Below are 72,089 nucleotides of genomic sequence, written 5' to 3'. Positions count from 1 at the left end.
GTATAATGAGCCCTACATATTGCTCCATACATAATGTGTCCCATATAATGTTGCCTGCAGTATATGCTGGTCTCCATATAATGTTCCAGTATATCATGGGCCCCATATATTTTTCTATACACAATGGGCCCCATATAATGCTCCATACAGTATAGGATGAGCCCCAATTATCATAGTGAGCCACATATATTGCTCCGCACAATATAATGAGTCCCATATAGTGCTCCATACAGAATAATGAGCCCCATATATTGCTCCACACAGTACTATGGGCATCACATAGTGCTCCATACAGAATAATCAACCCCATATATTGCTCCATGCAGAATTATGTGCACCAATTAGTGCCCCATACAGTAAAATGAGCCACATATATTGCTCCATACAGAACAATCGACCCCATATAATGCTCCATACAGTATAATGAGCCCCATAAATTGCTCCATACAGAATAATGAGCCCAATATATTGTTCCATACAGTGTATAATATCCCAAATATTTTGTTCCATATAGTTTAATGAGCCCCATTGCTCCATACTGTATAATAGGCCCCATATAATGGTCCATAAAGGATAAGAAACTACATATATTGCTCCATACAGTATAATAAGCCTTGTATAATGCTCCAAACATTATATTGTGCCCCATATAATGCTCCATATATAATAGGTCCCATATAATGATCCATACAGTATATGATGTGCCCCATATATTGTTCCATGCAGACTAGGCCCCAGATAATGCTCCATGTAAAATGGGCCCCACATGATGCTCCACATATATTAGGAGCTTCACATAATGCTCCATATATAATGGGCCCCACATGATGCTCCACATATATTAGGAGCTTCACATAATGCTCCATATATAATGGGCCCCATATGATGCTCCATATATAATGGGCCCCATATGGTCCTCCATATATAATGGGCCCCATATATGATACTCCAATGTATGATAGTCCCCATATATGATTCTCTAGTGTATAATGGGCCCTGTATCTAATGCTCTAGTGTATGATAGGCCTCATACATGGATTTCCAGTGTATGATGGCCCCCATATATGATGTTACGGTGTATGATGGTCACCATATATCCATAATATCCAAACATAAAAAAATGAAATACTCACCTCTCCTCACTGGCCATTACTCTGTTCTGGATTCCTCAACGAGTCTGGGCCCTGAGCAAGTGAGGGTCCAACTCGCTGGTGCTGGCACTGTCACAGGCACCGGGCCCCCATAGCTGCCGGTGTCCCTGATGGTGAGTTAGCTCCTTGCATTCTTAGGGCCCAGGCACTAGCCCGAGTGCAGACAAATACCCTGTCACTGAAAAAGTAGACATGTCAATGTGAAGTCAATCTTACTGGCCTATAATTTCCAAGTTCAGTTTTTGTCCCCTTTTTGAATATTGGCACCACATTTGCTATAAGCCAGTCCTGTGGTACAGACTGTTATTATGGAATCTTTAAAGATTAAAAATAATGGTCTATCTATGACTGTGCTTTATTCCTGCAGTACTCGGGGGTGTATCCCATCCGGGCCCGGGGATTTGTCAATTTTAGTGATTTTTAGATGCCGCCGTACTTCCTGCTGGGTTAAGCAGGTGACATTTAATGGATAATTTTTATCCCTGATCATGTTATCGTCATGGGATTTTCTTGTGTAAATACTGTTGACAAAAAGTCTTTTAGCATATTGGCTTTTTCCTCATCCTCATCCACCAGTTCACCCAGACTATTTTTAAGGGGTCCAACACTATCATTTTTTAGTTTCTTACTATTTATGTAGTTAAAGAATATTTTGGGATTATTTTTACTTTCTCTGGCAATGAGTCTCTCTGTCTCAATCTTTGCTGTCTTGATTTGACTTTTACAGAATTTATTTAATTTTCTGTATTTATTTAATGCCTCATCACTACCTACTTGCTTTAATACTCTAAATGCTTTATTTTTATCCCTTATTGTGCCCCTTACAGCTCTATTTAGCCATAGTGGTTTTCTCCTATTTCTAGCATGTTTATTCCCATACGGTATATATTGTGCACAGGTCCTATTCAGGATGCTAATAAACGTGTCCCATTTTCTTTGTGTATTTTTATGTCTCAGGATATCGTCCCAGTTAATTGCACCAAGATCATCTCTCATCCGTTGGAAATTTGCCTTCCTGAAGTTTAGTGTCCTTGTAACCCCTCTACTACACATCTTATTAAAGGATACATGAAAACTTATTAATTTGTGATCACTATTACCCAAGTGACCCTCAACCCTTACATTTGATATGCGGTCTGGCCTATTGGTTAATATTGGGTCTAGCAGTGCCCCCCCTCTTGTTGGGTCCTGAACCAGTTGTGAAAGGTAATTGTCTCTCATAGTTGTCAAAAACCTATTACCTTTGCTGGAACTGCAGGTTTCGGTTCCCCAATGTATTTCAGGGTAGTTGAAGTCCCCCATAATAATGACTTCTCCTTGAGTCACTGCTTCATCTATTTGCTTTATGAGGATATTCTCTGTTGCTTCCATTATTTTTGGAGACTTATAACAAACCCCTATCAGTAATTTATTATTTTTCCCCCCTCCCCTTATCTCTACCCACAGGGACGCTACATTTTCATTAGATTCATATATATTATCACGAAGGATGGGTTTTAAGGATGATTTTACATATAAACACACGCCTGCCCTTCGTTTATTTGTATGGTCATTTCTGAACAGACTATAGCCCTGTAAATTAACCACCCAGTCATAGCTCTCATCCAGCCATGTCTCCGATATCCCTACCATGTCATAATTATGTTCCAACAACATTAACTCCAATTCCTCCATTTTGTTGGCAAGGCTTCTGGCATTAGTATACATGCACTTTATGCATCTCTCTGTACCTCTATTCTTTCTTAAATTATTAACTGTTCTAACCCCACCCCCATGCCACCCCCACCCCCAATGTCATTATTTGTGCCCAGGTCTCTATCTGCACTGTCTTCCCCTCCTATAAAATGAATACCCTCCCCCCGTCCCTAGTTTAAACACTCCTCCAACCTTCTAGCCATTTTCTCCCAAGCACAGCTGCACCCTCCTCATTGAGGTGCTGCCCGTCCCTAGTGTAGAACCTGAGAAGTCGGACCAGTTCTGCAGGAACCCAAACCCCTCCTTCCTACACTAATTCCTGAGCCACTTATTAACCTCCCTAATCTAACGTTGCCTCTCTGGCATGGCACATGATACAGGAAGTATTTCTGAAAATACCACCTTGGAGGTCCTTGCTTTAAGCTTGCAGCCTAATTCCCTGAAATCATCTTTAAGGACCTTCCACCTACCTCTAACTTTGTCATTTGTGCCAATGTGCACCATGACTGCTGGATCCTCACCAGCCCCTCCCAGTAACCTGTCAACCTGATCAGAGATGTGTCGGACTCGAGCGCCAGGTAGGCAGCACACCGTTCGACAATCCCTGTCTTTGTGACAGATTGCCCTATCTGTTCTCCTAATAATTGGGTCTCCCACTACCAGAACCTGTCTGGCCTGCCCTGCTCTCCTATTTCCCCCTTACTGGAGCAGACACTCCTCCGGCATTCAGAGGACATGCCTTGCTGCAGCAGTGCTACTCTTGCACTAGCACTCCCCTCATCTGCCAACTTAGCAAACTTATTGGGGTGTGTTGTGAGTTTATTTTTCCCTTCACCATTGAGGTCTGATGAACTCCCTCCTCTGGTGAAGGAAGGTAGTGAGGTTGATTACCAAACACCTGGGCAGCTAGATGATGACTGGGTGGCTGGAATTGAGGACTGGATATAAGGCTGCCGACGCCCTTCTTCCTGGCTGGTGATTTTCCTGCTGGATTCTTGGAGACCAGTCTGATTCCTGCATCTCAAAGCTAAGTTTTTCTGCTCTGCTTTGTACTCTTCAGTTTTGTTTTTGTTTTGCCTTGTTTTTTGGGAGTTCTGCCATCCCCGGCCGGGGGTGAGCTGAATTCCATTTTTGTCTCTGGTCTGTTGATCTTTTGCTCTGTCTTCAGAATATACCTGAGTGCTGATATAGTCTTTTGAAGCCTAGCGACTTCAGGGCCTGTTTTTCCTATCAGTCGGTTGGCTCATTTTGATAGGGTTTTTGCGGATGGCAGACAGCAGCTTTCCTATCCTGTCCTATGTAGTTAGCTTGGGCCCCATCATTTGCTCAACCTATCTTTCTATCTGTGTTAGTGTTTTCATCTTGCTTCACCGTCATTATATGTTGGGGGCTGCCTATTGCTTTGGGGTCTGCTCTGGGGCAGTTTAGTTTTTCCCCTTTCTGTCTTTAGGCTATGTAGTTCTCCGGCTGTGATCGAGGGGTCTAGGGCACCGTAGGAACCCCCCACGGCTACTGCTAGTTGTTGTGGATAGGTTCAGGGGTCTGCAATCCGATAGCTGCCAACCTCTCTGGTTTTTCTGGACTTAGCTGGTATTTTGTTTTTTCCTCCTTCGGTGACTCATCATAACAGAATCACCAGCCATACTGCAAATCCTAGGGTACTCAATAGCAGGAGAGAATTGTAAAAAAAAAAAAAAGGAAAAAAAAAGTGTCAGAATTTTTTTTTTTTTGTGTGCATATTCTTTCCTCTATATCTCTGAGGCCGTAGGGGGAATTTTTCTCTCCATGGAGATGAAGCAATTGTCTGATCGTGTGGAGCAGCTCGCTGCTGAAGTGCGGGGAATTTCCGCCTATCTTGCTCATTCACATGCTGCTGAACCAAAGATTCCCACTCCTGATGTGTTTTTTGGGGATCGGTCTAAATTCTTGAATTTCAAGAATAATTGTAAATTATTTTTTGCCTTGAAGCCTAACTCGTCGGGGAACTCCGCGCAGCAGGTTAAAATTGTCATCTCTTTGCTGTGCGGTGATCCCCAGGATTGAGCGTTTTCTTTGAAACCTGATGATCCTATTCTGAATAATGTGAACGCATTTTTTCAAGCCTTGAGGTTGTTGTATGATGAACCTAATGCTATTGATCAGGCTGAAAAGACCCTGTTAGCATTAAGCCAGGGTCAGGATTCGGCAGTTGTACTGTCAAAAATTCCGAAAGTGGGCGGAAAGGGTTTGTCAGAAACTGTAAAAGATACTATGGTGGGATTTCCTGTTCCCTCTGGTCTTGACGATTCTATGTCATTAGCCATTCAGGTGGATCGGCGTTCACTTAAACGCAAAACTACACAAGAGATTTTGCCACCTGTTGAACAAATGTCTGAACCTATGCAATGTGATAGAGATTTGTCTAGGGCGCAACGTCAGGAGTTCAGAAGGCGTAATAAGCTGTGTTTTTTTTGTGGAGATGCCTCGCATATTATTTCTGTCTGCCCTAAACGAGAGAAACGTTGTGCACACACGTTTTCTGTGGTTGGTGTTCAACCTAAGTTTCTTCTGGCAATTACTCTGATCTGCTCCCTGTCCACATTTTCCACCAAGGCTTTTTTGGATTCAGGAGCAGCTCTGAACCTGATGGACTTGGATTTTGCTAAACGTTGTGGATTTCCTATGACACCTCTGCGGATGCCTATCCCTTTGAGGGGTATTGATGCTACTCCTTTGGCGAAGAATAAACCTCAGTTTTGGACCCAGGTGGTAATGCGGGTCGCCCCAGACCATCAAGAAAATTGCAGATTTTTGGTGTTGCATAATTTGCATGATACCATTGTTCTGGGGTTTCCCTGGTTGCAAATCCATAATCCAGTTCTGGATTGGAAATCTTTGTATGTGGTGAGTTGGGGTTGTCGGTGTACCCTTAGTGATGCTCCTGTTTTCTCCACCTCTCCCCAGTCGCATGATGTTCCTGACTATTTGGCTGACTTTTATGATGTATTTAGTGAGAATCAGTCTGTCTTTGCCTCCTCATAGGAGTTATGACTAGAGTTGAGCGATACCGTCCGATACTTCAAAGTATCGTATCGGATGGTATCGGCCGATCTTTAAAAAAAGTATCGGTATCGCCGATTCCGATACCGGAAGTCCCATTCAAGTCTATGGGACTTCCGGTATCGGAATAAGAAAAACCCTTTCCTGCCCTTGTACAGCCTCTCTGGGGTCTGTACGGGCCTTTCGGGGGGCTGTGCCGGCCTGCCAGGGGGTCTGTGCAGGCTCCGGTGGTCTGTGCCGGCCTGCCGGTGGTCTGTGCAGGCTCCGGGGGGCTGTGCCGGCCTGCCGGGGGGCTGTGCCGGCCTGCCGGGGGGCTGTGCAGGCTCCGGGGGGGCTGTGCCGGCCTGCCGGGGGGCTGTGCCGGCCTGCCGGGGGGCTGTGCAGGCTCCGGGGGTCTGTGCAGGCATCGTCCGATGGGACTACAAGTCCCATCGGGCGATGCCTGCTACCATGACAGTGATTGACACATTAGCCAATGATGGGACAGTAGTAGTCCCATCATCCGGCTAATGTGTTAAATGTAAAAAAAAAAAAAAAAAAAAAATTACATGCTACATACATACAACATGCATACTACATACATGCTACATTCATACTACATACTACATACATGCTACATTCATACTACATAAATACTACATGCAACATACATACTACATATATACTACATGCATGCTACATACATACTGCATGCTACATACATACCACATATATACTACATACATACTACATGCATGCTACATGCTACATACATAACACATATATACTACATGCATGCTACATACATACTACATGCTACATACTACATATATACTACATGCATGCTACATACTACATGCTACATACATACTACATGCATGCTACATACATACTACATACATACTACATATATACTACATGCATGCTACATACATACTACATGCTACATACTACATGCATGCTACATACATACTACATGCTACATACTACATATATACTACATGCATGCTACATACATACTACATACATACTACATATATACTACATGCATGCTACATGCTACATACATACTACATATATACTACATTCATACTACATACTACATATATACTACATACATACTACATACATACTACATACATACTACATGCATGCTACATACATACTACATGCATGCTACATACATACCACATACATACTACATGCTACATACATACCACATATATACTACATACATACAATACATTCATACAATACATACATAGACATACAGTACATATAACATAGAGTAACATACTTACCAATACTTGTCACATTGTTCCCCGAAGCCATTGTCTATTCCGGGATAAATATTAACATAACAAACCACAAAAATACTCACCCACGATCCGAAGCAGTCCACGAGTGTGTCCCACGACGATCTTGGGTAGAGAACTGCAGCATCAGATGATGCTGCCGTTCTCTACGGGCTGTAGGAATCCAATGACGGAAGGTAGGTATCCTTCCGCACTGTATTCCTCCGCCACTTAAAAAAAAAAAAGTCCCTAGTCTCACTTTATGCCATTGCTGTGTGGGAAATTCCCACACAGCAATGGCATAAAGTGAGACTAGGGACTTTTTTTTTTTAAGTGGCGGAGGAATACAGTGCGGAAGGATACCTACCTTCCGTCATTGGATTCCTACAGCCCGTAGAGAACGGCAGCATCATCTGATGCTGCAGTTCTCTACCCAAGATCGTCGTGGGACACACTCGTGGACTGCTTCGGATCGTGGGTGAGTATTTTTGTGGTTTGTTATGTTAATATTTATCCCGGAATAGACAATGGCTTCGGGGAACAATGTGACAAGTATTGGTAAGTATGTTACTCTATGTTATATGTACTGTATGTCTATGTATGTATTGTATGAATGTATTGTATGTATGTAGTATGTATGTGGTATGTATGTAGCATGCATGTAGTATGTATGTAGCATGCATGTAGCATGCATGTAGCATGCATGTAGTATGTATGTAGTATGTATGTAGTATGTATGTAGCATGTATGTAGCATGCAGTATGTATGTAGTATATATGTAGTATGTATGTAGTATATATGTAGTATGTAGTATGTATGTAGCATGCATGTAGTATATATGTAGTATGTATGTAGCATGCATGTAGTATGTATGTAGCATGTAGTATATATGTAGCATGCAGCATGTATGTAGTATGTATGTAGTATATATGTAGTATGCATGTAGTATGTATGTAGTATGTATGTAGCATGCAGTATGTATGTAGCATGTATGTAGTATATATGTAGTATGTATGTAGCATGCATGTAGTATGTATGTAGTATGTATGTAGCATGCAGTATGTAGCATGTATGTAGTATGTATGTAGTATGTATGTATGTAGTATGTATGTAGCATGCAGTATGTATGTAGCATGTATGTAGTATGTATGTAGTATATATGTAGTATGTATGTAGTATGTATGTAGTATGTATGTAGCATGCAGTATGTATGTAGCATGTATGTAGTATGTATGTAGTATATATGTAGCATGCATGTAGTATGTATGTAGCATGCATGTAGTATGTATGTAGTATGTATGTAGTATGTATGTAGTATATATGTAGCATGCATGTAGTATGTATGTAGCATGCATGTAGTATGTATGTAGTATGTATGTAGTATGTATGTAGCATGCAGTATGTATGTAGCATGTATGTAGTATGTATGTAGTATATATGTAGCATGCATGTAGTATATATGTAGCATGCATGTAGTATGTATGTAGCATGCATGTAGTATTTTTTTTTTTTTTTTAACATTTAACACATTAGCCGGATGATGGGACTACTACTGTCCCATCATTGGCTAATGTGTCAATCACTGTCATGGTAGCAGGCATCGCCCGATGGGACTTGTAGTCCCATCGGACGATGCTTGCACAGACCCCCGGACATCAGCACAGCCCCCCGGCAGGCCGGCACAGCCCCCCGGCAGGCCGGTACAGACCCCCACAGGGTGCACAGCCCCCCGGCAGGCCGGTACAGACCCCCACAGGGTGCACAGACCACCGGCAGGCCGGCACAGCCCCCCGGCAGGCCGGTACAGACCCCGGGCAGTCCACACAGCCCCCCGGCAGGCCGGCACAGCCCCCCGGCAGGCCGGCAGAGACCCCCGGAAGGCCCGAAATGACGGCGCATCATGATGCGCACACACCGCGCATCATGATGACGTCAGGCCGTCAATCAACTGAACTTCCGATTCCGATGCCGAATTCCGATATTGAAAAAATATCGGAAGTCGGTATCGGAATTCCGATACAGCAAGTATCGGCCGATACCCGATACTTGCGGTATCGGAATGCTCAACACTAGTTATGACTGTGCAATTGAGCTGAACCCGGGGTGTAAATTCCCCAAGGGTCGGCTTTTCAATTTATCTGTACCCGAGCACGAGGCTATGCGATCCTATATTAAGGAGGCATTGGAGAAGGGTCATATTAGACCATCCTCTTCACCCTTAGGTGCTGTTTTTTTTCGTGGCTAAAAAGGATGGTTCATTAAGGCCTTGTATTGACTATCGTGCCCTCAACAAAATTACTGTTAAATATCAGTATCCGTTATCCCTGATTTCTGATCTATTCTCCAGAGTTAAAGGTGCTTGCTGGTTTACCAAGCTTGACCTCAGGGGGGCGTATAATCTTATTCGCATTAAGCATGGGGATGAATGGAAGATGGCGTTTAATACTCCGGAGGGACATTTTGAGTACCTGGTGATGCCTTTTGGGCTCACTAATGCCCCTTCTGTCTTCCAGTGCTTCTTGAACGATATATTCCGAGACTTTGTGGATAAATTTTTGATTATCTATCTGGATGATATTTTGATCTTCTCCAAGAATTAGGACTCTCATGTGGAACATGTTCGGACTGTGTTCCGGATTTTGAGGGAGAATTCCCTGTATGTCAAGGGATCGAAATGCCTTTTTGGAGTACAGAGGATTTCATTTTTGGGATTTATTTTGTCTCCGTCAACTATTGAAATGGACCCGGCCAAGGTACAGGCCATTTATGATTGAGTTCAGCCCACTTCTTTGAAGGCCCTCCAGAAGTTTTTGGGTTTTGCTAATTTTTATCGGAAATTTATAGCTAATTTTTCTGGTATTGCCATGCCATTGACGGATTTGACTAGGAAGGGTGCTGATGTGCTGAATTGGTCTCCGGAGGCTGTTTCTTCCTTTCAGGAGCTGAAGCGAAGATTCACTTCTGCTCCCTTTTTGCGGCAACCTGATGTCTCACTCCCGTTTCAGGTAGAGGTAGATGCTTCTGAGATTGGTGCAGGAGTGGTGTTGTCCCAAAAAGATCCTGTGACATCTAAAATGAATCCTTGTGCTTTCTTTTCCCGAAAGTTCTCCCCATCCAAATGTAACTATGATGTGGGGAATCGGGAATTGTTGGCCATGAAATGGGCATTTGAGGAATGGAGACATTGGTTGGAGGGAGCCAAACACCAAGTCGTGGTCCTTACTGACCACAAGAATTTGATTTACCTGGAGTCGGCCAAGCGCTTGAATCCTAGACAGGCTAGGTGGGCCTTGTTTTTCACATGTTTTGATTTTGTGGTCTCTTTTCTTCCGGGCACTAAGAATGTCAAGGCAGATGCCCTCTCTAGGAGTTTCCTTGCTGATTCTCCGGTTGTGACTAAGCCTGCTACCATCTTAGGCGAGGGGGTAGTTCTTTCAGCCATCTCGCCCGATTTGAGACGTGCTCTGGAAGAGTTTCAGGAGGACAAACCTGAGCGTTGTCCCAGTGGAAAGTAGTATGCTCCTGACCAGTGGAGGAAGAGAGTGATGTCTGAAGTTCATTGCTCTGCATTGGCTGGTCATCCAGGTATTTTTGGTACTAGAGATCTGGGGAGTCGGTCTTTTTGGTGGCCCGCCTTGTCTCATGATGTCAGGAATTTTGTGCAGCCCTGTGGGACTTGCTCCCGGTCTAAACCTTGTTCTCGCTCTAGTGGCTTGTTGATGCCTTTGCCGGTGCCCAGGAGGCCATGGACCCATATTTCAATGGATTTTATCTCTGATATGCTTGTCTCTCAGAGAATGACTGTTATTTGGGTGATTTGTGATAGATTCTCTAAGATGGTCCATCTTGTCCCTCTCCCTAAGTTGCCATCTTCCTCTGAGTTGGTGCCCTTGTTTTTGCAACAGGTGGTTCGCTTGCACCGGATTCCTGAGAACATTGTATCTGACAGAGGAGATCAGTTTGTGTCTAGATTTTGGAGGACTTTCTGTTCCAAGCTGGGAATTCAGTTGTCCTTCTCCTCTGCGTTTCACCCTCAGACCAATGGGCAGATGGAGAGAACAAACCAGACTTTTGAGTAGTATTTGAGATGTTTTATTTCTGCCGATCAGGATGATTGGGTTTCATTTTTGCCCTTGGCCGAATTTGCTTTAAATAATAGAGCTAGTTCTGCCACTTTGATGTCACCTTTTTTTGTAACTTTGGTTTTCACCCTCTATTTTCTTCAGGGCAGGTGGAGCCTTCTGCCTGCCCAGGTGTTGACACTGTGGTGGAGAGAATGCACCAGATCTGGGACCAAGTAGTGGATAAGTTGTCTCTCTCCCAGGAAAAGGCCCAGCGGTTTTCCAACCGGCGTAGGACCGTTGGTCGCCAATTTAAGGTGGGTGATATGGTTTGGTTGTCATCAAAAAATATCGCTATGAAAGTGGCTTCTCCTAAGTTTAAACCTAGATTTATTGGACCTTACAAGATTTTGGAGATTATTAATCCGGTCTCTTTTCGGTTGGCTCTTCCTGTCACATTTAAAATTCATAATGTGTTTCATAAGTCCTTGTTGAAGAGGTTTATTGAACCAGTAGTTCCTGTGGTGGCACCTCCTGACCCTATATTGGTTGAAGGTAACATGGAATATGAGGTAGAGAAGATACTGGATTCCCGTCTGGTTAGACGGAGATTCCAGTATTTGGTTAAGTGGAAGGGTTATGGTCAGGAGGATAATTCCTGGGTCTCTGCCTCTGATATTCATGCCGAAAGATTGGTGCGTGCCTTTCAATGGGCTCACCCGGATCGCCCTGGTGGCATGGATGAGGGTTTGGTGACCCCTCCTCAAGGGGGAGGTACTGTTGTGAGTTCATTTTTCCCTTCACCATTGAGGTCTGATGAACTCCCTCCTCTGGTGAAGGAAGGTAGTGAGGCTGATTACCAAACGCCTGGGCAGCTAGATGATGACTGGGTGGCTGGAATTGAGGACTGGATATCAGGCTGCCGACGCCCTTCTTCCTGGCTGGTGATTTTCCTGCTGGATTCTTGGAGACCAGTCTGATTCCTGCATCTCAAAGCTAAGTTTTCCTGCTCTGCTTTGTACTCTTCAGTTTTGTTTTTGTTTTGCCTTGTTTTTTGGGAGTTCTGCCATCCCCGGCCGGGGGTGAGCTGAATTCCATTTTTGTCTCTGGTCTGTTGATCTTTTGCTCTGTCTTCAGAATATACCTGAGTGCTGATATAGTCTTTTGAAGCCTAGCGACTTCAGGGCCTGTTTTTCCTATCAGTCGGTTGGCTCATTTTGATAGGGTTTTTGCGGATGGCAGACAGCAGCTTTCCTATCCTGTCCTATGTAGTTAGCTTGGGCCCCATCATTTTCTCAACCTATCTTTCTATCTGTGTTAGTGTTTTCATCTTGCTTCACCGTCATTAAATGTTGGGGGCTGCCTATTGCTTTGGGGTCTGCTCTGGGGCAGTTTAGTTTTTCCCCTTTCTGTCTTTAGGCTATGTAGTTCTCCAGCTGTGATCGAGGGGTCTAGGGCACCGTAGGAACCCCCCACGGCTACTGCTAGTTGTTGTGGATAGGTTCAGGGGTCTGCTATCCGATAGCTGCAAACCTCTCTGGTTTTTCTGGACTTAGCTGGTATTTTGTTTTTTTCTCCTTCGGTGACTCATCATAACAGGGGTGTGCCAGATCAGGATTAGTCTCCCTGGTGCTCTTCCCTCTACCCCGCCTTCTAACTGTCACCCAGCTAGCTGCTTCATTGTCCTGCAGCTCCAACTTAGCATCCCCCCCTCATCTATCCCATTGAGCGTCTGCTCAGTGAGCAGAAGACTCCTTTCCATATTGTCTATGGTTCTCAGTGTTGCCAGCTGCACATTTAGATCCAGTATCTGGGCTTCCACATGCACAACGTGCTCACATCTTGCACAGCAGTATGCACCCACGACCGGCTGTTCAAGGATTTCATACATGTGGCAAGACGTGCACTGGATGGCATTGGCAATAGTGGAGCACAACCTAATGTGGATTGCACCAGATAAAAAGATAAGCAAAAATAAATAAAAAGTATTAATAAAATATAACAGCAATTCAATAATACCTCCCTTGGAAACTCCCTGAATCCAAAGTCACTGAATCACAAGTCACACACTTACCACAGTTCACACTTATGCTCAGGTCACACTCAGCTCGTTCACACTCGCTCAGGCAGAAGATTTAAAAGATTTTTTTTCCCTTTTTCCAGCACACCACCCTGCTGCTCAATGGACTTCCAAAAGGGTGTTTTTTTTCTTTTTTTTTGGTCATAGTTCATACATTTTTTGGATGTTTAATTTTAATTTACAGCACAGGCTTGGATTTACGTTATATTTATTTGGTGTTTTACGTCTGTTTTTGTTTAAACTATGATTGCAATTGAGTGTATTGATATCTAATAATTAAATTTACTTGAGAGATAAGAATTCAAAAGTACAAAAGTTTACATGTCATAAAAATGAAGAATATTGTGTTCCTTATGTAAAAACATGTAGAGTTATTATTGAATGACATTATCGAAATCAGATTATAGCGAGAGTTGATGGGGCACATAACCATTGGACTGCCACCAACCTCTAAATGAGGTGGCTAATTTCCGTTTTTTTCTTCCCTTATTCCAGGAGCTATAGCTCTTATATTTTTGTGTCCACATAGATAGATAATGGTTTGTTTTTTTGTGTGACAAGTTGCACTTTTGAATGACACCATTCATTTTGCCACATGGTGTACTGGAAAATGAGAAAAAAATTTCAAGTAGGGAGAAGTTGAGAACAAAAAACGCAATTCCAACACTTTTTTGGGGGATTGTTTTAACAGTGTACATTTTTGTGGTAAAAATTAACTTTCAATATGATTATTCTCATCAATATGATTATGGCAATACCCAACATGTCCAGTTTTGTATTGTTTTAGTGGTGAAAAAAATTCAGAAGTTTACAAAAAAATGTTTTTGGGGTTGTGTCACCATTTTCCAAGACCCATAAACATATTAATTTTTCTGTCAATGGAGCTGTTTCATGGCATATTTTTTGCTGGGCAAGACAACTTTTATATTGATATCATTTTGGGATAGATGTGACTTTTTGATCGCTTGTTACTAGAGTTGAGCAACTTTTGTTTTTTTAGGGTCGCGTTTCGTTTCGTGAAACCCGACTTTTCCAAAAGTCGGGTAGAGCAAGATCGTCCGATTATAGGGAAAAGTCGGGGTCGTCCCGAAACACGAAACCCAATGTAAGTCAATGGGGAATAAAAGTCAGCAGTGAGAGGAGGACAGGAAACACACCTACAGTGCCCATTTGAATGCCAAAAGCATCAATTCTTCTTACTTAAGCTTGTCAACCTTAATTAACTTCATAATACAAGTTACGCACTGAAAAATGGGGGTTATTTGGCTAAAGTTGTGGGGGGGTAGGGCTGGCTCCAGGTTTTCATGTGCCCTGGGCGAAAGAGCGCCCCTTTAACACATACCACAACTCATCATGCTCCGATACGGCAGAGAAATAGCGGTATAGTACAATGAAAAATACTTCACTTTTTACATCTCATGACGAGGCCCATCTATTTCTCCATACAGAATCATTGGTCCCATATAATGTTTGAAACAGTATATGGTAAGCTCCACATAATGCTACAGTATATGTTGGTCCCCATGGATGAAGCTCCACTGTCTTATGGGCCCAAATAATGCTCCAAACATAATGGGCCCCATTTCTAACGCTCTAGTGTATAATGGGCCCTGTAAATGCTGCTCCAGTGTCTGATGTCCACCTTTGGAATGTTCCAGTGTATGGTCGGCCCCATCTATCATTCTCCAGCACTATCTCCCCAAAAATTGCTGTCCCAACATTGAAAACAATCAAATAAGTCTCCTCGCTAGGGAATCCCTGTACTTGTCTGGACTCCTCGTCGTCCCCATCTTCCATCTCACTGCACAGTATTTCAACTTTGCAAGTGCTGTGATCCTGAGCAAGCAGGGGGGGGCCCACTCGTTGGCGACGGCACTGGCACAGGGCCCCTGATAGTACGGTGGTGTGTCTGATGGCGGGTGGGCCGAACCTGCACTTTCATCTGCAGCTTCCTCTTTGTCACCGTGTAAGATGGAACTGTATATGGGAAGGGTAACCTGAGTTTCATCAGGGTCAGATTCAGGCCGTGTAGCGTGCGAGGGGAATGTAGTGGTCTGGGTCAATGTACCAGCAGATTCATTGAGCAGTGGCTGGGCATCAGTGCACTTGTGTCGCCCCCAGGAGTACGGTCGCCACAGTGGCATTACCTTCTTCCTAGGGAGTGTGATGTCATGCTTGGGAGCAAAGAACGATGTCTCTAGCAGGTTAACTGATTGGGCGGCGTTATTCCCACGAGTCATGACCCTCCAAACAGCGTTCATGAAGGCAAAGTGTTTGTTTTACGTGGGCAGTATGGTTGCAAAGCTGAACCTTAAAGGAATGTCCAGAAGGGCACCACCAGGAGTGGAGCCTACGGTTAAATTCGACTCCACCTGGGAAACCTCAACCATGCCAACTACAGAACAGATGCACACATTGCAAGCTTAATTCCGTTAACGAACGAGACGCCGTCATGCCCCGCGGTCCGAATCCGGCTTACTAGAGGGACACGTGAGGCTCTGGCACATGAGATTGGCCAATAACTGGTGTGTCATGCCCTTACATGTCCGTGGCTGCATGTGCGCTACACTGAAAAGGCCAGCGTTTGTAGCTTACAGGTGCAGATAACCCGCTGAACAACGTTAGTGATGGGTATCACTGATGACAATTATTACCCGCGAACAATGATTTCCCAGTTAGTGCAGGTCAACTGCAGTTCCGGAATTAGGCCTAACCGTTATTCCTGAAAAAATGAAAAACTTACGTGTGCAAACCACAGGTGCTGTAGCTTGCTTAACAGCTCCCCAGCCGTTCTCACGCCCAGTATGGATTGCACGTGATTGCACAAAGGTTAGAAAGGGTACCGTATCCCCGGATAACATGTATGGATAGCGTACACATTCAAAATATATGTCTGTACATCAGGAGGCAGGCTCAGACGGTGTTAGGCCCAGTATGGATTGCACGTGATTGCACAAAGGTTAGAAAGGGTACCGTATCCCCGGATAACATGTATGGATAGCGTACACATTCAAAATATATGTCTATACATCAGGAGGCAGGCTCAGACGGTGTTAGGCCCAGTATGGATTGCACGTGATTGCACAAAGGTTAGAAAGGGTACCGTATCCCCGGATAACATGTATGAATAGCGTACACATTCAAAATATATGTCTTGACATCAGGAGGCAGGCTCAGACGGTGTCAGGCACAGTATGGATTTGACGGCCCAGATTACACAGCGGAGGAGCAGGGAGAGGTAAATATTGCAAATGCTGGGGCATGGCCCAAGCAAGGGGGGCCCACTCGTGGGCGTCGGTACTGGCACTGGGCCCCTCATAGTACGGCGGTGTGTCTGACGGCGGGTGTGCACCACCACCGTCAGAGACACTTGATTGCACTATGAGGGACCCTGTGCCAGTGCCTGCACCCAAGAGTCGGCCTACCCACCTGTCCAGGGCAACGGCACTCGCACGGTGTCGTGCGCTAGGTGGTGACCCCGGCCATGGGGGGGGGGAGGCAGCACAGTTAGGGAGTTTTAGAAAGTGGCATATGTTGATGTTGGACATTCAGCTGATGCAAAAGGCGAAATAGGTGAAGTCCCAGGAAGAGGTGGACCAAAGCAAGCCATTTTTCTGTCATCAGGGGAAGGTGGGACAAAATCCTTGGAAACCCATGCATGGTTCATTTTAATGAAGGTTAGATCATCCACATTTTGGGTTGACAGACGGGTCCTTTTTTCTGTCAGGATTGATCCAGCTGCACTGAAGACTCTTTCCGATAGCACACTTGCAGCTGGGCAAGTGAGCTCCTGTAAGGCATATTGGGCCAATTCAGGCCAGGTGTCCAGTTTAGCGGCCCAATAGTCAAAGGGGAATGACCTGTGTGGGAGAACATCGATATGGGAGGAAAAGTAGTTTGTAACCATAGTTGACAACTGCTGTCTCCTGTCACTTTCCATCGATGCAGTATTACCAGTTGTGTGAGCGGTATTTGAAAAATCAGTCCACAATATTGTCATGAAACCCCTGTCTCCAACGCCACTTCTGCTATGTGCACCACGAACACCTCTGCCAAGCTGCCCCCGGCCCGTACGGCTCGTGTGAGAATCATCACCGCTGCTGTGTGCTGGGAATGCCTCAAGCAACCGATTTACCAGAGTTGCTTGTTTATTAGCCAATATTAGGTCAAGGTTCTCATGTGGCATGATGTTTTGTAATTTGCCTTTATAGCGTGGATCCAGGATGCTGGCCAACCAGTAGTCGTCATCGTTCATCATTTTGGCAATGCGTGGGTCCCTTTTTAGGATCTGCAAGGCATAATCTGACATCTGGGCCAATGTTCCCGGTGTCAATGATGCACTGCGAGTGCTGGTTGGAGGAGCACTTTCTGGCAAATCCACATCCCTCCAGTCACGCACAAACCCTGTACCAGACCTTGCCATGCCAACATTTTCACTTGCCCCACGAGATGCATCCTCCTCCCCTAAGTAATCATCCCCATAATCCTCCTCCTCCTCCTCTTCTTCCTCCACCTCGTCCAGGAGAGGTCCCTGAGCAGACAATGGCTGAATGTCATCAAGGATTCCCTCCTCCTCTTCCTCCTCATCAACATTGGCTGCAGACGCCTGCTCCTTAAGGTGCATCAAAGTTTGCATGAGCAGACGCATAAGTGGGATGCTCATGCTTAGGATGGCGTCGTCTGCGCTTGCCAGCTGTGTGCATTCCTCAAAACACTGAAGGACTTTACAGAGGTCTTTCAGCTTCGACCACTGCACACCTGTCAACTCCATGTCTGCTCTCAAAGTGCCTGGCCGTATATCCTCCCACAAATGCATTATGGCCTGCCTCTGCTCGCACAGCCGCTCCACCATGTGCAGGTTGGAGTTCCACCTTGTTGCAATGTCGATAATGAGGCGGTGGTTGGGAAGGTGGAGCAATCGCTGCAGCTTCTGCATACGAACGGAGTGTACAGGCGACCGGCGGATGTGCGCGCACAGTCTTCGCACCTTCTGGAGCAGGGTTGTTAACTCCGGATAATTTTTGAGGAAGCACTGCACCACCAGGTTCAAGGTGTGAGCCAAGCAAGGTATGTGGCTGAGTTTTGAAAGGGCTATGGCTGACACAAAATTACGGCCGTTATCACTAACTACCTTGCCTGCCTCAAGATGTACACTGCCCAGCCATGACTCAGTTTGTCGCTTCAAGTACTCGGCCAGCACCTCGGCGGTGTGTCTGTTGCCCAAACACATCATCTGCAACACAGCCTTCTGACGCTTTCCACTAGCTGCTCGATAGGGGGACACATCGTGTGCAACAGTGGCAGCTGCAGATGGAGTGCTCGTACGACTGCGCTCTGTGGACGAGCTTTCGCTTCTGGAGGAGGAGGAGGGTCGAACGCCTACAGCCAGCTGTTTCCTATACCGTGGGCTAGGCAGCACTGTCCCACCACCGCTGTCCCCTGTGGACCCTGCATCCACCACATTAACCCAGTGCGCAGTGATGGACACGTAACAGCCCTGGCCATGCCGACTGGACCATGCATCGGTTGTGAGGTGCACCTTTCCGCTCACTGACTGCTTGAGTGCATGGACAATGCGGTCTTTCACATGATGGTGGAGGGCTGGGATGGCTTTGCGAGAGAAGAAGTGGCGACTGGGTAGGTCATAGCGTGGTACTGCATAGGCCATGAGTTCGCGGAAAGCTGTGCTTTCCACCAACCGAAAGGGCATCATCTCAAACGAGATTAGTTTGGCAATGTGGGCGTTCAAACCCAGTGTACGCGGATGAGAGACTGAGTGCTTTCTTGACCTACTCATAGTGTCTGGGAGGGTGAGCTGGACTTGAGAGCTGCATATGGTGGAAGTAGTGGTGGACAGGGCGGACTGAGAGAGGGTTGATGATGGTGATGGAGTTGGTGTTCTTTCTGATGGCCTAGAATCAGTCTTTCGTTGATATAACAGTGGGATTCCCTGACTGCTGTGGCCTTGCAACGACACCTCAACATTTGCTGCTGTGCTAACCGGTGGGCTTACAGTGGGGGAAACAATGTAGCATTGCTGACTACCTTCGTTGTGATCAGTTGCACATGTGGCACTTGAGGTTTGGTGTTGTGTCCACGCTTGCAAGTGCATGCTGGTTAAATGTCTAAGCATGCAACTGGTATTCAAATTTTTCAGATTTTTCCCTCGGCTAAAGGTCTTTGCGCACTTCTTACAGATAACCTTGGCCTGATCATGAGGATTTTGGTCAAAAAAGTGCCACACTGCACTCTTCCTACTTTGGCAGACATTTTGCGGCCTAGCACGCTGTGATCTTTTGACCCTCTGGACAAGCTGTCCAGCAACTCTTTTGATGTTTGGAACCTGTCTTTGGAGTGCTCCGGGCCTGCCAGATAACAGCTGTTGCGATGTCGATGTCTGCTGTGGATGCTCCTCATCTGAGCTATTGGAAGCAGCATCCTCTTCCCCCAATGGATGCCAATCTGGGTCAACAACTGGGTCATCCATCACCTCCTCTTCTATGCCATGTGCACCTTCCTCTGTGTCACCGTGTATGGTGGTATAGTGTGTGGGAAGGGGCACCTGAGTCTCATCAGGGTCAGAATCTGGCTCTGTACACTGCGAGGACAATGTAGTGCTCCAAGTGAATGTACCAGCAGAATCATCCATCAGCGGCTGTGCATCAGTGCACTCCATGTCAGATTCATCTTGGCCTGGGTAATTCACCATTTGACTTGATAATCCAGGCATGGTATGTGAAAACAGCTCCATGGAGTAATCAGTAGTATGGCCTGCGTCATCCTTCAATCTTGGTTGGGGTGAAGGACACAAGGAAAGGTGTGGTTCATGAACATGAGCCTCCAATGACGACTCAGTGCTTTTACTTTTTACAACTGAAGAAGAGGAGGCGATAGAGCTGGAGGCTGAGTCAGCAATGTAAGACAAAACTTTTTCCTGATGCTCTGGCTTTAAAAGCGGTTTGCCAACTCCTAGAAAACTAAGCGTTCGAGGCCTTATGTAGCCAGACGATGACGCAGGCTCAACACCTCCTGCATTCGGTCCTATTTTGCTCTTGCCACTACTATCAGATCCACCACCAACACCATCATTACCAGCTGCCAACCCCCGCCCAATTCCACGGCCTCTTCCACCAGCCTTCCTCATTTTTGGTAGAAATGTAGACAAAATCCAACAAACTATATAGTAATGTAAAACAAGGTACAAGGTGTCTATAGGACAGGGGAGATTTTGAATTTCTGCAGACACTTGTGGACACTGGACACTTTTGGATTGTGTGAGGCCCACTGATATCTGAGCGCTATGTCACAGGCTCAATGGAACAGCTGTGACAAAAGTGACGAGAGGATAAGGGAGATTTTGAATTTCTGCACACACTTGTGGACACTGGACACTTTTGGATTGTGTGAGGCCCACTGATATCTGAGCGCTATGTGACAGGCTCGATGGCACAGCTGTGACAAAAGTGACAAGAGGATAAGGGAGATTTTGAATTTCTGCAGACACTTGTGGACACTGGACACTTTTGGATTGTGTGAGGGCCACTGATATCTGAGCGCTATGTCACAGGCTCGATGGCACAGCTGTGACAAAAGTGACGAGAGGATAAGGGAGATTTTGAATTTCTGCAGACACTTGTGGACACTGGACACTTTTGGATTGTGTGAGGCCCACTGATATCTGAGCGCTATGTGACAGGCTCGATGGCACAGCTGTGACAAAAGTGACGAGAGGATAAGGGAGATTTTGAATTTCTGCAGACACTTGTGGACACTGGACACTTTTGGATTGTGTGAGGGCCACTGATATCTGAGCGCTATGTCACAGGCTCGATGGCACAGCTGTGACAAAAGTGACTAGAGGATAAGGGAGACTGGATTGCTTTTAAAAAAGCAGTTTGCGGAGCAGTGGGTAAACAGCAATGCAGGAATGTCAGGAAGCCTTAGAAGGCAGCCCAACAACCAACACCACTGATACACCACTATATAGCCTCCCCTTGCACTGCACACACAGTGACTGGTGTGTTGTGCAGGCCAAATCGCTAGCAGCAGAAGCAGTTTTTTTTTCTTCTCAGCAGGACAAAAAAAAAATTGGGATTGCTTTTAAAAAAGCAGTTTGCGGAGCAGTGGGTAAACAGCAATGCAGGAATGTCAGGAAGCCTTAGAAGGCAGCCCAACAACCAACACCACTGATACACCACTATATAGCCTCCCCTTGCACTGCACACACAGTGACTGGTGTGTTGTGCAGGCCAAATCGCTAGCAGCAGAAGCAGTTTTTTTTTCTTCTCAGCAGGACAAAAAAAAAATTGGGATTGCTTTTAAAAAAGCAGTTTGCGGAGCAGTGGGTAAACAGCAATGCAGGAATGTCAGGAAGCCTTAGAAGGCAGCCCAACAACCAACACCACTGATACACCACTATATAGCCTCCCCTTGCACTGCACACACAGTGACTGGTGTGTTGTGCAGGCCAAATCGCTAGCAACAGAAGCAGTTTTTTTTTCTTCTCAGCAGGACAAAAAAAAAAATTGGGATTGCTTTTAAAAAAGCAGTTTGCGGAGCAGTGGGTAAACAGCAATGCAGGAATGTCAGGAAGCCTTAGAAGGCAGCCCAACAACCAACACCACTGATACACCACTATATAGCCTCCCCTTGCACTGCACACACAGTGACTGGTGTGTTGTGCAGGCCAAATCGCTAGCAGCAGAAGCAGTTTTTTTGTCTTCTTCCCTGCCTAACGCTCTCCCTACAGAATCAGCAGCAACCTCTCCCTATACTGAGATCGGCAGAAGTAAGATGGCGGTCGGCGTGCACGCCCTTTTATACCCCCTGTGACGCCCACCAAAGCAAGCCAATCACTTGCATGCCCTTCTGAAAGATGGTGGTGACCCCTGCCTATGTCATCACGTTGCCCACAGTGTCCGTGGATCCTGATTGGCTGAAAAAGAGCGCAAAACAAACTTTTGAAACGCGACTTTGGCGCGTAAGTCGCCGACCTCGTGGCCGACCTCATCCTAGGGTGGGGTTTCGTTTCATGAAACCCGACTTTGCCAAAAGTCGGCGACTTTTGAAATTTTTCGACCCGTTTCGCTCAACTCTACTTGTTACATTATTTTTATGGAATTGCGAAGACCACAAAAAAGGTAATTTTTTCATTCTTGAATTTTTTTTTTGTTTTCGGGGATACCAGTCAGGTTTGTTTTCACATTTTGATAGGTCAGCCTTTTCTAAATGCAGTGATATTACATATAAATATGAAAAAGGAGCAATCAGCTCACTTCTCCATCTGCTTGGCAAAATACTACAGTTATAGCAACAGTCCAAAAGATAGCTGGCACTCACATCTTAATTAAATAATTGCTTTATTGATCCAGTAGTATAAAAGGTAGACTCAAAATGTCCGCTGCACTCCTAGGCAACATAATTCAGAATTACACGGTTCTTTCTCAAGCCTTGTGTTCAACCATTTTTGTGCGTTTTATACTACTGGATCAATAAACTAATTATTTTAGGAACATATGAGTGCCGGCAGAGTTTCAAAGAAGCTCTGTAATGACAGGCACACGGTCATTACTTGTCTCCTGGCTTTCATAAGAACCCATCAGCCACCCACAATCAAGTCACGGGTGAGCTGATGGGTGGAGAGAAAGACGAGAACCCATGCCTGCGCATGCTGAATGCCACCTTCAGAGATTGACTGTGGCATTTACTGTGGCATTTACATCAAAAGAAATTAGTTGATCTAATGCATAATACAAAAATGTATTAAGGCCTCATTCAGACATCCATGTTGCAAGTACGTGTTCTATCCATTTTTCATGGAAAGAACATGTACCAATTATACTATACTGGGCTATTCACAATGTCAATGTTTTTAACAAATTGTGTGCCTGTGCAAACGTCAAGGAGGCCATCCATTTTTCTCCAATATCATGGTTGAACAGTGCCAATATAAGACTAAAGGTCAGTGAAAAATATGTACAGCACATGGATGGCATCTGTGTGATATCCATGTGGAATTCGTATTTAAAGGGGATCTGTCAGCAGGATTTTGCATAGGAACCTACAGACAGTGTCAGTGTACATTATACTTTTTAAAATGATACATTGGTTGATGAAATCCATCTAGTGGTTGTTGTTTAATCTTTATTTTCAGTTTTTAGTTAATGATATGCTCATTCCCCAGGGCGGGCCTTGAACTGGGGTCTTTATGTGGTCCTCTGATTAGGTATTCTTAATGCAGACTGCTGACAGGTCACTGATCCCTCAGTGATCTGCCCCTTAGTTTGCAAAAAGAATATCTGTACATACTTATAAAAAACAACCTTCTGCAGGCAGGTGACAGCCATGGCATCTGCTCTGCAGCATAATCGCACGTTTCATGTCCCAATGAAACATGTTCTTGATGTTATTCAGCTAGACAAAAAATCAATTTGAAAATGGCACCCGCCGCACCTGCGCAGTAGCAGCTATTGGTGCTGAAGGTTGTTTTTTTTTTAAGTATGTACAGATATTCATTATGCAAACTAGAGTGCAGGTCACTGAGGGATCAGTGACCTGTCAGCAGTCTGCATTATGAATACCTAGTCAGAGCACCACATATAGACCCCCCTACAGGCCCTCCCTGGGTCATGGGTATATCCATAACTAAATACTGAAAATAAAGATTAAAAAAAACCATAAGATGGATTTCATCAACCAAGGTGTCATTTTAAACAGTATAACAGCGCCGACCTGACACTGTCTGTAGGATACTGTGCACAATCCTTCTTACAGGTTCCCTTTAACATTACAAAATATGGGAGAAGGATGGGAGAAGCTTTGTAATTTATTTAGTCATTTGTGAAAACACTGATGGCACTTTGGAGGTAAAAATGGACACACGGACCAAACATTGATGGTAAAAATGGACACATGGGCTGTTCTTTATTGAGATAGTGATGGTAAAATCAGACACACGGATGACACACTGATGGGGAAAATGTGCACACTGCTTATACACTAATGGACACAGAGACCATACATTGAAGACAATGATTCAAAACACTGATGTCACCAGTACCAATATTTCACATATATGTTTAAACACTGACATCTTAGTGAGGCGTAAAACAGATAAGATCTGTCAATTTTGCTATAAATTCAGTAACTTGCACAACTTCTCCGATTCTTCTATCGGCGCGCAAATTTTGGCTCATCTTTCATCGTTTTTAAGAAATCTCAAGATGGAAGAGGCCAGGAGCCATTTGGTGAGCTGCATTTCTTGCTACATGTTCACAGATTTACCAGTGGAAAAGCCAAACTTCACATGCCACAAATGCAAGCTTGTGTCCCTATTGGAGGAAAAGTTGCAAAATCTCGAAGAGAGGTTAGCTACGTTGAAGATCATTAAGGAAGGTGAAGAGTTCTTGGACAGAGCAGAATTATCTCTTCATGTTACAGAAAGAGAAGAAATTCGAAGTGCACCTGAAGAAACAGAGGAATGGAGACATGTGACCCAGAGAAGCAGGAGGATCAGGAGGCAGTCAGCACCCATACTGCTCAGAAACCAGTACCAGGCTCTCACGCAGGAAAACGATGAAGAAATACATCAGGATAAGACTTTGCCAACAAAGAGCAACCTTGTACGCCATTAGAGTCCTCCTGGATGGAGAAAGAAAAATGTTGTGAAGAAGAAACGGAGAGTGGTGGTCATGGGGGATTCCCTGTTGAGAGGAACAGAGGCCGCTATCTGCAGACCGGATATAACTTCAAGAGAAATGTGCTGTCTTCCAGGTGCAAAAATTAAAGATGTTTCTGACAGGATATCAGGACTCTTCAGACCTACAGATGACTACCCATTCCTGCTACAACATGTGGGGACAAATGACACTGCAAGAAACGACCTGGAAACCATCTGCAGAGACTTTGAAGACTTAGGCAAGAAAGTGAAAGAACTGGGAGCGCAGGTGGTCTTCTCTTCCATCCTCCCAGTGGATGGCCATGGAACAAGGAGGTGGAATAAGATTCTGCAGGTGAACAACTGGCTACATCGATGGTGCCATCAGCAACGATTTGGATTTCTGGATCACGGAGTGAATTACTTATACGATGGACTACTTGCTAGAGATGGGGTGCACCTTACGAAGACTGGAAAGCATGTATTTGGAAGTCGCCTTGCTACACTTGTAAGGAGAGCTTTAAACTAGAACAACATGGGAAGGGAAGCAAAAGACCAGAAAAAGCCATACACCTGACAAATGCTATTGAGAACTCTGCTATTAGAAGTGGAAAGGAAGAACAAAGACGAAAGACTCTAATTAATAAAAATATTGGAGAAAGAGAAACCAATCACAAACTAAAATGTTTCTATACTAATGCACAAAGCATGGGCAACAAACAAGGAGAATTGGAACTACTAACACAGGAAAAGAAATATGATGTCATTGGAATCACTGAAACTTGGTGGGACAATACACATGATTGGAATACAAGACTAGAAGGATACAACTTATTTGCAAGAAACAGACTTGATAAACAAGGAGGGGGTGTTGCATTGTATGTTAGAGACGCGTATATCTGCACAGAGATTGAAGCTTCAGAGACTGGGAGTTCTGTGGAAACTGTTTGGGTAAGAATACAAGGACAGAACAATGGAAAGGACACCATTGTAGGCATTTACTACAGGCCGCCTGTGCAAGCTGAAGATATGGATGAACTCTTTATGCATCAAATGGCCAAGTTCTCCAAAAAATATGACATAGTTGTCATGGGAGATTTCAACTATCCAGACATTTGTTGGGAATCTCTCTCAGGCAAAACTAAGAGGTCAAGGAAATTCTTATCCTCTCTTGCTGACAACTTTATCTTCCAAAAGGTAAGGGAGAAAACAAGGGGAACTGCTACCTTGGATCTAATCCTTATAAACAGGGAGGAAATGGTTGAGGAGGTAAAAGTGGCTGGGACCCTAGGAGGTAGCGACCATGCTATTTTAGAATTTTGGATAACTAGAGGCGGAAGACCTGTGAAGACTCAGACGTCAAGGTTAGATTTCAGAAAGGCAGATTTTAAGGGATTCAGAAAGAGAATTGGAGGGATCCAATGGCTGGATATCCTTAAAGACAAAAATGTCCAGGAAGGATGGCAAATCTTGAAAAATGAAATTCTCAAAGCACAGTTGTTAACAATTCCGAAAAGAGGGAAGAATAGGAAGCATTTAAGGAAACCAGGATGGATGAACGCAGAACTTAAGCACATGCTAAAAAGGAAGAAAAAAATGTTTATAAAATGGAAAGAGGGAGGCATATCTAAAGAAGAATATAATGCTGTCTGCAGAACCTGCAGGGCACAAATCAGATTAACTAAAGCTGAAAATGAATTGAGGCTTGCAAGAGATGTCAAAAGCAATAATAAAGGATTTTGGGGATATGTCAAAAGTAAAAGAAAAGTCAAAGATGCTATAGGATTTTTACATGATGAAATGGTAAGACAGGATGTTGAGAAGGCTGAACTTTTAAATTCCTATTTTGCTTCTGTTTTCTCTCAGAAAGGAAATGTAACATCAACTGTTATTCACTGTCCTATTAAGGGAATAGAAGAATCCAGGATATCTATAAACAGTAAGATAGTGAGGAAACACTTAGCTAACCTAAATGAATTCAAGTCTCCACGTCCAGATGAATTACACCCCAGAGTACTGAAGGAGATAGCAGAAGAAATTTTTGAACCCCTCTCCATAATCTTTGAAAATTCTTGGAGAACAGGAGAAGTGCCAGAAGACTGGAGAAGAGCAAATGTTGTTCCTATCTTCAAAAAGGGGAAGAAGGTGGACCCAGGCATCTATAGGCCGGTGAGTCTGACTTCTATACCAGGAAAGATCTTTGAACAAATTATTAAACAACATGTATGTCAATACCTGGATAAGAATGAAGTGATTAAACAGAGTCAGCATGGGTTTGTAACTAATAAGTCATGTCAGACTAACTTAATTTCCTTCTATGACGGTATCACTGATTGGGTGGATCAAGGAAATGCTGTAGATATAGTATATCTTGACTTCAGCAAAGCATTTGACAAAGTATCTCACACAATCCTTATTGAAAAAATGACTAAGTATGGAATGGACAAGGCAACTGTTAGGTGGATTCATAACTGCTTAAGTGATCGGACCCAAAGAGTGGTCGTAAATGGCTGCACATCCAGTTGGAAGAATGTCTCAAGTGGGGTACCACAGGGCTCTGTCCTGGGCCCTGTATTGTTCAACATCTTTATCAACGATTTAGATGAAGGAATTGAGGGTAAACTTATTAAATTTGCTGATGACACAAAGCTAGGAGAGATAGCTAATACTAGAGAAGAGAGAGAGGATTCAAAAAGATTTAAATAAACTGGAGAAGTGGGCAGCAACTAACAGAATGGTTTTTAACAGGGAGAAATGCAAAGTACTACATCTGGGCAATAAAAATGAAAAAAGCATATATAGAATGGGAGGAATAGGGCTAAGTGACAGCACATGTGAAAAAGACTTGGGTATACTAATAGATCACAGACTGAATATGAGTCAACAGTGTGATGCAGCAGCAAAAAAGGCAAATGCAATTCTAGGATGTATTAACAGAAGCATGCAGTCTAGATCATGTGAAGTCATTATTTCCCTCTACTCCTCTTTGGTCAGACCTCATCTGGAATATTGTGTCCAGTTTTGGGCACCACATTTTAAAAAAGACTTCAACAAACTGGAGCAAGTTCAGAAAAGAGTGACCAGAATGGTGACCGGTCTGCAAACCCTGTCTTATGAGGAAAGGTTGCAGGATTTGGGAATGTTTAGTTTGCAAAAGAGAAGACTGAGAGAAGACTTAATAGCTGTCTACAAATATCTAAAGGGCTGTCACATTGTAGAAGGATCAACTTTATTCTCATTTGCACAAGGAAAGACTAGAAGCAATGGGATGAAACTGAATGGGAGGAGACACAGATTAGATATTAGAAAAAACTTTTTGACAGTTAGAGTGATCAATGAGTGGAACAGGCTGCCACGAGAAGTGGTGAGTTCTCCTTCAATGGAAGTCTTCAAACAGAGGCTGGACAGACATCTGACTGGGATGATTTAGCTAATCCTGCTTTGAGCAGGGGGTTGGACCAGATGGCCCAGGAGGTCCCTTCCAACTCTACGATTCTATGATTCTATGATTCTATGATTCTATGAAGACTTTATCTTCCTTTTTTTAATCCAACCCAGAGCATCATGTCGACTACTACATAGTTTTGTTCTAAGAACACTTTGCTCTCACATTTCAACAGCCATCACTACACCTATAGCAATTAAATTCAAATTAGAGACCATCCTACAGACAAGACAAGTTGATTAAGTTCAGATCCCAAGTTAAACCTCTTAAATAATTGTAAATATCCAACAAGACTTTTTTGGATTTGCTCACTTGGGACACAGAGAAGTATGTTTTTACAAAAGTTATGCAGTTTATTAAACTAATAAATAAAATGGATGCAACTTTAACAACTCATATTAATACTAAGGTTTTAAATCAGCCCATCACATCTACTGCAAGTACTGATATCTATGTCAGGCAACAAAAAAAAGCTTGCTTTGTGAGTTTATTGAGTAATGACTCACTGATCACTCAATGTTGGATTGACTAACAGATAGGTGAGTCTGCAGAGGTGTTTACACATTCTATTCCATGGTCATCATAGGTCTGCCCCAAAGATTTACAAACTCAAGAGGAGGAAAGCATTTGCACCAATGCCAATTTTTTTTTTCAGTTTAATCCAGGGTCAGACAAGGTGAGGTCCGAGAAGAATCCAGACCCTCATCGCCAGATGTCGACCCCCAGGGGTGGAGGTGTACATCATGAGACTCAAATACCTGAGGTGCATGCAGACTTTACTGTGGAGTCAGGGCAGGAAGAGGAGGAGGGTGACTCTCAGGGCGAAGAGTGGGAGAATAGAGAGAATAATGATGAGATTGCAGATCCCACTTGGTGTGAATCAAAGGCATGCACTGAGTAGCTCAGCAGAGGATGAGGAGGAGAAGGAAGATAATGAGGTCCCACAGTTGTGATTACGTAAAACACTGTTCCCTCCTACACATGCTAAAGTTAACAGCTTGTACGTCACCATCCCCAATCCATTGGCCATGAAAATGCTGCCCTTTTGCTTGGTGTATGCAGATGGTTTCCGAAAGTTGATGACCCCTCGCAGTCCCACAGTACAAACTGCCCAGTCACTATTCTCTAAAAAAGATGTGCCTGTTCTACACCATTATGTCGCACACAACATCACCCAGTACTTTAAAAACTCTATGTCTGCCAGGGTGCACTTTACCACTAACACCGGGATGAGCAAGCATAACATGGGGCATTACATCTTGGTGACTGGGAACTGGGTGACTCTGGTTGCTGTGGGGGCATGCGAAGAAATGTCTGCTCTACAAGTTTTGGAATCCCCAAGGCTTGTAGAGTGCTTGGGGTGGAGAACTAAACCACTATACACCAGAGGATGGATAACTAAATTACTAGACAACAGGGGATGATAACTAACTTAGAAAACACCTAGGGTTTGATAATGTGAGACAGTGAGCGGTATTATGGTGAATGGCCAGTATGTGTCACAGAGGTGGAAGTCCTCTGCGCTGCAAGCCTGGAATGTTGCTCTGGGACCTGTTGTTCCACAAGCCTTGTTTAGTTTATAAGGGACTTGGCTTACAGGGTTATCCAGAGAGCTGTGCGGGTCTGGCTAACCACATTCCTCCTATCAGTGGGTGAGTCTCATAGGATATAATGAGACTGTTGTTTGGTCACATGATCTCTGTGTTGGAAGGTCCTGCAAAAGGACAGGTTTCCTGAAAAGCACATGGTGGAGATCATGTACTTGCAGAGTATGTGACAGCTACTGTGGTGGGAAAGCTACCGTCCTTCTGTGGATCTGGAGCTGATGGTGTTAAGCTTGTCGAGCAAGTCATCGTACGGGTCTGTGATCCCTGTGAGGCAGCATCCCTGGAAGTCAGGACTGACAAGAAGTCAGCGTGTGAAGCGGAGCTCCTGGAAGGTTACCTCGTATAAGGGGGTTGTATGAAAGGCAGACAGGTGTATCTGGTATTGGAAAAGAATGGTGGTCACCACATGTTTCATTGCTGTAATAAAATAGACTGTACTTTATACGGTTTATGTTGTGTCTAAATAAACCGGATAGACTGTTTAAGTGGAAAATCGTTCCTGGGTGTCTGAATCCCGCTGCCAAGTTAGTGTCCCCCAACACATTCAGTGAGCACTATCTCACAATAACTAAACCACTACACCCCAAGGGATGGTGAACAAAACCACTAGACATCAAGGGATGGAGAACTAAACTACTAGACAACAGGGGTTGGAGATGTAAACTACTAAACACCTAGGGATGGAGAATTAAACCAATATGCATTAGGAGATGGAGAACTAAACCACTACACACCAAGGGATGGTGAACTAAATAGCTAGATATCAAGGCGTCACTAGACACCAAGTCTTGGAATCCCCAAGACTTGTGGGACAAACCTCTATATCTAACACTACCTTCAATGCTTCTGCCTCCTCCATCTCCTCTTGGACCTCCACCTGTGCCATCAATCTCTCCCTTAATGAGACAAGCGTTCTAGCAGAGCAGAGTGAATCCCCCCATCTCCATTCTGCACAGCCAGGGTTCATTGCAATAAGGCAGTGTTTAAATTAATATGCCTCGAGATCACAGTAACATAGCTCAAGAGTTGTGGACAAAAATCCAGGCAGAGTTTAAGCAATGGCTGCCTCCACTGAACCTGGAGGCAGGGATGGCCGCGTGCGATAACTGCAAATCTGGAGATGGCCCTTCGCTGAGGCAATCTCTCACACGGCGCTTGCATGGCTCATATCCTCAACCTGTTGGTAGCAATTTTTCTGCCAATATGCTGGCATGGATGTGCCACTGCAGAAAGCATGGTCGCTGTGTGCTCTCTTCCGCCGTTTGCACCCTGCAGGTGATAGCTTGAAAGACCTCTGCAAGTCAACCTGTTAGCCAATTGCTATGCGATGTGCTTACATGGTGGAATTGTTGCATATGTTGCAGTGACTTTGGCAGCAGTGACGAGCCCTGGTGCAGTATGTCATTTTGCATAGCCTGGGCCAAACATAGTGCGGACTTGGTGCAAATCACGCTTGCAGAGTGGGCACAGATGAAGGACCTCTGCCCCCTTCTGCACAGCTTCAAGATGGCTATTAAGATGGTTAGTGCTGATGATGCCATCATCTGCATCAATATTCAGGTCATCTACATGCTGAAGCACACTTTGAATAGTCTGCAGCAGGAGGTTATGGTCCCAGAGGAAGTAGAGGAAGCAGAGTAGAATGCAGAAGATATACAGTCATATGTAAAAGTTTGGGCACCCCTATTAATGTTAACCTTTTTTCTTTATAACAATTTTGGTTTTTGCCACAGGTATTTCAGTTTCATATATCTAATAACTGATGGACTCAGTTATATTTCTGGATTCAAATGAGGTTTATTGTACTAACAGAAAATGTGCAATCTGCATATAAACAAAATTTGACCGGTGCAAAAGTATGGGCACCCTTATCATTTTCTTGATTTGAACACTCCTAACTACTTTTTACTGACTTCCTGAAGCACTAAATTGGTTTTGTAACCTCATTGAGCTTTGAACTTCATAGCCAGGTGTATCAAATCATGAGAAAAGGTATTTAAAGTGGCCACTTGCAAGTAGTTCTCCTATTTGATTCTCCTATGAAGAGTGGCATCATGGGCTCCTCAAAACAACTCTCAAATGATCTGAAAACAAAGATTATTCAACATAGCTTTTCAGGGGAAGGATACAAAAAGTTGTCTCAGAGATTTAACCTGTCAGTTTCCACTGTGAGGAACATAGTAAGGAAATGGAAGAACACAGGTACAGTTCTTGTTAAGCCCAGAAGGGTCAGGCCAAGAAAAATATCAGAAAGGCAGAGAAGAAGAATGGTGAGAACAGTCAAGGACAATCCACAGACCACCTCCAAAGACCTGCAGCATCATCTTGCTGCAGATGGTGTCACTGTGCATCGGTCAACAATACAGCGCATGCATAATGCCTTTTTGTATGACCAAACAACTCAATCTTTGTTTTATCAGTTCACAGGACCGTCTTCCAAAATGTAACTGGCTTGTCCAAATGTGCTTTTGCATACCTCAGGCGACTCTGTTTGTGGCGTGCTTGCAGAAACGGCTTCTTTCACATCACTCTCCCATACAGCTTCTCCTTGTGCAAAGTACGCTGTATTGTTGACCGATGCACAGTGACACCATCTGCAGCAAGATGATGCTGCAGGTCTTTGGAGGTGGTCTGTGGATTGTCCTTGACTGTTCTCACCATTCTTCTTCTCTGCCTTTCTGATATTTTTCTTGGCCTGCCACTTCTGGGCTTAACAAGAACTGTACCTGTGTTCTTCCATTTCCTTACTTTGTTCCTCACAGTGGAAACTGACTGGTTAAATCTCTGAGACAACTTTTTGTATCCTTCCCCTGAAAAGCTATGTTGAATAATCTTTGTTTTCAGATCATTTGAGAGTTGTTTTGAGGAGCCCATGATGCCACTCTTCATAGGAGAATCAAATAGGAGAACTACTTGCAAGTGGCCACTTTAAATACCTTTTCTCATGATTTGATACACCTGGCTATGAAGTTCAAAGCTCAATGAGGTTCCAAAACCAATTTAGTGCTTCAGGAAGTCAGTAAAAAGTAGTTAGGAGTGTTCAAATCAAGAAAATGATAAGGGTGCCCATACTTTTGCACCGGTCAAATTTTGTTTAAATGCAGATTGCACATTTTCTGTTAGTACAATAAACCTCATTTGAATCCAGAAATATAACTGAGTCCATCAGTTATTAGATATATGAAACTGAAATACCTGTTGCAAAAAACAAAAATGTTATAAAGAAAAAAGGTTAACATTAATAGGGGTGCCCAAACTTTTACATATGACTGTAACAATATCTCTAAGTTCTAGACTATCATCTCACAGGCAGGTGCCATGGGAGGATGGATTACAATGATCGAGTGGGACTCATGGTACCATAAAATTTGTTAGGGTTCATACTCATCTGCGAGGAAACCGGACAAGTGCAATCCCATAAAATATCCCATTGCACTCTGACCAATTTTAAGCTATGAGACACAGCTCATCTGCAATTTTTTCTCAGCTGAAATCGGACTGAGAAAAATATCGCAGCATGCTGCGAATGTCCTTATCTTGGACTAAACTTACCAATGCAATTCAAGGGTTGTGATAGAAAAAATCACACGGCACTAGGACAATGCATCTGCCAACTGATTTTTACACACCGATGTCGTTTGAAAAATCGGCAATTCATCTGCCATATACAGTAAAATCACAGGTTGACCTGACAGAATAGATAGAAATGATATATACACAAACAGCTCTGGCAAAAAATTAAGTAACCACTGCAACATTTTTAGTTTGTCTGATCTTTTTCTTTAGAGGTATATTTGTGAGTAAAATGTAAATTGCTCTTTTATTCTATAAACTACTGACAACAGGTCTTCGAATTTCCAAACACTAAATTTTGTATTTGTTTTGAGAAAATGAGAAATGGTCAAAATAACAAAAAAATGCAGTGCTTGCAGACCTCAAAAAATGCTAAGAAAACAAGTTCATAATCATTTAGAAATAATAATAGTAATATTTTAACACAGGAAGAGTTCAGAAATCAATATTTTGTGGAATAACCATGATTTTTAATCACAGCTTTCATGCGTCTTGGCATGCTTTCCACCAGTCTTTCACACTGCTTTTGGGTGACCTTATTCCACTCCTGGTACAAAAATGTAAGCAGTTCTTCTTTGTTTGATGGCTTGTGACTATCCGTCTTCCTCTTTATTATATTCCTGAGGTTTTCAATGGGGTTCAGGTCTGAAGATTTGGCTGGCCATGACAGGGATTTGATGTGGTGGTCCTTCATCCACACATTGATTGACCTAGCTGTGTGGCATGGCACATTGTCCTGCTGGAAAAAACAATTCTCAGAGTTGGGGAACATTGCCTGAGCAGAAGGAATCAACTGTTTTTCCAGGATTACCTATTATACGGGTTGTTTCATATGTCCTTCGCAAAGAATAACCTGCGCAATTCAAGCCTTGCTGAAGCATCCCCAGATCATCACCGGTTCTCCACCAAACTTCACAGTGGGTGCAAGACACTCTGGCTTGTATGCCTCTACAGGTCTCCTTCTAACCATTAGACAGCCAGGTGTAGGGCAAGGCTGAAAATTAGACTCATCAGAGAAGATTACCTTACTCCAGTCCTCTATGGTCAAATCATTATGGTCTTTGCAAACTTCATCCTGGCTCTCCTTTGCATCTCATTGATGAAAGACTTTTTTATAGCTTTACATGACTTGAGCCCTGCCTCTAGCAGCCTGTTATGAACTGTTATTGCCATGCACTTCACCCCAGCTCCATTTGCCATTCCATTTGTAGGTCACTTGATGTCATCCTGCGGTTGTTGAATGGCATTCGAATAAGATCATCCAGGTCAGTGGAGAATTGTTTTCGCCCTCTGCCGGTCTGAAGCTTTGTTGTCCCCAATGTCTGCTGCTTGACCTTGTTGTAATGGACTGCCGTCTTAGAAATTTTAAGGATGGAGGCCTCATGGCACTCATTGTGTCCCACTTTTAGCAAAGCCAGAATTGAGCCCTTCTTTTTCTCACTCAAGACTTTTCTTTTCAACTTCTTTGGCATGGTTAAAAGTTATTTTTTCACTCCTATTACTTTTGGGATATTACTAGCATTGTTTTGCTATCCAGCTTATCCTATTGCTAGAGGATTGTGAACACCACAGCAGGGTTTTTTTATACTTTCCTTCATTAAATAAGATTTGGTTCACGTGACCACCTAATCAGAAGCACATTAAGTAGAATGAGGTGTCTTCTGGTTGTAATTCAAATGACACTGGAATGGAATGGCTGTCAGACATGTAGAGAAGCTGACTTTTATAAAATTGTGCAGTGATCTCTTATTTTTGTCAGAACTGTAGAATAGATAGAAATAAAGATGTCAGTCACATTTATAATTAGTGCAGTGTTTGTGTAGCTAATTGTACATGTCCTTTTTACATAAATTATTTTTGAAAAAAATGGAGTGAGATTTCCCAAAATTGTATTAACTAGCAGAGGAATAGCCTACAGTTGGGGGTAGATGTTTATAGCATGGGAAGGTGATAATTCTCATGCAGCTTACCAGGCTAATAATGTCAGCTCACAGCTGTATGCTTAGCATTTCCAGGTTATTAAAATAGGGTATCCCGAAAACAAAATAGAATAAGATCTCCCTATAATTAATAACAAGCAAAGGCTAGGCAGACACCTGGGGGCTGAAATTAATAGTCTAGGAAGGAGTCATGGATTTTGACCCCCCCTCCTAAACTAAAAACATCATCTCTCAGCTGCCCCAGAAAAGGCGCATCAATAAGATGCTCTATATCTTGCACTTAGCCTTGCTCTTCCCATCTTCCTTGGTAAGGTGGAAAGTGGTATGATAGTTGGGGTGTTGATATTACCTGTTAGGCATCAGGTTTCTGCGTCTGCTCTGCAGGAATCCAGAGCCTCACATTCTGTGGTCTCCTGTTGTCTTTCTACTGCAGAGGAGATTACTTTGCAGCAGACCGCTCTAGAGACTAAGTCCCTCTGTGCTCCTACTGGGCATGCTCACGAGACGATCTCCCATTGGCGATTGGGAGTCATGTGCCCAGGTCCTGTTCCAGACCTCATTGGTCCATCTTGGAGATCTGGAAGGTCCTGCACGACTATAAAAAGCGCACATGACCGTTCGGCCATGCACTAGTATAGACTATACTTGCTATGAGTGAATGGTGACAGATGTATGATTCTGGTGACTGACTTATTATGAAACCCCTTCCCTCTGATATTACACATGTGGTTAAGGAATTAGTTCAGTAGTCTGCGCCAGTCTGTGGCAAGCCTTAGGCCACTGTGCACCGCGCACCTCTGCGCTAGCGTCCGACATAGCGCCTGCTTTGTAGCTGTGTCGTCCAGCGGCAGTGTGCTGCGCCGCGCTGCAGTTGCAGCCCTTCTTGGCATTCGCAGTAGCGACGTTGTACACACGGTCTGCTCCTGTGACCAGATACTGTGTGTGCATTTACCTGAGGCCTGTGTCACTAACAGGCTCAGCGTTTTTTGTATGTTTATGTTGCAGTGCCTCTGTGTGCGAGCAGAGCCCGCTCTGCACACTTCGGGTGAACTTGAACCCATGCGCATTATACCGCCATATTGCTCCTGCCACCACTTAGCAGCAGTCATATCATCTACTGCACGGTGGACCCCGAGTGGCGAACGCACTTTATTATTATTTTTATTTAGTTTGTTCCGCCATTCCTAACATTACCTTTATATTGTCAGTTGACATCAAGCTCAAAGGTTAGTAATGGAGAGGCATCTATAAAATGTCCCCATTACTAAAACCATTGTAATATATTAAGAAAAGCAAACCAAGATTAAAGTTCTTTAATTGAAAGAATGACACAGACTCCTTTTTTGAATCTAAATTAAACCATACTGATGTCATTGCCTAGTCTACTGAAGCCAATGTCCCCTGTAACAGAATTAAAATAATAATCAAATATATTCCTCACTTATCCGTCGAGAGGATAATAATCCGTTTGTCCCACAATGCATCTAGTTCTGCTTTATCTAGATGACAGGTTGCAATGTTGCATGATGCGACAATGCAACCTTCCATCCAGCACAAACAATTTAGATTCTGAAATGTGGCCTGATGTGTGTCCCACACTGTAATCACAAACAATTTAGATTATGGAATGTCGATTTCACACAGGATCCCATCAATCTGAACTGTCTAACTACTTGCAACAGCAGCTTTACTGTGTACTGACAAAAAGTCACAAAAACAACATATCTGCTTTTTCTATGGAGGGGACATGTGATTTCGATATCCAATGACTCAAACCCTTGTGTCTGGATGTTGTGGATGGATTCTGTGCCCAGATTTGCTGCCAGAATCTCCACACATTAAGTTAATTAAAAAAATAAAAATACAGTCCACTGCTACACTGATCTCTCCCCACCCACTCATCAATCATGTCCCCCCTGCTCATCATACAGCACCACTAGAATCATAGAATCGTAGAGTTGGAAGGGACCTCCTGGGCCATCTGGTCCAACCCCCTGCTCAAAGCAGGATTCGCTAAATCATCCCAGTCAGATGTCTGTCCAGCCTCTGTTTGAAGACTTCCATTGAAGGAGAACTCACCACTTCTCGTGGCAGCCTGTTCCACTCATTGATCACTCTAACTGTCAAAAAGTTTTTTCTAATATCTAATCTGTGTCTCCTCCCATTCAGTTTCATCCCATTGCTTCTAGTCTTTCCTTGTGCAAATGAGAATAAAGTTGATCCTTCTACAATGTGACAGCCCTTTAGATATTTGTAGACAGCTATTAAGTCTCCTCTCAGTCTTCTCTTTTGCAAACTAAATATTCCCAAATCCTGCAACCTTTCCTCATAAGACAGGGTTTGCAGACCGGTCACCATTCTGGTCGCTCTTTTCTGAACTTGCTCCAGTTTGTTGATGTCTTTTTTAAAATGTGGTGCCCAAAACTGGACACAATATTCCAGATGAGGTCTGACCAAAGAGGAGTAGAGGGAAATAATGACTTCACGTGATCTAGACTGTATTCTTCTGTTAATACATCCTAGAATTGCATTTGCCTTTTTTGCTGCTGCATCACACTGTTGACTCATATTCAGTCTGTGATCTATTAGTATACCCAAGTCTTTTTCACATGTGCTGTTGTTTAGCCCTATTCCTCCCATTCTGTATTTGCTTTTTTCATTTTTATTGCCCAGATGTAGTACTTTGCATTTCTCCCTGTTAAAAACCATTCTGTTAGTTTTTTTAGCAATCGTCCTAAAAAGCATTATTGGAAACTTGATCATTTACCGAACTTTGGCCAAATTTTGCTGATTTTGAGGAAAATGCTGGGGAATTCGAAAACGAATCCGAATGTGCAAGGTTCATTACGACTTTGAGATTTGTGAAAGTTTTTTGAACAAATTCGCTCAACTCCACTAATAAAAAAAAATGGTTTGGGCAAACAAGGAGAGGAGTGTAGGTGTGTATGGAGTCAATTCTCTGACAGAGTTCCTGAGGGCAATGAGAGATCAGCATGGAACATCTTGAAGTTTTTCAGCACCTGGCAACTGTGTGTACCACAGTTGCAACACACAATGCAACACACAATTGACTCGGGTCTATGAAAGAAAGAAATAATCAAATTATTTCATTTATTAGGCCAGGGCACATGGCCACCAGTATAATCAACAACAGCTTCTTCTGGTATAGCAGAGAGTAAGTTAGTGCCAGTTTGTAAACCCTGACTTGTTGATGGCCCTTCTTAAAAGAAACTGTCTGGGAAAACTTAGTCTAGGAAAATGGTACAAAAAGTTTTATAAGCTAAAGGGATGGTTTGAGAAAAGAAAAAGTTCCATAAACATCACCACTCTTGTCCATAGACTGAATCTGTTACACAAATAGTGCTGAAACCATGTTAAAAGTATGTTAACGTAAAGAAAGTACACGTCATGTTAAGTGTCCATTGATGAGTATTGCATGCTTTTGTCTTATACTGAACACTTATCAAAATAGGGCCCCATATATACAGCAGAAAAATGTTAAGGAAGTTGTATAATAGTCCTTGTATATCTATAACAATCCATACACTTGGGTGGTCTGCAAAAATGATTCTAGGGAAAAATACCACTATAACACTATATCCAATAAAACATTGCATAATTGTATGGATTTGGAAGCTTATAGAGGTTCCGTAAGGTCCCAAACATTTCCATGAATGCAGTATTATAGTTTTATACAACTCTTACCATGTGAATGAAGCTTTAGTAAGTAGACGCAACAAGCATAATGAAATTCGTAAAGTCCTGTCAAAAATGAGTAGAAAAGACTTTCTGAGAAAAACCTAGATTACAAAGATGTACATTACATTACAAATATTATTTAAACTTTTCTGCACAAAGTGATTCCAAAAGGAGGGTGCAAACCTGAAGGCCTGTGGTTACAGTGTCACCAGTGGTGAATGTTCATTGACTGAAAATCAAAGAAAACTAGCTTAGTTGCGGATAGTAGCCAATCACAGCACAGATTTTCATTTTTTAAATGCCAAATTTAAAATGTATTTACATAGTATGACAAGAGACGGCAACATCGAAGCAATAAATAGCTTTTTGTATGTTGACATTTGAAAGAAAGGGGTCCAATGTGAGAACACAGTGAAAATTTCAGAAAAAAAGGTAAATGTGCTGCTCATAGAAATTGCAATTAATTTTGGGTTAAGCAATTTAAAACCACTGGGTGTTTATGTCAAGGGAAAAGTCTGGGACAGCCAATGATTTCATGACCAATATTGTACATCGCAAGTCCAAGGAAGTCAACCAAGCTGACTAGTATGAAACATTCGTGCTTGGACCAAACTGGACTGCTGCCTTGACATCTGCTCTGTCACCATTGGCAATTGCTTTGAACACTTATAGTGTATAGATAACTCTCGGATAGTCTGTCTTTTCATGTTAGTAAAATTGTATGTTCTCATGATTATCAATGTTGAGACTATAGTTTTGCATCATCCCTTTTGAATCACTTTGCAATAATATCTACAGTAGTAACTGATCATTTATTGTTACTGGTAATCTTTTATGCACTTTAAGTGTCATAAAATTTATAACCTTTTTTTAAAGCAGCTGCAAATGTGCCACTATGATGGGGTCCACGGTACTAGTAATACGGCATATGACCGCTGCAGTCAATGGCTGAAGAGATCAAGAGAATCATGTGAGCCATGATACTAGTAATATGGCATACGACCACAGCAGACACTGATAGGTCGATGAGATCAAGAGCATGATGGGAGCCATGATGATAGTAATACGGCATATGACCGCTGCAGACGCTGATTGACTGAAGAGACGGTCATATGTAAATCAAAGCCAGTGAGTTCGGCTGGACAGTCCTCTGGCTCATTAGTGGAAATATATCTCAGTAGTGTATTTTTTTAATTATTTCTACAACTGATTTTAAACATTTTTTAAGTTAGTTTAATCGTTTAAAATTTTCTTCTGTATTTTCTGACAAGGTGTGGAAACAGTTGGCATTTCAGTACTTTCTTTATGCAGTTAGAAGTTCATTGGTATTTAAGACTTTTGTAAATGTGTGATATGTAAGACAAATTAGGCAGTCATGTTCATTTGATTAGTCTATTGTAAATCAGACCCAATAATTCTGAATTACGATGCAAAGTACGGGACGTTAAATACCATGTAACTTTACTTTGAAGACTTTTCATATTTTGCTAGACCAAGGAAACTTATATAGCAATACAAAATTATAATCTGAAGACAAGAGAACAAAAGCAATGCTCATTCTGAAAATTCAAAAATATTCATGCAGGAATCTGATGTGTGCACACAAAGTATCAGTGTGGCCATGCTGTCATCCCTCTCTCCTGTCTGCAACTCATTATACTATCTTTTATCAGTGTAGCAAATGGCTGATGCAGACAAGAGTGAAGTTTGAAAGTCCTTCCACCAGGGCCGCTGTAATGTATAATAATTAGATCTGTCTCTTTAAGCAAGCCAGACTTATGGGACTTGGAGGGTGGAGACAAGAGGGATGAGAAGGGAAGTTTCAGTTTCACTTCTGTGTAGCATGGGAATGCAACTGTTATGCTGTGTGCTGGAGGACGAAGAATAAAACATATCTAAAGTTTAATACCTTGAATTCTTCATAACGTGTGGATATTACAACTGGCGACGAGGATGGGATATAATCACCTACTGCTGTGAGTACAGACTATATTTTACCGCTTCACACGCCAGCACCACTGAGAGACTCTATCATGGCTGACTACTTGCACACATTCCCACAGTTTGATATGACTGATGTCATTAATCTCTCCCATAACTGGAGAAAATGGCTAAACAGATTTGAGAATTTCCTAGAAGCCATGGACATAAAGGAGGAGAAAAGAAAGAGAGCTTTGCTCCTGCATTGTGCAGGCACAGGAGTCTATGACATATACAGTACGTTACCTGCAGCAGAAACAGACACATACAGCAACTGCACTAAAGCTCTCACTGGTTGCTTCAACCCCAAACAGAACATCAGATATGAAAGATATAAATTCAGGATTGCCAAGCAGCTTCCAGAAGAGTCCATAGACACTTATGTCACACGGCTGAAAGAGTTAGCACATGGATGTGCCTTTACAGATGTAGATGATGAAATCCTAACTCAAATAATTGTCACCTGCTCGTCTAATAACCTAAGGCGTAAGGCTCTGCAGCAGGATATCTCTCTACATGATTTGCTCAAAATGGCCCGTGCTATAGAAATAGCAGATCATCAGGCTACCGTAATGGACAATGGGGATAAATCACATGTGCATAATCTCAAACAGAAAAATTTACCAGACAAACAAGCCCAGAAACAGAAGAAATGTTATAGATGTGGACAGGATTTCCCTCACCACCAGAACAAATGTCCAGCTATGGGACAAACCTGCAGTAAATGTGGAAAAGGGAATCATTTTGCAGCTTTTTGCAAATCAGCGCACTACAAGCCTCCGCTGCCTATGACAAAATCTGCAGAGGTAAAATTGATAAATCAGGACACAGAAGAAATGTCTGCGACTGAGAACTATGTGTTCACTACCTCTATCACTGGTTCAGTACAGTCTCCCTGTGTTACACTTTCAATCTGCAACACTGACATTACCTTTACAATAGATACAGGAGCTTCAGTGGATATCATAGATGGCACTACATATGAACAATTGAAAACAAGGCCAGTCTTACAACAAGTGCAGACTAAAATTTTTCCTTATGGATCTAAAACACCTCTAGCTATAATGGGACAATTTGATGCTGAAATTAGATATAAAGAAAACAGGCAGAAAACCACTTTCCACACATTACAAGGATCGGGAGGCTGTCTTCTCAGCTATCACACTGCCTTGGAGCTAGGGCTCATCCAGATTATTCATACCATAACTGACCCTGCGGATATGGATGTACAAACTATGGTGAACAGCTTTCCCTCCCTATTTAGTGGTTTGGGAAAACTAAAGGACTCTCAAGTACACCTTCATGTGGATGACAATGTTCGTCCAGTAGCCCAGCCTCACAGGCGTATTCCATTTCACCTGAGACAGAAGGTAGAAAAGGAACTCCAATTGCTCATGGATGAGGACGTTATTGAAACTGTTACTGGTCCCACTCCGTGGGTCTCTCCACTTGTGGTAGTTCCAAAACCAAAGACTCCTGATCAAGTGAGACTGTGTGTTGACATGCGCCTGCCCAACACCGCTATCCAGAGGGAAAGACATATCTCACCTACGATTGATGACATTATTCATTTATTAAATGGAGCCACCGTCTTCTCAAAGCTCGACCTCAATAAGGGATATCATCAATTAGAACTGAGTCCAGAATCCCGATACATGACCACATTTTCCACCCATGTGGGCCTCAGAAGATACAAAAGATTGACTTTTGGAGTCTGCTCAGCAGCAGAAATTTTTCAGGATGCAATAAGGAGTGTCATTCAACACATCCCAAATGCCTTTAATTACAGTGATGACATATTGGTTTTTGGTAAAACTCAAGCTGAGCATAATCGTGCTCTATATGCTATCTTCGAATCTCTGCTTTCTGCTGGACTCACTTTAAACAAAGAGAAGTGCGAGTTTGACAAGGGTTCATTAGAATTCTATGGTCACATCTTCTCGGAAAAAGGAGTACAACCAGACCCCAAGAAAGTGGAAGCTATCAGAACAGCCTCAATTCCACAGGATGCCAGTGAAGTACGTTCTTTCCTTGGAATGGCAAGTTACTGTGCTAGATATATTCCGAATTTTTCAACAATCAGCAATCCACTACGGGAACTTACAAAACAAAGTTGTATTTTTCAATGGTCTCAAGACTGTCAGGCCTCTTTTGAAACAATTAAAAATGAACTCTGCTCGACAACCACTATGGCTTATTTTGATCCAGCTCTTCGAACTGAACTGATTGTGGATGCCAGTCCCGTGGGACTGGGTGCTATTCTAGCGCAGTACAAGGATAACAATCAAAATCCTCACATCATTTCTTATGCAAGTAAGAGCTTAACAAACACTGAAAGAAAATATTCTCAACCTGAAAAAGAAAGCTTGGCAGTTGTCTGGGGATGTGAACACTTTCACTTATTTCTCTATGGAGCTCCCTTCACCATTGTCACAGATCATCAAGCACTTCTTACAATTTTTGGAAATCCCAGAGCTAAAATGCCTGCACGAATTGAACGATGGGGCCTACGTCTACAGGACTACAACTATAAAATTGTTCACAAACCTGGAAAATACAGCAATCCGGCTGATTATCTTTCAAGACATCATACTAATGATGATATACCTGTGCATTCCTCCATTGAAAAATACCTACGTTTTGTTACAGATCATGCCGTGCCAAAAGCACTTTCTCTTGATCAATTTATAAATGAAACAACAAAAGACAAGTCACTCTGTGCCCTAATACAAATCATCCAAAATCGAAGGTGGCATGAAATTCAAAAGGAAAAATTTCCTGATTCTGAGATTGATCTGAAAGAGTTAAAACTATTCTCAAACGTACGTGAGGAATTATCAGTCACTGAAGAACACCTCATTCTTCGAGGTACCAAACTAGTTGTACCTAAGACTTTGCGTAACTTAGTCATACAGATAGCACATGAAGGTCATTTAGGAATTGTTGGCACAAAGAAGTTACTCAGAGAAAAAGTGTGGTTCCCAAATATGGATCACTTGGTGGAAGAAAAGATTAGACGCTGTTCTGCTTGTCAATTAATCACTCCATCATCAACCTTAGAGCCATTACAAATGTCTCCGTTACCCACTGCTGTCTGGGAGGAAGTGGCAGTCGATATATATGGACCATTGCCAAATGGCCAATACATTCTCGTAACAAGTGATGAATATTCTCGATACCCTGTCATTTCATTTATCTCTTCAACATCTGCTAATAATGTTATACCAGAGCTGGACGACATTTTCTCGGCATATGGTATTCCAAGAGTGGTCAAAACAGACAATGGACCTCCATTCAATGGACATGTGTTTACACAATTTTATGAATACTTGGGATTCAATCACAGGAAAATCACACCTTGCTGGCCGCAAGCCAATGGAATTGTGGAACGTTTTATGCGCACTCTGGGGAAACGTATCAAGGCAGCGAGTCTGGAGCACATCCCACTGAAACAGTCATTATACAAATTCATGCGTAATTATCGCAATACGCCACACTCCACTACTAATGCTGCTCCAGCTCATCCAGCTCATTCCAGCTCCTGCGTATACGTCTCCCTGATGTGACCAGCCATCCCCGACCGAGTGACTCCTCAGTGAGATCCACAGATTTCTCCAACAAACAAGCCATGAAACGTTATGCAGACAGAAGGCGAAGGACACAGTCAAGTGCCATCGAAAGAGGGGATGTCGTGGTGGTACGTCAAAGACCAACCAACAAGACCTCACCTGTATATGGTCCTGCAAAATATTATGTTACTAAAAGGAAAGGCAGCATGATCACAGCTGAACGAGATGGACACTCCATAACGCGAAATTCTTCATATTTTAAAGTCATACCGCAGAATGATGACAATGAACTCTCTTTGGTGGAAGATTTGGTATCCGATGGTGGAGAGGACCAACAAGAGGTAGCTGGTCCATCAATAATGAACCCTCTCAATGAGCCCAGACGTTATCCTACACGAGAGAGAAGAGCTCCATCTAGGCTTATTGAAGAAGTGTAATTACAGTTTTGTTTTGTTTTTTTTTTTGTTTGTTTCTCTGGTTTTGGAATTGAACAAATAAGACAAAACGGACATATGATTTCTTTGGACGTTTTCATGTTGTTGCATTTATCAGTAATATGGGTTATTTATAGAAAAAAAAAAAAAAAGGGGGGATGATGTAATGTATAATAATTAGATCTGTCTCTTTAAGCAAGCCAGACTTATGGGACTTGGGGAGTGGAGACAAGAGGGATGAGAAGGGAAGTTTCAGTTTCACTTCTGTGTAGCATGGGAATGCAACTGTTATGCTGCGTGCTGGAGGACGAAGAATAAAACATATCTAAAGTTTAATACCTTGAATTCTTCATAACGTGTGGATATTACAGCCGCCATCAGAGCATTACTGTCCTTACTGGAGTATGGGGTCTGGTGAGCAGAAGAAAGGAGGGGGTCCAATCCTAGCCCCCCTCTTTTTGCCTTTGCTTACAGGGCACCAGGGGCAGGATTCAGCTGGTTCAGTAACTAAACATGCTTCCTCAGATGACCTAGAATGAGACAACATATAGAGCCTGGGAGGCAGGATGGGTGGACATGCAGTGGGAAAGGAAAGTATTCACACCTCTTTAAATTTTTCACTCTTTGTTTCAATGAAGCCGTTATGTAAATTCAAAGAAGTTCATTTTTTTCTCATTAATGTACACTCTGCATGCCATCTTGACTGAAAAAAACAGAAATGTAGAAATTTTTGCAAATTTATTAAAAGGGAACAACTGAAATATCACATGATCATAAGTATTCAGACCCCTTGCTCAGTATTGAATAGACGCACCCTTTTGAGCTAGTAAAGCCATGAGTCTTCTTGGGAATGATGCAACAAGTTTTTCCACACCTGAATCCTCTGCCATTCTTCCTTGCAGATCCTCTCCAGTTCCATCAGGTTGGATGGTGAACGTTGGTGGACAGCCATTTTCAGGTCTCTCCACAGATGCTCAATTGGGTCTAGGTCAGGACTCTGGCTGGGCCAGTCAAGAATGGTCATGGAGTTGTTCTGAAGCCATTCCTTTGATATTTTAGCCATTGCTTAGGGTCATTGTCTTGTTGGAAGGTGAACCTTCGGCCAAGTCAGAGGTCCAGAACACTCTGGAAGAGGTTTTCATCCAGGATATCTCTGTACTTGGCCTCATTCATGTTTCCTTCAATTGAAACCAGTCGTCCTGTCCCTGCAGCTGAAAAACACCCCCATAGAATGATGCTGCCGCCACCATGTTTCACTGTTGGGATTGTATTGGGTAGGTGATGAGCAGTACCTGGTTTTCTCCACACTTACCGCTTAGAATTATCACCAAAAAGTTCTATCTTTGTCTTATCAGACCAGAGAAATGTATTTCTCATAGTCTGGGAGTCCTTCATGTGGTTTTCATCAAACTCTATGCGGGCCTTTCATATGTCTGGCACTGAGGAGAGGCTTCCGTCGGGCCACTCTGCCATAAAGGCCCGACTGGTGGAGGGCTGCAGTGATAGTTGACTTTGTGGAACTTTCTCCCATCTCCCTACTGCATCTGTGGAGCTCGGCCACAGTGATCTTGGGGTTCTTCTTTACCTTTCTTACCAAGGCTCTTCTCTCACAAATGCTCAGTTTGGTTGGGCGGCCAGGTCTAGGAAGACTTCTGGTGGTCCCAAACTTCTTCCATTTAAGGATTGAGGCCACTGTGCTCTTAGGAACTTTGAGTAGTGAAGAAATTCTTTTGTAGCCTTGGCCAGATCTGTACCTTGCCACAATTCTGTCTCTGAGCTCCTTGGCCAGTTCCTTTGACCTCATTATTCTCATTTGGTCTGAGATGCACTGTGAACTGTGAGGTCTTATATAGACAGGTGTGTGCCTTTAGAAAACAAGTCCTATCAGTTTAATTAAACACTGCTGGACTCCAATGAAGGAGTAGAACCCTCTCATGGAGGATCACAAGGAAATAGACAGCATGTGACTTAAATATGAGTGTCTGAGCAAAGGGTCTGAATACTTATGACCATGTGATATTTCAGTTTATCTTTTTTAATAAATTTGCATAAATTTCTACATTTCTGTTTTTTTTCAGTCAAGATGGTGGGAGAGTGTACATTAATAAGAAAAAAATGAACTTTTTTGAATTTACCAAATGAATACAATGAAACAAAAAAAGTAAAGGGGTCTGAATACTTTCTGTTCCCACTGTATGGGGTCAGGATGGTCAGGATGGGAGAATATATGAAGCCAGGAAGGAGACATATGGGGAAGAAGGAGACATATGGGGGAAGAGGGAGACATATAGGGGCAGGATGGAGACATATGGGGGCAAGAATGACACAGAAGGGGGCCAGGATTGAGATACAAGGGGACTAGGAATAAGACAAAAGTGGACTGGGAAAGAGACACTAGAGGACCAGAACGGGGGACATTACTCGAAAGGGCCAGGATGTGGAACATTATTAACCCCTTCCCAACCAATGATCCACACTGGCGTCATGAAAACCTGTGCCATTATGACCAGTGACGACTATGTGGCGTCATGACTTTAAAGCCCCCCTGTGGGTCGGGTGACCAGGGTCACTGAAAGGTCACCCAACCCACACACAGAGGACCCTTCAAAGTTAACCCCAGGAGGCGTGGCTTAGTCCCCACATGCCTACGATCGCTCTGATTGGCTGTCAAAAGTGAAGCAGTCAGAGCGATTGTAATATTTCACCAATGAAATATGGTGAAATATTACAATCCAGCCATGGCCGATGCTGCAATAGCATCTGCCATGGCTCGAGACACCGATCAGCCCCCTCACCGACTTGAGGCGCCGATTGGCTGCCGCCACCGACTGATGGCACCAATTGGCAGCCGCCATCATAATCTGCCCCCCTCCCCTTCCTTCCACTCCCCCTGCCTTCCGATCCCCCCTCACCCTCCACGGTGCCTCCGATCTCCTTCTGGCCATCCCGGTATCCCGCCGTCTCTGTCCAAGGGCGCTGCCATCATGAAAAATGGCAGGCGCATGCGCAGTGCGCCTGCTCAAATCTGCAACGCTGCTGATTCATTCATTTATTTTTATCACTGTGATAAACTCTCACAGTGATCAAAATAAAATAAGTAAATCACCGCCCCCCTTATCACCCCCTTATGTAGGGACAAATAATAAAATAAAGAAAATATTTTTATTTTCATTTATCCATTAGGGTTAGGACTAGGGTTAGGGTTAAGGCAAGGGTTAGAATTAGGGTTGGAATTAGGGTTAGGGTTAGAAATAGGCAAAATAGAAAAAACACGGCACTCCGTGTGGAGGGAGGTGCACAAGTCCGGTATCCAGCCAACTAACAATGTAGTACAAAAACTTGGCACTCAAAAGAAAAATTGATTTGACAGTTCCTTTATTGTAAAAGGCATCCAGTTAAATATACTTCTTTTACTTCTTTAAACATTTTCGGTCATACAATTGACCTTCATCATTCTTTGACATATGTTCCTTACATACCATCACAGCACGGACTCTCTATCACTGCCCATGGAACCTGTGGAGTTTCACTAAGCTCACTTGAACCTTGTCTCAGGATTCGCTATTTCAGTATTTATCTAGTCATCGACCTTTCGTCTAAACTTTACATGATGTTCATACGGTCATTATCAGCATCCTGTTGCTCAGATATTTGTTATATACTTATTTGTTCACTAACATTCTTTGTCCTCAGGGCTACTCATACTTTCTACATGTTTCAATTGCAGTACAAATTTCTGGACACCCACACCAATTAATGGATCTACCGGTCCCTGTATAACCCAAGGTGTCAAACCCGTGGGTCTGGTGATTTCCTACATGAATGGGTAATTCAGTTCACATTGCGTGCATATCCTCAGCCTATCTCAGTACACACATTTATACTCCTTTTTTTTTACCATCCTCAGTGTCCTTTCATCCTCAGTAGCTGCTGCTTCCCAGACGTCTGTTTCTCCACATTATTAATGAATATACCCAGGTATTAATTGACTGTTTTGGATTTTTTTCTCCTATCTCATTCACATAACATCGCCCAATATGTTTATGTTTATGTGCCATAGTCACTCACCGTCTTGTTCTTTCTCTTTTTTTCCAGTACTGAATAGTGCCTACTTTATGACAGCGGTTCTTTAATAATAATATATGGAATTTTCCATTACAGTTCCTCTCAGGTACCTATCTTGGCACTCATTCCAGTCGGCTATTACTTTTCATGTGGTATTGCACATCCAGTAGCACCAGCCGGCCACGAATCTCACTGTATCCTTCATTTACCAGTGTCACACTTGTTGTTTGTTTTCAACCTCCTAGGGCACGTCTTTGACATATGTTCCTTACATACCATCACAGCACGGACTCTCTATCACTGCCCATGGAACCTGTGGAGTTTCACTAAGCTCACTTGAACCTTGTATCAGGATTCGCTATTTCAGTATTTATCTAGTCATCGACCTTTCGTCTAAACTTTACATGATGTTCATACGGTCATTATCAGCATCCTGTTGCTCAGATATTTGTTATATACTTATTTGTTCACTAACCATACTGTCTTGTCTTCTTGTAAACTCATTCTAGTTAAAACCAACTGTGAAAAAATTCTGTTTCTGATGAAGGTCAATTGTATGACCGAAAACGTTTAAAGAAGTAAAAGAAGTATATTTAACTGGATGCCTTTTACAATAAAGGAACTGTCAAATCAATTTTTCTTTTTAGTGCCAAGTTTTTGCACTACAGGGTTAGAAATAGGGTTAGGGTTAGAATTAGGGTTAGGGTTGGAATTAGGGTTAGGGTTAGAAATAGGGTTAGGGTTAGAATTAGGGTTAGGGTTGGAATTAGGGTTAGTGTTGGAATTAGGGTTGGAATTAGGATTACGGTTGGAATTAGGGTTACGGTTGGGATAAAGATTAGGGTTGGAATTAGGGTTGGGATTAGGGTTACGGTTGGGATAAAGGTTAGGGTTGGAATTAGGGTTGGGATTAGGGTTAGGGTTGTAATTAGGGTTAGGGTTGGAGTTAGGGTTAAGATTAGGGTTAGATGAGGGTTGGGGTTGGGATTAGGGTTAAGCTTGTGGTTAGGATTAGGGTTGGGATTAGGGGTGTGTTGGGGTTAAGGTGGGAGATAGAATTGAGGGGTTTCTACTGTTTAGGCACATCACGGAGTCTCCAAAGCAAGATGGCACCACCATTTATTCCAGCCAATTTTGCGCTCAAAAAGTCAAACAGTGCTCCCTCCATTCCGATCCCCGACGTGTGCCCAAACAGTGGTTTACCCCCATATGTGGGGTATCAGCGTACTCAGGAAAAAATAACACAACAACGTTGGGAGTCTAGTTTCTCCTGCTACCCTTGGTAAAGTAAAAAATTGGGGGCTAAAAAATTAATTTTGTGAAAAATTTTTTTTTTATTTTCACGGCTCTGCATTATAAACTTCTGTGAAGCACTTGGGGGTTCAAAGTGCTCACCACACATCTAGATTAGTTTCTTGGGTGGTCTATTTTCCAAAATAGGGTCACTTGTGGGGGGTTTCCACTGTTTAGGTACATCAGGGGCTCTGCAAATGTAACATGACACCCGCAGACCTTTCCATCAAGTCGGCATTTCAAAACATCACTACTTCCCTTCCGAGCCCCGACGTGTGCCCAAACAGTGGTCCTCCCCAACTTATTGGGTACCAGTGTACTCAGAACAAAATGGACAAAAACTTTTGGGGTCTAATTTATCCTGTTACCCTTCTGAAAATAAAAAATAGTGGGCTAAAAATCATTTTTTGAGGAAAAAAATATTTTTTTATTTTCACTGTTCTGTGTTATAATCTTCTGTGAAGCACTTGGGGGTTCAAAGTGCTCACCACACATCTGGATTAGTTCCTTGGGTGGTCTAGTTTCCAAAATAGGGTCACTTGTGGGGGGTTTCCACTGTTTAGGTACATCAGGGGCTCTGCAAATGTAACATGATGCCCGCAGACCATTCCATCAAGTCGGCATTTCAAAACGTCACTACTCCCCTTCCGAGCGCCGACGTGTGCCCAAACAGTGGTCCTCCCCCACATATGGGGTACCAGTGAACTCAGGACAAAATGGACAACAACTTTTGGGGTCTAATTTATCCTGTTACCCTTGTGAAAATAAAAAATAGAGGGCTAAAAATCATTTTTTGAGGAAAAAAAATATTTTTTTATCTTCACGGCTCTGCGTTATAAACTTCTGTGAAGCACTTGGGGGTTCAAAGTGCTTACCACACATCTAGATTAGTTCCTTGGGTGGTCTAGTTTCCAAAATGGGGTCACTTGTGGGGGGTTTCCACTGTTTAGGTACATCAGGGGCTCTGCAAACGTAGCATGATGCCCGCAGACCATTCCATCAAGTCGGCATTTTAAAATGTCACTTCTTCCCTTCCAAGCCCTGATGTGTGCCCAAACAGTGGTTCCCCTCCACATATGGGGTAACAGTGTACTAAGGACAAACTGGGCAATACATTTCGGGGTCCAATTTCTCATGTTACCATGGTGAAAATAAAAAACAGCGGGCTAAAATATCATTTTTTGAGGAATAAATTTTTTTTTTATTTTCACGGCTCTGCGCTATAAACTTCTGTGAAGCATCTGGGGGTTCAAAGTGCTCACTATGCATCTATATAAGTTCCTTAGGGGTCTATTTTCCAAAATGGGGTCATTTTTGGGGGATCTCCAAAGTTTAGGCACACATACGGGGTACCAGCGTACTCAGGACAAAGTGGACAACAACTTTTGGTGTCCAATTTATTCTGTTACCCTTAGGAAAATAAAAATTAGCAGGCTAAAAAATCATTTTTGAGGACTTTTTTTTTATTTTCATTGCTCTGCGTTATAGACTTCTGTGAAGCACTTGGGGGGTCAAAGTGCTCACTACACATCTAGATAAGCTCCTTGGGGGTTCTAGTTTCCAAAATGGTGTCACTTATGGGGAGTTTTTACTGTTTAAGCACATTAGGGGCTCTGCAAACGCAACATGATGCCGCAGAACATTCCATCAAATTCTGCAATCCAAAATGTTGCTCCTTCCCTTCTGAGCTGTCCCATGCTCCAAAACAGTGGTTCCCCCCACATATGGGGTATCCATGTACTCAGGACAAATTGCACAACAACTTTTGTGGTCCAATTTCTCCTGCTAGCCTTGTGAAAATAAAAAATGGTGGGCTAAAAATCATTTTTGAGGAAAAAAATGATTTTTTATTTTCACTGCTCTGCGTTATAAACTTCTGTGAAGCACTTGGGGGTTCAAAGTGCTCACCACACATCTAGATAAGTTCCTTCGCGGATCTAGTTTCCAAAATGGGGTCACTTGTGGGGGAGCTCCAATGTTTAGGTGCACAGGGGCTCTCCAAACGAAACATGGTGTCCGCTAATGATTGGAGCTAATTTTCCATTCAAAAAGTCAAATGGCGCTCGTTCCTTTCCGGGCCCTGCTGTGCACCCAGACAGTGGTTTATGACCACATATGAGGCATCGGTGTACTCAGGAGAAATTTCCCAACAAATTTTAGGATCCATTTTATCCTGTTGCCCATGTGAAAATGAAAATACTGGAGCTAAAATAAAATTTTTGTGAAAAAAAAAGTATTTTTTTTTACGGATCAATTTGTGAAGCACCTGGGGTTTCAAAGTGCTCATTATGCATCTAGATATGTTCCTTGGAGGGTCTAGTTTCCAAAATGGGGTCATTTGTGGGGGAGATCGAATGTTTAGGCGCACAGGTGCTCTCCAAACGCGACATAGCAACCGCTAAATATTCCAGCATATTTTCCATTCAAAAAGTCAAATGGCGCTCCTTCCCTTCTGAGCCTTGCCGTGTGCCCAAACAATGGTTTATGACCACATCTGAGGTATCTGTGTACTCAGGAGAAATTGCTCAACAAATTTTAGGATCCATTTTATCCTGATGCCTATGTGAAAATGAAAAAATTGATGCTAAAAGAAAATTTTTTTTTTCTGATGTAAAGTGGACATGTGGGAAATGTTATTTATTAACTATTTTGTGTCACATAACTCTCTGGTTTAACAGAATAAAAATTCAAAATTTGAAAATTGCAAAATTTTCAAAATTTTTACCAAATTTCCATTTTTTTCACAAATAAATGCAAAAAATTATCAACCTAAATTTACCACTGACATGAAGCCCAATATGTCATGAAAAAGTAATCTCGGAATCGCTAGGATGCGTTGAAGCGTTCCTGAGTTATTACCTCATAAAGGGACACTGGTCAGAATTGCAAAAAATGGCCTGGTCATTAAGGTCAAAATAGGCTTGGTCATGAAGAAGCTAATTAAGGGATATTAGTACTGCTGTGATGTATTTTATTTTTGAGAAAACTGTTTTTGGGGAGTACTGTTATTGTGCAGGGCAACACTATGGCACTTTATTCCTTCATCTGGCATAGTGTAGAAGTTGGGAAAAATTGGGGCATGTGCTCTAGATCAGTGGTCCCCAACCTTTTTTGCACCAGGGACCGGCTTCAAGCAAGACCATTCTTCCATGGCCCGGCTGGGCGGGGATGGAGGTGTGACAGGGGTGGGGATTTGGTCATAAGGGGGCGGGGCTATGGACGCGGCTGTAGTTTAGCAGTGCATACTTATCATTTAATTATAACGTTTATAATGTGACTCCACTCACCATAGGTTTTGAATGAGTGGGATCACCTGGCTTGTTTCCCTGTTTCAGTGGGAGCACTGGGCTACTTCTACTGATGACCGTCACTGCTAATGATGAGTGGAACCTACAAGGAAATGGAGCATTGAGCACTTAAGAACAATTGTACTGGAGTACTGTACATGCTGATTATTTTCTAATCATCAGAAAATGTATGTGTGGTTCCCTCCGTCCTGTCCACTCTGTGTGGCTCCCCCTGTTCCATCCTTGTATACATGGCTCCGCTCCCATTCTCCCTCCCTTGTATATATGGCTCCGCTCCCACTCTCCCATCCTGTATACATGGCTCCGCTCCCACTCTCCCATCCTGTATAAATGGCTCTGCTCCCACTCTCCCATCCTGTATATATGGCTCCGCTCCCATCCTTGTATACATGGCTCTGCTCCCACCCTCCCATCCTTGTATACATGGCTCTGCTCCCACCCTCCCATCCTGTATACATGGCTCTGCTCCCATCCTCCCATCCTGTATACATGGCTCTGCTCCCACACTCCCATCCTGTATACATGGCTCTGCTTCCACTCTCCCAACCTGTATACATGGCTCTGCTCCCACTCTCCCATCCTGTATGCATGGCTCCACTCCCACCCTCCCATCCTGTATACATGGCTCTGCTTCCACTCTCCCATCCTGTATGCATGGCTCCGCTCCCACTCTCCCGTCCTGTATACATGGCTCTGCTTCCACTCTCCCATCCTGCATACATGGCTCCGCTCCCACTCTCCCATCCTGTATACATGGCTCCGCTCCCACCCTCCCTCCCTTGTATATATGGCTCCGCTCCCACTCTCCCATCCTGTATACATGGCTGTGCTCCCACTCTCCCATCCTGTATACATGGCTCTGCTCCCACTCTCCCTCCCTTGTATACATGGCTCCGCTCCCACTCTCCCTCCCTTGTATATATGGCTCCGCTCCCACTCTCCCTCCCTTGTATATATGGCTCTGCTCCCACCCTCCCTTGTATATATGGCTCCGCTCCCACTCTCCCTCCCCTGTATATATGGCTCTGCTCCCTCCCCTGTATATATGGCTCCGCTCCCACCCTCCCTTGTATATATGGCTCCGCTCCCACTATCCCTCCCCTGCATATATGGCTCCGCTCCCACTATCCCTCCCCTGTATATATGGCTCCGCTCCCACTCTCCCTCCTTTGTATATATGGCTCCGCTCCCACTCTCCCTCCCCTGTATCTATGGCTCCGCTCCCACTCTCCCTCCCTTGTATATATGGCTCCGCTCCCACTCTCCCTCCCCTGTATATATGGCTCCGCTCCCACTCTCCCTCCCCTGTATATATGGCTCTGCTCCCTCCCCTGTATATATGGCTCCGCTCCCACCCTCCCTTGTATATATGGCTCCGCTCCCACTATCCCTCCCCTGTATATATGGCTCCGCTCCCACTATCCCTCCCCTGTATATATGGCTCCGCTCCCACTATCCCTCCCCTGTATATATGGCTCCGCTCCCACTCTCCCTCCTTTGTATATATGGCTCCGCTCCCACGCTCCCTTGTATACATGGCTCCGCTCCCACTCTTCCCTCCCTTGTATATATGGCTCCGCTCCCACTCTCCCTCCCCTGTATATATGGCTCCGCTCCCTCCCCTGTATATATGGCTCCGCTCCCACTCTCCCTCCCTTGTATATATGGCTCTGCTCGGCTCCCCCATCCTCCCCCATCATACTTACCCTCACATCGCTGACCTTCCTTCCCGTCGCTGAACTTCCCTTCCTGGATCTCGCGGCGCTTCAGCTCCTGTGCGGAGCGGTCACGTGCTACCGCTCATTAAGGTCTATGAATATGGACGCCACGCCTATGGGAGATGAGTGGCGTCCATATTCATGACGTTAAATGAGCGGTACACTTGACATCTCAGCGCTGGATGAAGCTGCCGCGCCGTCAGGGACCGCTAGGTGAGTATCAGCTGCTGCACCACCGCCCGCTCTCCTTGTGTCCGCGGACCGGCAAGGGCACTGCAACGGCCCGGTGCTGGGCCGCGGACCGGTGGTTGGGGACCCCTGCTCTAGATAATTGTTTTTTATTTTCTGCACAGACCTGATTGGACGAGGTGATGATGGATGAAGAAGAAAAGGAAAGATGAGTATCTTTAACTACAGATGTCACTAGTATGTCAATGTATTACCTGTACACTTACACTATATACTATATACAGGGCTCCTGTGTATGATACATACGACATACATACTACATACTACATACTACATATATACTACATATACTATATACTACATATACTACATACTACATACTACACTACTACTATATACTACACTACTACTATACTACATACTACACTATACTACATTCATACAGCATACATACATACTACATACTACATACATACTACATATATACTACATTCATACAACATCACATACGACATACATACTACATATATACTACATTCATACAGCATACATACATACTACATACTACATAAATACTACATATATACTACATTCATACAACATACATACATACTATAAACATACTTCATATATACTACATTCATACAACATACATACTACATATATACTACATTCATACAGCATACATACTACATATATACAAAATTCATACAACATACATACATACTACATACATACTTCATATATACTACATTCATACAGCATACATACATGCATACTACATACTACATACATACTACATATATACAAAATTCATACAACATACATACATACTATATACTACATACATGCTTCATGTATACTACATTCATACAACATACAGTTGTGGCCAAAAGTATTGACACCCCTGCAATTCTGTCAGATAATACTCAGTTTCTTCCTGAAAATGATTGCAAACACAAATTCTTTGGTATTATTATCTTCATTTAATTTGTCTTAAATGAAAAAACACAAAAGAGAATGAAGCAAAAAGCAAAACATTGATCATTTCACACAAAACTCCAAAAATGGGCCAGACAAAAGTATTGGCACCCTCAGCCTAATACTTGGTTGCACAACCTTTAGCCAAAATAACTGCGACCAACCGCTTCCGGTAACCATCAATGAGTTTCTTACAATGCTCTGCTGGAATTTTAGACCATTCTTCTTTGGCAAACTGCTCCAGGTCCCTGATATTTGAAGGGTGCCTTCTCCAAACTGCCATTTTTAGATCTCTCCACAGGTGTTCTATGGGATTCAGGTCTGAACTCATTGCTGGCCACCTTAGAAGTCTCCAGTTCTTTCTCTCAAACCATTTTCTAGTGCTTTTTGAAGTGTGTTTTGGGTCATTGTCCTGCTGGAAGACCCATGACCTCTGAGGGAGACCCAGCTTTCTCACACTGGGCCCTACATTATGCTGCAAAATTTGTTGGTAGTCTTCAGCCTTCAAAATGCCATGCACACGGTCAAGCAGTCCAGTGCCAGAGGCAGCAAAGCAACCCCAAAACATCAGGGAACCTCCGCCATGTTTGACTGTAGGGACCATGTTTTTCTCTTTGAATGCCTTTTTTTCTCCTGTAAACTCTATGCTGATGCCTTTGCCCAAAAAGCTCTACTTTTGTCTCATCTGACCAGAGAACATTCTTCCAAAATGTTTTAGGCTTTTTCAGGTAAGTTTTGGCAAACTCCAGCCTGGCTTTTTTATGTCTCGGGGTAAGAAGTGGGGTTTTCCTGGGTCTCCTACCATACAGTCCCTTTTTTCATTCAGACGCCAACGGATAGTACGGGTTGACACTGTTGTATCTTCGGACTGCAGGGCAGCTTGAACTTGTTTGGATGTTAGTCGAGGTTCTTTATCCAACATCCGCACAATCTTGCGTTGAAATCTCTTGTCAATTTTTCTTTTCCGTCCACATCTAGGGAGGTTAGCCACAGTGCCATGGGCTTTACACTTCTTGATGACACTGCGCACGGTAGACACAGAAACATTCAGGTCTTTGGAGATGGACTTGTAGCCTTGAGATTGCTCATGCTTCCTCACAATTTTGTTTTTCAAGTCATCAGACAGTTCTTTGGTCTTCTTTCTTTTCTCCATGCTCAATGTGGTACACACAAGGACACAGGACAGAGGTTGAGTCAACTTTAATCCATGTCAACTGGCTGCAAGTGCGATTTAGTTATTGCCAACACCTGTTAGATGGCTCAAGTACGTTACAGGTGCTGTTAATTACACAAATTAGAGAAGCATCACATGATTTTTCGAACAGTGCCAATAGTTTTGTCCACCCTCTTTTTTATGTTTGGTGTGGAATTATATCCAATTTGGCTTTAGGACAATTCTTTTTCTGTTTTTTCATTTAAGACAAATTAAATGAAGATAATAGTAACAAAGAATTTGTGTTTGCAATCATTTTCAGGAAGAAACTGAGCATTATCTGACAGAATTGCAGGGGTGTCAATACTTTTGGCCACAACTGTATATACATACTACATATATACTACATTCATACAACATACATACATACTACATATATACTACATTCATATAACATACATACATGCTACATACTACATACATACTACATATATACAAAATTCATACAACATACATACATACTACATACATACTTCATATATACTACATTCATACAACATACATGCTACATATATACTACATTCATACAGCATACATACATGCATACTACATACTACATACATACATACTACATATATACAAAATTCAAACAACATACATACATACTATATACTACATACATGCTTCATATATACTACATTCATACAACATACATACATACTACATATATACTACATTCATACAACATACATACATACTACATATATACTACATTCATTCAACATACATACATACATACTACATACATATATACTACATTCATACAACATACATACATACTACATACTACATACATACTACATACATACAACATGCTACATACATACAACACACATACAACATACATGCTACATACAATACATTCATACATTCATACAATACATACATATAGACATACAGTACATATAACATAGAGTACATACTCATGAATACTTGTCACTTTGATCCCCAAGCCAGTGTCATCTGTGGAAAAATATGAAAATAACAAACAACCTATATACTCCCTGATCCGCAGAAATCCACGAGTGTGCCATGCCGATCTCCCGTGGAGAACAGCAGCATCAGCTGATGTGACCGCTCTCTACGGGACCCCAGGAATGCAATGACGTGAGGTAGGTATCCTTCCGCACTGTATTCCTATGCCACTGTAAAAAAATAGTCCCTAGTCTCACTTTTGGCATTGCTGTGTGAGAAAGTTCCCACACAGATTTTGCCATAAAGTGAGACCAGGGACTATTTTTTTTACAGTGGTGGAGGAATACAGTGTGGAAGGATACCTACCTCCCGTCATTGTATTCCTGGAGCCCCGTAGAAAGCAGTCGAATCAGCTGATGCTGCTGTTGTCCATGGGAGATCGGCGTGGGACATTCGTGGATTTCTGCGGATGAGGGAGTATATTGCTTGTTTGTTATTTTCATATTTTTCCACAGATGACACTGGCTTCGGGGATCAAAGTGACACGTGATGGTGGGTATGTACTCTGTGTTATATGTACTGTATGTCTATATGTATGTATTGTATGAATGTATTGTATGTAGTATGTATGTTGTATGTCTGTAGCATGTATGTATGTAGTATGTACTATTTATGTATGTTGTATGAATGTAGCATATATGTAGTATGTATGTATTGTATGAATGTATGAATGTATTGTATGAAGTATGTATGTTGTACAGTGGGGAAAAAAAGTATTTAGTCAGTCAGCAATAGTGCAAGTTCCACCACTTAAAAAGATGAGAGGCGTCTGTAATTTACATCATAGGTAGACCTCAACTATGGGAGACAAACTGAGAAAAAAAAATCCAGAAAATCACATTGTCTGTTTTTTTTTCATTTTATTTGCATATTATGGTGGAAAATAAGTATTTGGTCAGAAACAAAATTTCATCTCAATACTTTGTGATATATCCTTTGTTGGCAATGACAGAGGTCAAAAGTTTTCTGTAAGTCTTCACAAGGTTGCCACACACTGTTGTTGGTATGTTGGCCCATTCCTCCATGCAGATCTCCTTTAGAGCAGTGATGTTTTTGGCTTTTCGCTTGGCAACACGGACTTTCAACTCCCTCCAAAGGTTTTCTATAGGGTTGAGATCTGGAGACTGGCTAGGCCACTCCAGGACCTTGAAATGCTTCTTACGAAGCCACTCCTTCGTTGCCCTGGCGGTGTGCTTTGGATCATTGTCATGTTGAAAGACCCAGCCACGTTTCATCTTCAATGCCCTTGCTGATGGAAGGAGGTTTGCACTCAAAATCTCACGATACATGGCCCCATTCATTCTTTCATGTACCCGGATCAGTCGTCCTGGCCCCTTTGCAGAGAAACAGCCCCAAAGCATGATGTTTCCACCACCATGCTTTACAGTAGGTATGGTGTTTGATGGATGCAACTCAGTATTCTTTTTCCTCCAAACACGACAAGTTGTGTTTCGACCAAACAGTTCCAGTTTGGTTTCATCAGACCATAGGACATTCTCCCAAAACTCCTCTGGATCATCCAAATGCTCTCTAGCAAACTTCAGACAGGCCCGGATATGTACAGGCTTAAGCAGTGGGACACGTCTGGCACTGCAGGATCTGAGTCCATGGTGGCGTAGTGTGTTACTTATGGTAGGCCTTGTTACATTGGTCCCAGCTCTCTGCAGTTCATTCACTAGGTCCCCCCGCGTGGTTCTGGGATTTTTGCTCACCGTTCTTGTGATCATTCTGACCCCACGGGGTGGGATTTTGCGTGGAGCACCAGATCGAGGGAGATTATCAGTGGTCTTGTATGTCTTCCATTTTCTAATTATTGCTCCCACAGTTGATTTCTTCACTCCAAGCTGGTTGGCTATTGCAGATTCAGTCTTCCCAGCCTGGTGCAGGGCTACAATTTTGTTTCTGGTGTCCTTTGACAGCTCTTTGGTCTTCACCATAGTGGAGTTTGGAGTCAGACTGTTTGAGGGTGTGCACAGGTGTATTTTTATACTGATAACAAGTTTAAACAGGTGCCATTACTACAGGTAATGAGTGGAGGAAAGAGGAGACTCTTAAAGAAGAAGTTACAGGTCTGTGAGAGCCAGAAATCTTGATTGCTTGTTTCTGACCAAATACTTATTTTCCACCATAATATGCAAATAAAATGAAAAAAAAACAGACAATGTGATTTTCTGGATTTTTTTTTCTCATTTTGTCTCCCATAGTTGAAGTCTACCTATGATGTAAATTACAGACGCCTCTCATCTTTTTAAGTGGTGGAACTTGCACTATTGCTGACTGACTAAATACTTTTTTTCCCCACTGTATGTAGTATGTATGTAGTATCTATGTTGTATGTCTGTAGCATGTTGTATGTATGTTGCATGTATGTAGTATGTAGTATGTATGTATGTTGTATGAATGTAGTATATATGTATGTAGTATATATGTATGTATGTTGTATGAATGTAGTATATATGTAGTATGTATGTATGTATGTTGTATGAATGTAGTATATATGAAGTATGTATGTAGTATGAAGTATGTATGTTGTATGAATGTAGTATATATGTAGTATGTATGTATGTTGTATGAATGTAGTATATATGTAGTACGTAGTATGTATGTATGTTGTATGAATGTTGTATGTATGTAGTATGTATGTAGTATGTATGTACAGTATGTTGTATGAATGTACTATATATGTAGTATGTATGTATTATGTATGTATGAATGTAGTATGTATGTATGCTGTATGAATGTAGTATATATGTGGTATGTATGTAGTATGTATGTATGTTGTATGAATGTAGTATATATGTAGTATGTATGTAGTATGTAGTATGTATGTATGTTGTATGAATGTAGTATGTATGTAGTATGTATGTAGTATGTATTATGCATGAATGTTGTATATATGTAGTATGTATGTTGTATGAACATTGTATATATGTAGTAAGTATGTTGTATGAATGTTGTACATATGTAGTATGTATGTAGTATGTAAGAATGTTGTATATATGTAGTATGTATGTAGAATGTATGTTGTATGTATGTAGTATGTATGTAGTATGTATGAATGTTGTATTTATGTAGTATGTATGTTGTATGAATGTTGTATATATGTAGCATGTATGTAGTATGTATGAATGTTGTATATATGTAGTATGTATGTAGTATGTATGTTGTATGTATGTTGTATGTATGCAGTATGTGTATATATATATTTATATATTTTTTTTTTACATTCAACCCATTAGCCGGATGATGGGACTACTACTGTCCCATCATTGGCTAATGTGTCAATCACTGTATGTAGTCGCATGTATGCAGTCCTTGAACAGCCGGTCGAGGGTGCATACTGCTGTGCAAGATGTGAGCACGTTGTGCATTTGGAAGCCCAGATACTGGATCTAAATGTGCAGCTGGCAACACTGAGATCCATAGACAATATGGAAAGGAGTCTTCTGCTCACTGAGCAGACGCTCAATGGGATAGATGAGGGGGGGATGCTAGGTTGGAGCTGCAGGACAATGAAGCAGCTAGCTGGGTGACAGTTAGAAGGCGGGGTAGAGGGAAGAGCACCAGGGAGGCTAGTCCTGATCTGGCACACCCCAATAAGTTTGCAAAGTTGGCAGATGAGGGGAGTGTTAGTGCAGGAGTAGCACTGCTGCAGCAAGGCATGTCCTCTGAAAGCCGGAGGAGTGTCTTCTCCAGTAAGGGGGGAAATAGGAGAGCAGGGCAGGCCAGACAGGTTCTGGTAGTGGGAGACTCAATTATTAGGGGAACAGATAGGGCAATCTGTCACAAAGACAGGGATCGTCGAACGGTGTGCTGCCTACCTGGCGCTCGAGTCCGACACATCGCTGATCGGGTTGACAGATTACTGGGAGAGGCTGGTGAGGATCCAGCGGTCATGGTGCACATTGGCACAAATGACAAAGTTAGAGGTAGGTGGAAGGTCCTTAAAGATGATTTCAGGGAATTAGGCTGTAAGCTTAAAGCAAGGACCTCCAAGGTGGTATTTTCGGAAATACTTCCTGTACCACGTGCCACGCCAGAGAGGCAACGGGAGATTAGGGAGGTTAATAAGTGGCTCAGGAATTGGTGTAGGAAGGAGGGGTTTGGGTTCCTGCAGAACTGGGCCGACTTCTCAGTTGGCTACAGGTTCTACGCTAGGGATGGGCTGCACCTCAATGGGGAGGGTGCAGCTGTGCTGGGGGAGAAAATGGCTAGAAGGTTGGAGGAGTGTTTAAACTAGGGACGGGGGGGAGGGTATTCCTTTTATAGGAGGGGAAGACAGTGCAGATAGAGACCTGGGCACAAATAATGACATTGGGGGTGGGGGTGGCATGGGGGGTGGGGTTAGAACAGTTAATAATTTAAGAAAGAATAGAGGTACAGAGAGATACATAAAGTGCATGTATACTAATGCCAGAAGTCTCGCCAACAAAATGGAGGAATTGGAGTTAATGTTGTTGGAACATAATTATGACATGGTGGGGATATCTGAGACATGGCTGGATGAGAGCCATGACTGGGCAGTTAATTTACAGGGCTATAGTCTGTTCAGAAATGACCGTACAAATAAGCGAGGGGGAGGCGTGTGTTTATATGTAAAATCATCCTTAAAACCCATCCTTCGTGATAATATATATGAATATAATGAAAATGTAGAGTCCCTGTGGGTAGAGATAAGGGAAGGGGGGAAAAATAATAAATTACTGATAGGGGTTTGTTATAAATCTCCAAAAATAATGGAAGCTACAGAGAATATCCTCATAAAGCAAATAGATGAAGCAGCGACTCAAGGAGAAGTCATTATTATGGGGGACTTCAACTACCCTGAAATACATTGGGGAACCGAAACCTGCAGTTCCAGCAAAGGTAATAGGTTTTTGACTACTATGAGAGACCATTACCTTTCACAACTGGTTCAGGACCCAACAAGAGGGGGGGCACTGCTAGACCTAATATTATCCAACAGGCCAGACCGCATATCAAATGTAAGGGTTGGGGGTCACTTGGGTAATAGTGATCACAAATTAATAAGTTTTCATGTATCCTTTAATAAGATGTGTAGTAGAGGGGTTACAAGGACACTAAACTTCAGGAAGGCAAATTTCCAACGGATGAGAGATGATCTTGGTGCAATTAACTGGGACGATATCCTGAGACATAAAAATACACAAAGAAAATGGGAGACGTTTATTAGCATCCTGAATAGGATCTGTGCACAATATATACCGTATGGGAATAAATATGCGAGAAATAGGAGGAAACCACTATGGCTAAATAGAGCTGTAAGGGGCGCAATAAGAGATAAAAATAAAGCATTTAGAGAATTAAAGCAAGTAGGTAGTGATGAGGCATTAAATAAATACAGAAGATTAAATAAATTCTGTAAAAAGCAAATCAAGATAGCAAAGATTGAGACAGAGAGACTCATTGCCAGAGAAAGTAAAAATAATCCCAAAATATTCTTTAACTACATAAATAGTAAGAAGCTAAAAAATGATAGTGTTGGTCCCCTTAAAAATAGTCTGGGTGAAATGGTGGATGAGGATGAGGAAAAAGCCAATATGCTAAATGACTTTTTTTCAACAGTATTTACACAAGAAAATCCCATGATGGATAACATGATCAGGGATAAAAATTCTCCATTAAATGTCACCTGCTTAACCCAGCAGGAAGTACGGCGGCGTCTACAAATCACTAAAATTGACAAATCCCCGGGCCCGGATGGGATACACCCCCGAGTACTGCAGGAATTAAGCACAGTCATTGATAGACCACTATTTTTAATCTTTAAAGATTCCATAATAACAGGGTCTGTGCCACAGGACTGGCGTATAGCAAATGTGGTGCCAATATTCAAAAAGGGGACAAAAACTGAACTTGGAAATTATAGGCCTGTAAGTTTAACCTCAACTGTGGGTAAAATCCTGGAGGGTTTTCTAAGAGATACTATACTGGAGTATCTGGAGAAGAATAACCTTATGACCCAATATCAACATGGGTTTACAAGAGACCGTTCCTGTCAGACTAATCTGATAAGCTTTTATGAAGAGGTAAGTTCCGGACTGGACCAAGGGAATGCAGTGGACGTGGTGTACATGGACTTTTCAAAAGCTTTTGATACGGTGCCACACAAAAGGTTGATACATAAAATGAGAACAATGGGGATAGGGGAAAATATGTGTAGGTGCGTTAAGAGCTGGCTCAGGGATAGGAAACAAAGGGTGGTTATTAATGGAGCACACTCGGACTGGGTCACGGTTAGCAGTGGGGTACCACAGGGGTCAGTTTTGGGCCCGCTTCTTTTTAACATATTTATTAATGACCTTGTAGGGGGCATAGAGAGTAGAATTTCAATATTTGCAGATGACACTAAACTCTGCAGGGTAATTAATACAGAGGAGGACAATTTTATATTACAGGAGGATTTATGTAAACTAGAAGCTTGGACTGATAAATGGCAAATGAGCTTTAATGGGGATAAATGTAAGGTCATGCACTTGGGTAGAACGAACAAGTTGTATAATTATGTGCTTAATTGTAAAACACTGGGCAAAACAGTCACTGAAAAAGACCTGGGTGTATGGGTGGACGACAAACTCACATTTAGTGGCCAGAGTCAAGCAGCTGCTGCAAAGGCAAATAAAATAATGGGATGCATTAAAAGAGGCATAGATGCTCATGAGGAGAACATAATTTTACCTCTATATAAGTCACTAGTGCGACCACACTTAGAATACTGTGTACAGTTCTGGTCTCCGGTGTATAAGAAAGACATAGCTGAACTGGAGCGGGTGCAGAGAAGAGCGACCAAGGTTATTAGGGAACTAGGGGGTCTGCAATACCAAGACAGGTTATTACACTTGGGGTTATTTAGTTTGGAGAATCGAAGGCTTAGGGGTGATCTTATTACAATGTATAAATATATGTGGGGACAATACAAAGACCTTTCTAATGATCTTTTTACTCTTAGACCTGTGACGGGGACAAGGGGGCATCCTCTACGTCTGGAGGAAAGAAGGTTTAAGCATACTCACAGACGCGGATTCTTTACTGTAAGAGCAGTGAGACTATGGAACTCTCTGCCATATGATGTTGTAATGAGTGATTCACTACTAAAATTTAAGAAGGGACTGGATGCCTTTCTTGAAAAGTATAATATTACAGGGTATATACACTAGTCTCCTTAATATTGCGTTGATCCAGGGAGCTAGTCTGATTGCCGTATGTGGAGTCGGGAAGGAATTTTTTTCCCCAATGTGAAGCTTACTGTTGCCACATGGGGTTTTTTTGCCTTCCTCTGGATCAACATGTTAGGGCAAGTTAGGATAGGATATGGGTTGAACTAGATGGACTTAAAGTCTCCCTTCAACCTTAATTACTATGTTACTATGTTACTATGTTACTGTCATTGTAGCAGGCATCGCCCGATGGGACTTGTAGTACAGACCCCCGGCAGCCGGCACAGGCCCCCGGCAGGCCCGTACAGACCCCCGGCAGCCGACACAAGCCCCCGGCAGGCCCGTACAGACCCCCGGCAGCCGGCACCATCCCCAGGCAGGCCCGTGCAGACCCCCGGCAGCCGGCACCATCCCCAGGCAGGCCCGTACAGACCCCCGGCAGCCGGCACAAGCCCCCGGCAGTCCCGTGCAGACCCCCGGCGGCCAGCACAAGCCCCCGGCAGGCCCGTACAGACCCCCGGCAGCCGGCACAAGCCCCCGGCAGACCCGTACAGACCCCCGGCAGCCAGCACAAGCCCCCGGCAGGCCCGTACAGACCCCTGGCAGCCGGCACAAGCCCCCGGCAGTCCCGTACAGACCCCCGGCAGCCAGCACAAGCCCCCGGCAGGCCCGTACAGACCCCCGGCAGCCGGCACAGGCCCCCGGCAGGCCCGTACAGACCCCCGGCTGTCGGCACAGACCGCGCATCGTGATTTGCACAGACCGCACATCATGATGACATCATTTCAGCAGCCAATCACAGCCACAGCAGTGGCTCATTGCATTATGGGAACTTCCGATTCCGGTATCCGATATTGAAAAAATATCGGTACTCGGTATCGGAATTCCGATACAGCGAATATCGGCCGATACCCGATATTTGCAGTATCGGAATGCTCAACACTACCAGTGATCACTGTATTAACTCTACACTATACACTATATACAGCTACCGTGTATAATGTCACTGGTGATTCCTGTATTACCTGTACACTATATACATAGCTCATGTGTATGTCACTAGTGATTCCTATATTACCTATACAATTACACTATACACTGTATGCTACAGTTAGGTCCATATATATTTGGACAGAGACCTCATTTTTCTAATTTTGGTTCTAGGCATTACCACAATGAATTTTAAACAAAACAATTCAGATGCACTTGAAGTTCAGACTTTCAGCTTTCATTTGAGGGTATCCACATTAAAATTGGATGAAGGGTTTAGGAGTTTCAGATCCTTAACATGTGCCACCCTGTTTTTAAAGGGACCAAAAGTAATTGGACAATTGACTCCAAAGCTATTTCATGGACAGGTGTGGGCAATCCCTTCATTATGTCATTCTCAATTAAGCAGATAAAAGGCCTGGAGTTGATTTGAGGTGTGGTGCTTGCATTTGGAAGTTTTTGCTGTGTAGGAAACAGCGGTCAAAGGAGCTCTCCATGCAGGTGAAACAAGCCATCCTTAAGCTGAAAAAACAGAAAAAACCCTTCCGAGAAATTGCTACAACATTAGGAGTGGCAAAATCTACAGTTTGGTACATCCTGAGAAAGAAAGAAAGCACTGGTGAACTCATCAATGCAAAAAGACCTGGGCGCCCACGGAAGACAACAGTGGTGGATGATCGCAGAATAATATCCATGGTGAAGAGAAACCCCTTCACAACAGTCAACCAAGTGAGCAACACTCTCCAGGAGGTAGACGTATCAATATCCAAATCCACCATAAAGAGAAGACTGCATGAAAGTAAATACAGAGGGTTCACTGCATGGTGCAAGCCACTCCTAAGCATCAAGAATAAAAAGGCTAGACTGGACTTTGCTAAAAAAAATCTAAAAAAGCCAGCACAGTTCTGTAAAAACATTATTTGGACAGATGAAACCAAGATCAACCTCCACCAGAATGATGGAAAGAGAAAAGTATGGTGAAGGTGTGGTGCAGCTCATGATCAAAAGCATACCACATCATCTGTAAAACAAGACGGAGGCAGTGTGATGGCTTGGCATGCATGGCTGCCTGTGGAACTGGGTCAGTAGTGTTTATTAATGATGTGACACAGGACAGAAGCAGCTGAATGAATTCTGAGGTATTCAGAGCCATACTGTGTTCTCAGATCCAGCCAAATGCAGCGAAACTGATTGTTCATCGTTTCATACTACAGATGGACAATGACCCAAAACATAAAGCCAAAGCAACCCAGGAGTTTATTAAAGCAAAGAAGTGGAATATTCTTGAATGGCCAAGTCAGTCACCTGATCTCAACCCAATTGAACATGCATTTCACTTGTTAAAGACTTCAGACAGAAAGGCCCATAAACAAACAGCAACTGAAAACCACCACAGTGAAGGCCTGGCAGAGCATCAAAAAGGAGGAAACACAGCGTCTGGTGATGTTCATGAGTTCAAGACTTCAGGCAGTCATTGCCAACAAAGGGTTTTCAACCAAGTACTAGAAATGAACATTTTATTTACAATTATTTAATCTGTCCAATTACTTTTGGTCCCTTTAAAAACAGGGTGGCACATGTTATAATAATAATTTTATTTCTATAGTGCCAACATATTCCGCAGCACTTTACATTATAGAGGGGACTTGTGCAGACAATAGACATAACAGCATAGCATACAGTTGTGGCCAAAAGTATAACCAATTTGGCTTTAGGACAATTCTTTTTGTGTTTTTTCATTTAAGACAAATTAAATGAAGATAATAATACCAAAGAATTTGTGTTTGCAATCATTTTCAGGAAGAAACTGAGTATTATCTGACAGAATTGCAGGGGTGTCTATACTTTTGGCCACAACTGTAGCAATAAACACATAGATCAAAACAGATACCAGAGGAATGAGGGTCCTACTCGCAAGCTTACAATCTATAAGGGAAAAGGGGAGACATGAAAGGTGGATGGTAACAATTGCTTTTATTGTTTTTATGGTTTGGACCTTCCCTAGTGTAAGAATCGGGTGTTCCTGTTTCTGCATGAACCAGTTAACAGTCTAAATATGTAACAGTACAGACACAGAGGGCTATTACATGCAAAAAGCATGTGAGAACATGATGAGGAACCTGGTTATAGTAAACAATTTAGAAATGAGCCACACAGGGATATTTACGTTAATGCGTTGAGGCGATAGGCCAGACTGAACAAATACATTTTAAGGCACGCTTAAAACTGTGGGGTTTGGGGATTAATCATACTAGCCTGGGTAGTGCATTCCAAAGAGTTTGGAAATTGGAGTGGGAGGTTTGTTTAATGAGGATGTTAACCTCAGGTCATTAGCAGAACAGAGGGCACAAGTAGGGTGGTAGGCTGAGACGAGGGAGGAGATGTAAGGTAGTGCTGAGCCATGGAGGGCTTTGTGGGTGAGGGTAATAAGTTTATGCTGAATTCTGGAGTGGATGGGTAGCCAGTGTAAGGACTGGTACAAGGTAGAGGCATCAGTATAACGATTGGTGAGGAATATGATCCAAGCTGATGCATTCAGAACGGATTGGAGAGGGGAGAGTTTGTTAAGTGGGAGACGGATTAGTAGAGTTACAATAGTCCAGACGAGAATGAATAAGAGAAACAGTAAGAGTTTTTGCAGAGTCAAAAGTAAGAAACGGTTGAATTCTAGAAATGTTTTGAGGTGCAGATAACAAGAGCGAGCCAATGATCGGATGTGGGGGGGTGAATGAAAGCTCTGAATCAAGTATGACCCCAAGACAGCGGGCATGTTGCTGGGGAGTAATGATGGAACCACACACGGAAATGGCAATGTCGAGCATAGGTTGGTTAATAGAGGGAGGTTAATAGAGGGAGGAAACACAAGGAGTTCAGTTTTTGACAGGTTCAGTTTCAGATAGAGGGAGGACATGAAGTTAGAGACAGCACTAAGACAATCACTGGTGTTTTCCAAAAAGGCAGGTGTGATATCAGGAGAAGAAGTGTATAATTGGGTGTCATCGGCATAGAGATGGTACTGGAACCCAAATCTACTGATTGCTTGACCAATAGGGGCAGTATACCAAGAGAAGAGGAGGGGGCCTAGAACCGATCCTTGAGGAATCCCAACAGTAAGGAGAAGATGAGAGGAGGAGGAGCTAGCAAGAGATACAGTAAAGGAGTGGTCAGAGAGATAGGCGGAGAACCAAGAGAGAATGGTGTCCTTGAGGCAATGGAACAGAGCATAGTGAGGAGGAGCTGATGATCCACAGTGTCGAATGCTGCAGAGAGATCCAAGAGAATTAGCATGGAGTAGTGACCATCAGCTTTAGCTGTTAGAAGATCATTAGAGACTTTAGTGAGGGCAGTTTCAGTAGAGTGTAAAGAGCGGAAACCAGATTGGAGATGGTCGAGGAGAGAGTTATCTGAGACATATCGGATAAGACGGGTGTGGACCAGGCATTCCAGGAGTTTAGAGATGAAGGGAAGTTTAGAGACAGGTCTATAGTTCGCGGCACAGTTTTGGTCAAGGGATGGTTTTTTAAATAATGGCTGTATGATGGCATGCTTAAATGAGGAAGGAAAGATACCAGAAGAGAGTGAGAGGTTGAACATTTTTGTTAGTGGTGAAAGCAGGAGAAAGGGACTGGAGGAGATGTGATGGGATGCGGGTCACTGGTGCAAGTGGTAGGGCGAGAAGATGAAAGGAGCCTGATTACTTCATCTTCTGTGACTGGTTAAGGAGCTGAAACTCCTAAACCCTTCATCCAATTTTAATGTGGATACCCTCAAATGAAAGCTGAAAGTCTGAACTTCAACTGCATCTGAATTGTTTTGTTTAAAATTCATTGTGGTAATGTCTAGAAACAAAATTAGAAACATGTTGTCTCTGTCCAAATATATATGGACCTAACAGTATATACAGAGCACTTGTGTATAATGGCACTTATGGCAATATTAGTTTTTTTTATTAATGATCAGCATTGTAGTGTTCAGCCATTATATGGTTGTAATATGTGGTGTATTCATGATGGGGCAGTATTTGTTCCTTCTTTGTGGTATTATTTTGTCACTATGTGGTGGTAATATGTGGTCTGGTCATTGTGTGACGATATTTGTTCCTTGTATGTGGCATTATTCTTTCACTATGTGGTGGAAAGATGTGAACCGTTATTTTTTCCTTGTATGTGGTGTTATTGGGCATTTTAAAAAATGTATGTGTCACATTCCCTTCAAGAAAAATAAAAAAATATATCTAAAAAGAGGATTAGTTTTTTTAAGAAATGATTAATAAGTTAGAGTAGGGCCCGGCCAAAAGAGTCTACTTTGTTGTGGTGGCAGGCTTACAAACAAAACAAAAGCTGATGGCTATGTATGTGATGTGGTGTCCCATGGGAACTATTAATGTGTGACTAGTGAGGTTGTGGTGCAGATGTGAAGCTTTTAAAGAATGGGTGGTGGGACTGTGGAAGGTTCGAGGGATAGAGGCAAAGCTGGGATGGAGCCTAGGCGGAGTCTCAAGGGGGCCCAAAAATGTTGCCAGTATGGGGCCCTGTAATTCCTGATGGATGTCCTGCCATCCACGCTGACCCTGCCTGTGTGTGTGCTCTCTGGTCTCCTTTACTTTTGTGTGCATGCCCATGGTTAAAATTCCTTCCAGGATGTACTCACTCTGAGCACAGCTGTGAGCTGTCATATGCCATAAACTAACTTCTCAGAATTTGTGTTCCACTGTTCCACTGTTATTCCTTTTGAAACTGAGTGTCGCCATTTTCATTGCCATTTTGCCATTGGGCATGTCAATTCACATTCAAATTGTTTAATCATTGTTCACAGTGTTTTAACATAGTATAGTGACAAGATAATATTACCATGTATTTATTCATACATTTCCTAAAGGAGTCACAGAGGAACGGTATAATGCAAAAAAGGTTGCTTCAGTATTGCTATTATATTTGAAATTATTTTTTTTAGGAGGACATACCGGTCAAGAGAGC

The sequence above is a fragment of the Dendrobates tinctorius genome, unplaced genomic scaffold, assembly GCF_039654945.1.
Source record: "Dendrobates tinctorius isolate UK_male_01 unplaced genomic scaffold, ASM3965494v1 ptg000011l, whole genome shotgun sequence".
Taxonomy (NCBI): Eukaryota; Metazoa; Chordata; class Amphibia; order Anura; family Dendrobatidae; genus Dendrobates; species Dendrobates tinctorius.
This window is presented reverse-complemented; position numbering follows the sequence as displayed.